Source organism: Pinus tabuliformis, chromosome 7, assembly GCF_031772625.1.
Source record: "Pinus tabuliformis cultivar Carrire ecotype Pingquan chromosome 7, CPIR1, whole genome shotgun sequence".
Classification (NCBI taxonomy): domain Eukaryota; kingdom Viridiplantae; phylum Streptophyta; class Pinopsida; order Pinales; family Pinaceae; genus Pinus; species Pinus tabuliformis.
Window position 1 is genome coordinate 1,423,253,767 of NC_142293.1, and position 72,089 is coordinate 1,423,325,855.

General features: G+C 35.1%; 2 protein-coding genes and 1 pseudogene across 2 annotated transcripts; 2 read left to right on the forward strand and 1 right to left on the reverse strand.

The window, feature by feature from the left end:
* Positions 1 to 24,209: 24,209 nt before the first annotated feature.
* Positions 24,210 to 34,332, reverse strand: LOC149253013 (ras-related protein RHN1 pseudogene; annotated as a pseudogene).
* Positions 34,333 to 39,250: 4,918 nt separating this feature from the next.
* LOC149253014 (F-box protein At5g49610-like) lies at positions 39,251 to 40,297 on the forward strand. Its single transcript, XM_089454337.1, has one exon. The coding sequence runs from the start codon at positions 39,251 to 39,253 to the stop codon at positions 40,295 to 40,297; it is 1,047 nt and encodes a 348-aa protein (XP_089310463.1).
* Positions 40,298 to 46,873: 6,576 nt separating this feature from the next.
* On the forward strand, positions 46,874 to 47,941 carry LOC149253015 (F-box protein At5g49610-like). The gene has a single exon (XM_089454338.1). It carries the CDS (start codon positions 46,874 to 46,876, stop codon positions 47,939 to 47,941), a length of 1,068 nt encoding a protein of 355 aa, XP_089310464.1.
* Positions 47,942 to 72,089: the final 24,148 nt, after the last annotated feature.

The following is a 72,089-nucleotide window of genomic DNA, read 5'->3' on the forward strand; positions in this document are numbered from 1 at the left end:
TTATGCCCGATGTTTTGGACATAGTGCCACCTTCTTCCTCCATATTAGCAGATGTACCACAAGTATTGAATATTTCACTTATGTTTTGTTATAAATGGAAGTGTAATTTTCATTATAATTTATCTTGTAGTTTAAAATTTTGGAATTTTAGGCTTGGGGAGATGATTTCCATTCTGTTACACTAAAATTTGTCACCATGACTATTTGCAGTTAGTATGGCTCCATCAACTGTCATACTATCCTCCTTGGCAAGTCTTATACCTCTGCTACTCATGTCAAACTCCAAGAAAGAGAGAAAGTCTTTAAAAATCTATATAACTCTGGGTACGCAGTTTCTCTTAGCCTTACCTACGTGTACGCACCTCAAGTTCACAATACCTGCGTACTTGTACGCTCTGACTGTAAATGGGTGGGTGCGTACTCCTGTAAAGGTCAAAAGGCGCAAGTTCTACTCCAAAAAAGTTACTTGTGGTTGATTCTAGAGCATTCTAGAAGATGGTTTGACGTGTATTGAGCGCCTCCAGATGGTTCATGCATCCCAAAGAAAGAGGAACTTATCCCATCAAGAGGGGAGCTATCCCATTGAAAGAGGGGCTTATCCCATTGATGGTGGACCTGATTAACTTCCTCCAAAGCATTATAAATACAGGCATTGGGCCAGAGGGAGAGGAGGTTGAAAGCTGAACATTCCTAAGGGTAGATGCTGCTGAAATTAGGACTCCCTTTTAGAGCTTGAGAGGAGAGATTCCAATCCTTTCTTAGCTTCATTTGGAAGTGGGTGAGCTGATCAAAGTAAAGGAGAACTCTTACTGGACCCTGGGAGGGACCTGCACAACACCAAGGCACTGGTTTTAATGGTTCCTTTTGTTTCCAATTAATGCAATTAAGTTCATTTTTCTCAACAAGTTGTTATATATAATTTGATTCATATACTCCTTGGTCTTTATGATGAATATGTTTTATTATATGAGTTATTCAGGTGCTATGTAATCGTTTGCTTGTTAGTGAATGCAGGTTTCGAAGAGAAGGAGGAGCTCATCTGGATTGGAGAGGCTTGGCTGCTGCAAACAAGCGTTGGACTAAAGGTATGCTTTAAACACCCGGTTGCTTGTATTTTAGATGCATATTTAGGAAAAGATAGTGCTTGATTGTTTTGTTTGTCACTAGAAAGCCTTAGCTTCTAGGGAGGTCGGTTTTGTCCGCAAAATTGACTCTTTCCGCATGACAAAATGGCGACAATAAGAATATGCATCGACTATATGGACATTAATCGAGCTTGTCCAAAGGAAAACTACCCAACACCCTATATCGATCAAATAATTGACGATTGTGCCGGCAGTGAAATATTTTCCTTTATGGACGGTTTTTCCGGTTACAATCAAATCAATATTCTACCTGCCGATCAACCAAAAACGGCTTTCATTTGTCCATGGGGGACATTTGCATATTGCAAATTACCTTTTGGGCTAAAGAATTCCGGAGAAACTTTTCAAAGGGCGATGTTTTATGCCTTTCATGACATCAAACACATTGTGCAACCGTATCTTGATGATTTGCCCGCTCATTCATTACATCGAGCTGACCACCTTGTCCATTTACGAGCAATTTTCATGAGGTGTAGGTATTATCGAATTCGGTTGAACCCACACAAATGTGTCTTCTGTATAGAAGTGGGACGATTGCTGGGATTTGTAGTTTCAAAATCCACCATTCGCGTCGATCCCTCGAAGGTCGAAGCTATCATCAAATTGCCTCCTCCTTCGAGTCTTCGCCAACTCCAAAGTTTGCAGGGGAAAGCAAACTTTTTACGCCGATTCATTCCTAACTACGCTGAGGTTACAAAGGGTTTTACACGGTTGTTGAAATAGAACGCTCAATTCACTTGGGATGAGATAGCTCAGAAATATTTTGATGCACTCAAGCACGTGTTGACCCATGCACCGTTGCTGCATCCTCCCAACTACAACCAGGATTACTTTTTGTACCTTGCCGCCGCCCATTCCACCATCGGGATGGTCTTAGTACAGGAAGATGAATTTAGAATGGAACATGTGATATATTACCTTAGTCGGACGTTAAACCCAACTGAGCTCAAATATTCACATGTGGAGAAATTGGCATTGGCAGCCGTTCAAGCTGTCCAACGTTTTCGTCACTACATTTTACTCCGTAAAACTAGAGTCATTTCGGATTGCAACCCTATGATATACATTTTGACAAAACAATTGCTAGGGGGCAAGTACTCTAAATGGATCGTTATCCTGCAGGAGTTCGACTTGGAGTTTGAGAAATCTAAGTCTAAGAAATCTTTAGTTTTTGCCAAGTTAATGTGCGACTTCACGCGTGCTGACATGGAAACTGTGGCAGAGGAGCCCATCGCAGACGAATCTTTGTTTCTAATAAGCACTTTTAGATCCATGGTATGGGGATATCATCGTCTATCTCCAGACCCAATCCTTTCGGCCCGAACCTTCAAAGTTGGAACGTCGGAAAATTCGATTCCAGTCCCAACAATACAAAATTATTGGAGATACTCTTTATCGCCGTGGGGCAGACTTAGTTTTCCGACGTTGCATAACTCACGAAGAAGCTGAAAGGGTTCTGAATGACTGTCACTCTAGAGCGTGTGGCGGTCATATGTCTGGGTATGCCACAACCCAAAATATATTGCACGCTGGCTACTTCTGGCCGTCCTTGTTTAAAGATTGTATTACTGCGGTCCGGCAATGCCACAACTGTCAAGTATTTGATCGCAAGATGCGCGCACCACCTGCTCCTCTCCACCCTATAATTGCCGTTGGTCCTTTTGCCAAATGGGGTATCGATTTTATTACATGTAACCCTCACTCGGCCGGGGGGCATGCGTATATCATCCTTGCGGTTGATTATTTTACTAGGTGGGCTGAGGCGATGCCTACATTCGAGGAAGACAGCAAGATAGCTTCAATTTTCGTGTTCAATCACATTATTGCTAGGTTTGGTGTGCCACAAGTGATAATCACTGACCATGGGCGCCATTTTCGAAACGTTATGATGACAGAACTTACAGGCCAGCTTGGTTTGCATCATGATAGCTCAACTCATTATTATCCACAAGCGAATGGTCTGGTTGAGTCCATCAACAAAGTTTTAGTTATCATGATCCGACGAATCATTGGTATTCATCAGTCGAATTGGCATAACATGTTATTTTCAACGCTATGAGCGTTCTGAACCTCAGTGAAAACATCAACAGGGTTCACTCCTTTCCAACTAGTTTATGGTTTGGAAGCTATGCTACCCATTGAATGCGAAATCCCGTCACTACAAATGGCCATCGAGTTACTTCCAGCTACTTCCGAAGAGGAGAAGCATTTATTATACTTAGCTCAATTAGATGAGACTCGACGTGATGCTGCATTGGCGATCGAGACTCATGCAAAACGGATGAAAGCTCAGTATGATCGAAATGTGACCCCTCGAAATTTTTCGGAAGGAGACCTAGTGTTGTTATATGATCAAGCTAATGATAAATTAGGTGCTGGAAAATTCGTTCCTATGTGGCATGGGCCCTATATTGTCAAGCGGAAGCTAGCAAAAGGGACCTATGAGCTGGTAGACTTTGACGGGGACTCTTTGGGTAAACCCAGAAATGGACTTTACCTAAAGAGGTATTATGCTTAAATGATGGGTATGGAGATTTTAGTTAGGTTAGGTTTTTCTTTCTAGCTGGTGTGTTTGTTAGTTTAGACAGTGTCCTTAGCTTAGAAAGTGCGTTTTCGTCGTTATTCTGGCTTATCTTGGTTTTACTCTTGATAATGTAGATGTCGATGCCTCTCCAAACATACATTGGTTTCGCTGATGGTGCTTGTCATAGTACACGGAATGTCTCTTCCGCAGCTTGGGTTATCTATTTGCCCTCTGACGAGTTAGTTTCTATGCATGGGGTGAGCCTCGGTCAAACAACAAACAACATTGCAGAATACAGTGCAGTGATTGAGTTATTGTCTGAATCTATTTCATTTGGGATTCGGAGTTTGATGGCGAGGTTAGATTCTGAACTCATTGTATTACAGCTTAATAGAGTGTATGCCATTAGAAATACAGTGTTATTAAGGTTATTTTTGAGAGTGTGTCTCTTGGAATGTGAATTTGATTACATTGAATATCAGCATATTCCAAGGTCTTTAAATACATTAGCAGATGCAATTGCTTCTCGAATGTTAAATAGACATTTGCAATAATCATACATGTAAATTTAAAAACATTTCATCACACATGTTTAACAAGATAAGTCAGTAATAATGATATATATAGATAGGAGTGTGTCAAAAAATACATCGTCTTCGATCATAGGTTGAAAAAAACCTTATGATCGGCAAAAATGATAAGTAAAAAAAACCAAAATGTCGCATGTGTCTACAAAAATGACCATCCAATCACTGGTGATGCTCTCTATACGACACCACTGCACGAGGTACCCTACACAAGAACCTTCTAAAAGGTCCTGGGACTGCGACTACATAGCGTTGAAGCCTGATAGGAATATCATCTATAGTAGTCTCTGGTATATCTGCTGTAAGATGCTCTAGGTCTTGTTCCAACTCAGCTAAAGTCTCTGTGGCCTCGTCCTGTGGGGCCGGCACCGCTGCAACTGGTAGTCTCCTCTCGAAAGGCCGGAGATTGGCTGGACGACGTGGGCCTACATCTGCATTTTGAAAATTGTTACCTGTCAGTTTTGAGACAATATAAAAACAACAAAAAAAATAGATAATTTAAAAACTTGTGAAAAATGAATTACTTGTGTCATCCCATTATTCTCTCGGTGGAAGAACCATGTCCGGATCTCCACGAAAATCAACTCCGGCATAAGGAAAATCCTGTATCGAAAAGACATGGTCCTCTAACCAGTGAAACTACTCTGAGTAAATCGAACAACCTCCGTGCCCTCATCAGGATGACGGGCCATAACCGCAACCCATCGCATCAATTTAGGCTCTTGGGGAAGCCCAACCTCAACAGTGAGCTGCTGTGGGATCAGCATCGGAACCATCTCTAAGCCAAAACTGACAACTAAAGGTCCATAACCAAAAGTCTTCAGCTGCCCGTTTTTGGCTCGAGTCAGTTGGCCTTTTAAGTTGGCCAACACAGCATCACACCAGTTGAAAATGGTGCCTCGATAGCAATCAATCGCCATCCGCATCTCGGACCCGGTGGCAATGTGCAAAGCAGCAGCCCCGCAAAGTCTGGTAATTGTAAAGGCAATCACCATAAGTTCAGGTCGGGATATAGTTTTGATCTCTATCCCCTTCTCCTGGTTCTGAGTGTTACACCACTCTAGTCGGAGATTAGCGATGGACTGGCCACCCGGCCTAGTCCCGAACAGACTCAGCGTTCGCCTCTTTTGGGCAAACCAGTGACAAAGTAAATATCTGAGGGCTCTATCTCGAGCTGGTACCCTCCAATGTAAAAACACTGATCCTGAACATTCCACCTTTCTACCAGCCACTCTATAAATCTCACCTGGGCCCTCATGCCAGGTATGGCCCAGTATTTTTAAAGGCCGCATGCCTTCAAAGCATCAATGGACGGTTGATGATTAATGGCGGCCAAATAAACATCTTCATGCTCTCTCTCGCACCAATCAAGCATGGTGGGCAATCTACACACCAAAAAACATCTGTTAGATTCAATGAAATAAAAAAAAATTGGTCCATTTTGGAGAATTTGGAGTTTGTAAACCCTTTGCGCAGAGTACGCACCCCGCCTTTAGGAACAGAGCATGGGTACGTGAGTTCCATTAAGGCAAGGTGCGTACGCCCGACATTTTCCCAACTGAGAAAATGTCGGGGTACGCGGGTCCCTAGTGGAACACTTGCGTACCCTAAAAGGCGGATCTTGAAACCCCAAAGCCTCCAAAAAATGAAACTAGAGCCTAAAAACAAATTCTAAATGGATGAAAATGCAGAGGAGGATGTTGTAGAATACCTGAAAGAGACGGCGTTTGGTTTCGACGGTCGGATTCTCCGCAATGTCCATGGGAAGTTTCTTGCCAAAAGCCCTTTTTCTCTCCTCAACAGTAAAATGGTAAAAATGAATTGGTAAAATCCCTTTTTATAGGTTTTTTTGGGTAAATAAATGGTAAATTTGTTTATTTTTCACCATGAAAAGGTATTTTTCAAAGTATTTTTATCTATCTTTAAACAGGTATGAGTAATGTGTTGGTTTTTGTGCAGGATAAAGGATTTTTAGGGTAAATTGTCATTTTTCACACACAAAAACACCAGAGTCATCTTTAAACCCTTTTCTGACTCCTAAAACATGAAAAGATTGCCGAGCGTTTATTTTACACTCGTTAAAATGGAATTAAAAGACGGTCCTCTTATAGCCCTTTTCTGACCGTAAAAACATGAAAAGATTGCTGGATTTTTGTAGTTTCAAATTCGATATTGGAAATAAAACGACGTGTCCTTGATCGATTTTTACTTTTCAGGTCAAAGACACTAATCATGAAAGTACTCCTTGGTCGTAAAGATCAAGAGGTTCTCTCAAGTATTATTTTATACTTTTTCGGGCTTGGGAGACACAAATTTATGAAAAAGTTCAACCCTAGAGTCTTCTTAAGTTTTTCAGACTCTCTAAAATTGAAAAACGCCGAGTTTCTCCTATACTGGACTCGTTAAAATTTCACAGTAAAGGACCTGTTCGATTACAAACAGGAACGGACCACTCCTTCTTAGGGTTCTAATCTAAACTAAGTTGGACTCATCCGAAGGATGAACTTATAATCAAGCAAATGTTATCCTCCTCAAGCTTGTAAAAAATAAAGAGGTACTTGCCAGAAATGGTGGGGGGAAGAGAGAAAAGTGAGCCTATTTGTTATCCTTTGTCTCAGAGAAACCTTATCACCACTCTTGAACACGACACTTTTCATTCACCTGGGTTGGGAAATCCTTTGCCTCACAGTTGATCAAACCACAATGAAAGTCTTTAGACGGGTATTAACTTTGGGTCAATTGTCACCAAGCCATCTGTCGTGTCGTTATGTGTTCAAGAGGTCACTGCAAATAAACCATTCATCTGCAAAATACCTGTCATCCATCTTGACCATCCCTGAGTCAGTCCTTACAGCTACATTTCTTCAACTTGATTTACGATTTCATGTTGTGGGCTTGCCTACGACGGATCGCTTTCTATCGACATCAGCACATTATCTAGAGAGATGATCTAGAAATCGTCAGTACCTTGAAGTCTGCATGCATCAATCGCAGGTTTCTCGCCTTTGACGACAGTTTACATCATTGACTTTCGATCGAAGGATTCCGTGACATGTTCGACATCAACACATTCATTCACATCTCATGGATTGTAATGGGTACTTTGAGAACCATTGACATCACTGGTGGTCTCTCTCACACTTGTTAATAGTTTACATCATTGACTGGTAATCAAGTGGTTTCTACCATGTTCGACATCAACTCATTTATTCGCATGGATAGAATTGTACTATTTCGGGAAGTAGAAATGAAGACCCTGGATCTAGTTTCCACCATCCAGGCTGCGAGGAGTTTTGTATTCATTATATAGTAGACTAATTATAAACAGATGGTTGCGTCCATACTGTGTCTACATGAGTCTATGATTATGATGTGCTGCAAAATCATTCCTATATCAGAGCAATAGTTAGTTTGTTAGTTAAAGTTTTGATCTGAGTATGGGAATGCCTACCTCAGCGATGATATGATCTCATATATGTATTTTGTGTTGAATATTTGTAGGTTCCGACTGGGCTCTCCACGAGATAATCCTTGAAATGATAAAGTACTTCACCCTTCCTAGATGATATGAAACCCTAATCTACTACAGGCTTCGCACTTTAGGGGGCAATCTGTTACACTAAAATTTGTCACCATGACTATTTGCAGTTAGTATGGCTCCATCAACTGTCATACTATCCTCCTTGGCAAGTCTTATACCTCTGCTACTCATGTCAAACTCCAAGAAAGAGAGAAATTCTTTAAAAATCTATATAACTCTGGGTACACAGTTTCTCTTAGCCTTACCTGCGTGTACGCACCTGAAGTTCACAATACCTGTGTACTTGTACGCTCTGTCTGTAAAGGGGTGGGTGCGTACTCCTGTAAAGGTCAAAAGGCGCAATTTTTACTCCAAAAAAGTTACTTGTGGTCGATTCTAGAGCATTCTAGAAGATGGTTTGACGTGTATTGAGCGCCTCCAGATGGTTCATGCATCCCAAAGAAAGAGGAACTTATCCCATCAAGAGGGGAGATATCCCATTGAAAGAGGGGCTTATCCCATTGATGGTGGACCTGATTAACTTCCTCCAAAGCATTATAAATACAGGCATTGGGCCAGAGGGAGAGGAGGTTGAAAGCTGAACATTCCTAAGGGTAGATGATGCTGAAATTAGGACTCCCTTTTAGAGCTTGAGAGGAGAGATTCCAATCCTTTCTTAGCTTCATTTGGAAGTGGGTGAGCTGATCAAAGTAAAGGAGAACTCTTGCTGGACCCTGGGAGGGACCTGCACAACACCAAGGCATTGGTTGTAATGGTTCCTTTTGTTTCCAATTAATGCAATTAAGTTCATGTTTCTCAACAAGTTGTTATATATAAGTTGTTTCATATACTCCTTGGTCTTTATGATGAATATGTTTTATTATATGAGTTATTCAGGTGTTATGTAATCGTTTGCTTGTTAGTGAATGCAGGTTTCGAAGAGAAGGAGGAGCTCATCTGGATCGGAGAGGCTTGGCTGCTGCAAACAAGCGTTGGACTAAAGGTATGCTTTAAACACCTGGTTGCTTGTATTTTAGACGCATATTTAGGGAAAGATAGTGCTTGATTGTTTTGTTTGTCACTAGAAAGCCTTAGCTTCTAGGGAGGTCGGTTTTGTCCGCAAAATTGACTCTTTCCGCATGACACATTCTCCAAGGACTTTAGCGATGGAGTCAACAATGGGGATAGGATCATCTAAACAATTTGAAAAAGTTGTGTAACAATTTTTTTAATATTACGAGTTTATGCATAATTTTCATGTGCAATTTAAAATTTTTAACTTATACATGTGCATGTATTGTACAGGGCATCTAGGAGGGTGCAATGCATAGTGAATACCAAAAGGGAATAATGGAGGGGGAACACCATGAAGTATTGCATGGAATTTGAAACTTTTTATAATTTTGTTTTTATGATCTTACATTCTCATTTAATTTTAAAACATTAAAATCTAATTTTAAAGTACATAATCTTATGTATATATGCAATTACACATGTTGTGCAGGGCACCAATGATATTGATGAGAGCATGAGGATGTTGATAAATCATATATTTCAGCGAGATTCTCTTTGATGCAACTTTTTATTTGACAGTCTTTTTATATTATATTTACTTTTATCATGATATAAATTTTGGACATATTTAAAGTAAAACTCTTTATTATGAATTGATGCATCTTATTATTTGACAAATTTTTATTATATATTTACTTTTATAATGATATAAATTCTTAACATATTTTAAATCTTGAACTCTTTATTATGATTTAATACATGATAATTTTGGAGTTTATGTACATTTTGCATGGTACAATTTGCGTGATGTATGGTGTCATGCTTAAAACTTGGTTTTACATATTTAAGTTCATGAATATGTAGCAATGAAACTAAATTTTCATTTAGTTGGTACATTTTGCATTCAATCATTTCTATAATCTTAGTAGATGATTCTTAGGTTTTGTTGAAAGTTGTTTTGTCTTGACTTATTTAAAATGAATCTATTAAAATTGCAAATTACAAAATGTGAGGTCTGCATTTTGCATTTGAATGAATCTTATAATTTGACGTAGATGTATAAAACAATGATTACTTTAAATTGTACTATAAAATATGGTATGTACATAAATTGCATTCATGTATAGAAAGGCTACTATGGATGTGAGTTGATATTTAACTTTTAATATAAAGTTGTTTGAATGCACATTTACATAAGTTAGATAAAATTGCATTATAAAACATGGCCCACAATTTGCATGAGGCATGCATGGTTTGATGCTTTTAAATGTTTTACATATTTGCATTTAGTTGGTACATTTTCCATTCAATCATTCCTATAATGTTAGTAGATGATTCTTAGGTTTTTTTAAAGTTGTTTTGTCTTGACTTATTTAAAATGAATCTATTAAAATTGCAAATTACAAAATTTGAGGTCTACATTTTTCATTTGAATGAATTTTATAATTCGATGTAGATATCTAAAACAATGATAACTTAAAATTGTATTATAAAATATGGTATGTAAATTTTGCATTCATGCATAGAAAGGCTACTATGGATGCCGGTTAATAGTTAACTTTTAACATAAAATTGTTTGAATGCACATTTACATAAGTTGTATAAAATTGCATTATAAAACATTAAATTTACATAATTTACATAAGTTTGAATGCCCATAATTTTCATTATGCATGCATGGTTTGATGCTTTTAAATGTTTTACATATAACTCAAGTTCATGAATATGTATAAGTGAAAGTAAATTTGCATTTAGTTGGTACATTTTGCATTCAATTGTTCTTATAATGTTACTAAATGATTTTTAGACCACAATCACAAATTAACAAAGCAATAACAACGCTCAGCGCAACCAACCACAATCACAAATTAACATAGCAGTAAAAACGAAATATACATCACAAATTAACAAAGCAGTAAATCCTCAATACAAGTCTACATAGCAAGCAGTATACATATAACTTTGTAACTTGATATAAGACACAATGAGTATCACTTTCACATCATCACATTCTTAAGAATGTACAACTAAAGAGTGCACAAAAAGAAATGCTGACAATGTACTTGAACTCTAAGTTCTCAAAGATGAATCCAAGTAGAAGAAATTGTTGGGCAATTCAATTAAAAAAATTCTAATGGAATTCCATATTCAATGATCTATTCATGGTCAACTTTTGACACTCTCCATTTTTTAACTTTCAATTTATTTTTTTATTGAACTTCTATTAACTTTATGCACTGCACACACCAAGTGACTATATTAACAACTTGTAACTATATGTTCAATGCACCGCATCAAATAATACTTGAAATTTTCTATGTTGTTAATGGGTGCAATTATAACAAAAACACCTCATGCACAATAAAACAAGTGTAAATTCATATCATAATTAACATGAAATTAACTAAATATCAATATCGACTTGATTTATTATCTATTTCTAGATATCCATATTTTAACTATTATCTCTAGATACTTATACACATTTATTTTAAAAACATAAACACACACACACACATATAACAATTGAAATTTTGCCTTCTCTAACAAGATCAGAAACTCGATCACCTTCAGGTGATACTATAGTCTCCTCTGGTTCCATCTTTTCGAAGCTTGCAACTGACATTTTCCCCTTTGTATTTAGTTTTGTGTGTTTCCAAGGTTTTGCATACATATTGTTTTCACAGACATCAATGGATTGTCTTCCCTCTATGCAAACATGAAAAAAACAAGAATATTTTCTTTTATCAAATGAAAACACATTTCAGTAAGCATTTGTTTTAATTGAATTTGTGATGAAACCAGCTCACAAAAAGATAGAAATGATAGAAAAACACCTTAGAAATAATCCTCTTCGAGGGGACAACCTCCTTTACATTACACAAATGAACAATTCTTGGATGATACAAATGACAAGACCTCCTTTCTATATATAGGAGTCTAAGGGGCCATAATATAATCAGAGCCGCCATAACAATAATAATGTAAGGGCACAATAATAACAATAGTGGGTTTCTATGGGGCACAATAATAACAATATGGGGACTACATGGGTACAAAAATATAATAAGGGGGTTGTACTAATAACAATAAGGGGTCACACTAGTAGTATAGGGGCCTAACATGCCCCTCTCCTTCAAAAAGTGTTGTCCTCAATGCTTGAGTAGTTCTTGATGCTTCTGCATAAAATTCTTATCCTCCCATGTGGAATCTTCAGTAGGTAAGTTCTTCTGCTTGATGAGATACTCTGAAATTGATCGATTTTGTAGCCGTCGGGTTCTTGTTTCTGTGACTACTCCAAGTTCCAATATGATTTTTCCATCCTCTTCAAGTTCTGGCAATATTTTTTGAATTGGGATATTCTGTAACTTTTGAATGAGTGGCCACACTTATTTGTCCTTCTTCCATTCATCCCTTACTTCATTTATCCAATCTGGTTGGATAATAGAAATAGCACAAAACAATGCTTCCCCATCCTCATTCTTTCTTGAGAGTGCATCTGCAACAAAAAAATTCTTCCCTTTTCTATAGATGATGTCAAAGTCATAATCCAACACATTTGTGACCCATTTTTTCTCTTCTTCTAAAGATAATATTTGTTCTAAAAAGTATTTAAGGCTATCATGATCCATTTTTACCTTGAAGTGTCTTCCCATTGGGTAAGGTCGCCATTTCTTAAGTGCATGTAGTATTCCCAACATTTCCTTCTCATAAATAGCTTTCTTGAGATGTAGCCGTAAAAATACCCAATCATCTACATCAAAAAAAATTCACTGCAATGTTGATCTACCTCTTGTTTCATTCGATTCTGTACCAAAGTGGCATTATCCTTTAAAAGTTGGAGAACTTGTTGTTGATGCTAGATGTGATCTTTCATTGCTTGAACTTTTTTCTTCTTGATATGTCCTTCTATCTTAAGAATTTGAGGAGTGGTAATTTCTTCCAATTGTTTATAAGATATGGTCAGATTCGTTTCTTGATGCTCGATGTGATCTCTCACTTCTTGAAATTGTTTCTTCTTGATATGTCCTTCTATCTTGATAGTTTGAGGAGTGGTAATTCCAGCCAATGCATTACAATATATGGTTGGATTCATTTCTTCTTTCTCGATGTGATCTTTCTCTTCTTGAACCTTTTTCTTCTTGATATGTCCTTCTATCTTAAGAGTTTGAGGAGTGGTAATTCCTACCAATGCTTTACAATTTATGGTAGTATTCATTTATTCTTTCTCTGGGGTTGGGTCCTGGCATATATCCTCTTCTTTTGATGTTTCTTGATTCTTTTCTTCCTCCTCTTCATACTCTATGTAAAATAATTTCTTCTCAGCACACTTATGACCTTTAGTGTATTTGTTATCACAACTGTAACAAAGCCCTTTTGCTCTTTTTTCTTCCAATTGTTGTGTTGTCAACCTTGTAGGTTTTGGATAGCTAGGGGCAACAACACTTCCATCTTTATGATTGTGAGTGGTAGGCTTCCTTGTTGCTTTCCATTTTTCTTGCCAACCTGAATGCCTTCTCCAATGAATCTAGTTCCCAAAGGCGAACCTCATGTTGGATGTTACCTTTTAAAGTCCCTATGAACACATCAATACTATGCTCCTCTGGAATATTTTTAGCCTTATATTCAATTTTGGAAGTCCTCAATGTGCTCCATCATTGAACCCTTTTGTTTGATATTTATCAATTGGGTAAAAAAAGTGTTGCTTTTTGTTTCCTCATAATGTGCTATCATTCATCTGTAAAAATAGCCCAAGTGACAATTTGTTTACGAGAGAAAAGCCATCGATACCATACAAAATGATTTTGTTCTAAATATAAAGTTGTAATGCATACCTTTTGTGTGTTTTGCACATTATGGAGATTGAAATTTTTTTCCAACTCTAGTATCCATGTTTCATGATCCTTGCCATCAAACATCCTCATATAGATCTTTGGAACACGGTGGTTCTTTGATCCAATGTTAGAGTCTATGAAATCATGATTAACATTTATTTTGTTCTCATCATGAGTTTCCTTTACTACCATTTTGCCATTACTAAGCATTTCTTGTAGAAAATTTGTCAAATTTGTCTTCAAATCTTCCATGGCTATCTTCAAATCTATCTTGAAATCATCCATCTTAGCTTCCATGCCGTCCATCTTAGCTTCCACACCATCCATCTTAGCTTCCACGTCAATCATATTAGCTTCTATACATTTCTTTAAACCATCCATCTTAGCTTCCACACCATACATCTTAGCTTCTACGTCTTTCTTTAAACCATCCATCTTATATTCTGTTACTTTTTGTGTGAGTGACATTTGTTGCACTTGGGCTCATAATTTTGATATATCATGTTGTATTTCTTCCTCTTCTTCATGATTCATGCTAGAGCTTTCAGGTTGCTTACTAGGTGTTTCCATTTTCTTTCTTCAGGGAATCAATTACCAATAATAATTCTTTAGTATGCCCTTTAAATTCCTTCAAACTAATTTTTCAAACCAAGCCTATGCAAAAATTTAAAAAAAACTACACACCTTTTTTTTAACTTTGTAGGAGCTTGATGTTGAATATGATGTATTTATGTAATTTTGGATCTCAAAGGTCTAAAATTTATTCCTGCAACAACCCTCTGAGTAATATTTCTAACTCCGCAAGTTTAATCAATATTGGATTCTCCAATGAGGAGTTATGCCAAATCTCCCTCGATGACCTAAGTATAGACTTGTTTAGTGGAGCGAATTTGTAAAACATGCCGAGGGTCACTGTTTCAACCTTAGATTCTTAAAATGGTACTCGAAAAGCTATAGTCTGTCCGCTTTCTTTAACTTCTTACGAAAATTCAATTTGATGCTCTGAGAGAAAGTTGTGACGATTTTCCCAAGGTGACCTGTTTCGCATGTAATTTAAGGGTCTGCAAAAGCCCTAAATTCCTAAGATTATATCTCCTCAAATATCGTGAGACAGGATCTGAAATTCGGATCCAAGGTTCAGACTGATTTCTTCTCAAATGAGTTCTTTCTTCAACTTCTGAAACTTTGTAGAGAAAGAGTTATAGCAACAATTCCACGATGACCTGTTTTAGATGAAATTCTGGAGCTTGCAAAAACCATAACTTCATCAGATCATATCTCCAAAAATATAGTGATCCAAGATATGAAATTCAGACCCGAGGTTTAGCAAGATTTCCTCTCAAAAGGGTTTTTTTGGGCTTCTGAAACATCACAAAAAAACAGTTATAGCAAAAATGCCACGATGACCTGTTTGGAGCAGTGAAACCCTTGAATCCAAAGCTTTGATACCAAATGTTATGAAACCAACTCACAGAAAGATAGACAATATAGAACAACACCTTAGAAATAAACCTCTTTGAGAGGGAAACCTCCTTTACATTACACAAATGAACAATTCTTTGATGATACAAATGACAAGACCTCCTTTCTATATATAGGAGTCTAAGGGGTCATAATATAATCAGAGCCGACATAACAATAATAATGTAATGGCATAATAATAACAATAGTGGGCTTCTATGGGGCACAATAATAACAATATGGGGACTACATGGGTACAACAATATAATAAGGGGGTTGTACTAATAATAATAAGGGGTTACACTAGTAGTATAGGGGCCTAACAGAATGCAATTTTTGAGTGCCTTTTACTATTTCAGCTTCACATGTAATTGATCTATCTATGTCTTCAACTCCAATATGCCAAAAAAACTTATAGTAAATTCAAACAAGAATTTAAAATATGTTATTTAAAATACAATTTATATATGTTGAAGATAATCATCCTCATATTGTTTAAACTATATAATTTATAAATGTTTAAAATTATAAATTTAATACAAATTATCATATATTAAAACTATATACAAGTTAATTTGTATATATGTGCATACCTTTGTACCTCCCTTGATGGGTTAGTCTAATGGCTTAGTGCAGCATCGCACCATTGAACAACTTGTTCAGTTGAGACATGTCTGTTTGCAAAGTGTTCTATTTGATATCTTCGAAGTGCTCGTTTTATACATGCCCCTGCACCATCATTTTCTCCTTTCCATGATGAGTCTTAAAGAAATTACAATGATGTTTAATGTGGGTTTTTTATGAAGATGACATAACCAAACAAATGATCATGAAGATTTGAATTGACCTGTGCATCCATCTTACCATATCTAATGTTCATTGAATTTTAATCCACGACCTTTCTATGAGTCATAAATCTTATCAAAACAATGTTGTACAAAATGTGTATCATGTGTACGATCATCGTTGATATAAAAGTGATATTCTTTAATAACATGTCGATTCTCACTAGTGCTTTCTATATCATCAACATTTTGTTTAACATGTCTATATAGAATATGGACAAGCATAGAGACTTGGTCAGAATGATAATATTCACTTTGTATTTCATTTTGTGCAACAAATGTGTAATTCTCTGCAAAATCAACTATTGACAAAATGGTCCCCGGTGGAAACATTTCACGGGATTTTTTGAATTGCAGGTCCTACCATCAAGCTCTATGTGAATTCTTGGTGTACTTATAAATTTTTGTCTCAAATTTCTTCAAAAAATCTATCACGGGAATTCATTCTTCTTGTAATTCAATCTTTTTAACACTCGTACTATTATTTGAACTAATCGATGTATGGATATATTCATATCTCTTCCATTTCACTTTTAGGTTAGACAATGATTGATCATTTATATCAATAGAATATTTGTTGTGAAATAAAGTCAAATTTCCACAATGATCATATTTTTTACCACCAACACATTTCTTTTGGTAAAATAATTCATGACTTTCTCTTTCACATAGAATTTCAGATATGAAATCATGGATAGTGGAAGGAGGAGGTGAATTTTTCCAAAATGTTTTACCAAAATTAAGGAAGGTGTCATAATATAATTGAAATTTCACATGATAACGACAACAACAAGTGTCACATATAGTCATAGGTTTAACATACCATGGTTTTTATTGCACAAAAGTATTGATTGAGACATTAATTCCACGATTCTCTTCTATGAAATTATTGAACAACTCTATTTGAGTGATGTCCAAGATATGTTTTGCATGTTCTTCACACTAATTTCTTGTTATTCTTTCCTGCATCACATTCCTTTCTTTTGGTGAAACATGTGAATTTTTCATCCAATATTCGTATATTATTTTTTTAACATCTTCTCCAAGTCAATATTTGTATGGTTACCTACAAATAATTGTCCAACAAGTGAGCTCATCACTTACATCTATTTGTAATCAAAATTTTCTATGTTTGTGCAATGTTTTTCGTGAGGTCCCTAATATTTTTGCCATAGATTTTACCATACAATTTTCTTTAGTACTTTATGAAACCACTACCATTTTTATTTCTCTACGTGCAGCGAAATTTTTTTTCTTTCTAGATCTTCCATTTTTTTATAGAGCACTATTTGTATTTTGAATCACATTTTCCTTCACCTTTTTATCTTTCGTTTATTTTTGAATTCCCAATAGAGTTGTGGTGTCTTTTATTTTCTTTGATGTTAAGAGACCCCTCAAAATTTGATCTTGAAATGTCACAATTTCATCTTTGACGAACTTCTCAATAATGACCTTAACACGATATCGTATAATATGGTCAACTTTTTTATCTCCATTTATGTCAATGTCAACATTTTCTAATATCTTATCATTGATATTGATTTCATCTATACATATGAAAATTAAATGTAAATGGGTATAAATATTCATTAAATAATAAAACTAAAAATTAGAGTGAATGAAATTGAAATTGAAAAATATGTATAATTTCAATAATACACAAGACATATATATATATATATATATATATATATATATATATATATATATATATATATATATATATATATATATATATATATATATATATATATATATATATATATTGACACACACACAAGATGGTGATTCAACTTTTTCATTTAAATCTCTTTCAACATCATCAATCATTGGTTCGTTCTCTTTTTCACTTTGTCTTTCAACATTTTCAATCGCATCATCAATGTCATGAGGAATATCTCTCTCTGTTTACATTGCAAAATATTTTTCAAATTAGTTCATCAAATAAAAAATAAATTTCACAATACACTAGTTAAATTTTAAATATCATTTATAATATTTACATTTACATACCTTCTTCAACTTCTAGTTGAGATTGATTTTCACTTTCAATATTTGCACGTTCTTTCTTATTTTTTTTGTCATAGTTTCTTCCGTATTCACTACGAGCCTCAATGTCTCTCGTTTGATCATGTTTTCTCTTGAAATATCTTTGATTTCCCATGATAATTCAATCTATGTAGATTTTTAAAATCCAACCCAAAAAAGTCAATTTCAAAATCCTACAAAAAAAACTCACTTTCAAAATTTAGACCAAAAAGCTCACTTTAAAAATTTAGCACAAAAGAGTTACTTTCAAAAAACCTCACTTTAAAAATTCAACCAAAAAAATTTACTTTCAAAAAAACTCACTTTAAAAATTCAGCGCAAAAAAGTCACTTTAAAAATTTAGCTTTAAAAATTTAGCCCAAAAGACTTACTTTAAAAATTAGGCACAAAAAACTTATTTTAAAAATTAAGCTAAAAAACCTCAATTTAAAAATTCAACCCAAAAGTCTTACTTTAAAAATTAAGCTAAAAAATCTCACTTAAAAAATTTAGCCCAAAAGACTTACATTAAAAATTAAGCCCAAAAATCTCACTTAAAAAATTTAGCCCAAAAAACTTACTTTAAAAATTAAGTCCAAAAAATTTCCTCCAAAAAATTCAACCCAAAAGACTTACTTTCAAAATTAAGTCCAAAAACTTTCCTCCAAAAAATTCAGCCCAAAGGATTTACCTTAAAATTTCACTCCAAATGAGGAAAAAGTGGAAAAATAATGTTTTGGCTTCATATATTTATATTGTTTCGAGTGAAACTTTTTTTCCAAAAGGTCGCATCGCTTCATTTTTGCGGCCAACAGAAAATATCGACACATTTTCAACCAAAGTTTTAAAAATAATTTGGTCAAATGTTTAAAGTAATTCGGTTGAATTATTTTTCCATTTATTTTAACCGGCATCGATGACAAACACAAGTTCAGTCGAATGTAATTTTTATTCAGCGAAATTTTTTTAACCTACGACTCTGCAACAATTCGGCACTAGTCACCTTTTTCCAACTTCAAAATGCTTAAAATCCATCAAATTTAGTGAATTTTTGGTCAGAACCAATAGGAGCATTTTTAGAATTAAATCTATTTTCAGTAGATATAAAGTTTATGGAATTTTATAGAAATTTGCTAATTTTAATTAATTTTCTAAAAAAATTTGTGCAAAAAATTTCTGAAGGTCATTCTAATTTAGTGAAATCAAAAATTTGTATCTTCCAAAATACACTATAAAAAAAAATGAAAAATTTATTGTTCATTACATTGGTTTGTCTTTTGTAATGTGTAGTGTTTAGATTTTTAGTTTATGACTAATATGTTGAGAAATTTGACGCGCAACTAAACATCTTCAAAATCTACAGTTTTTTCATATTGGTTCAATTCAAAAAATTCTAGTAATTATGATGTGCATCATTTGGTTTTGTAAATATAACGATATTGAATTAGAGTCTATTTAGATTGTTGCAACACATTTTACTTCAAAAACACCAAGTTACAAAGAATACACTAGTGCTCAAAAATATGACGTGTTATGAATCCCTCGATTTTTAAAGAAAACATAGTCAAACAATTGATAATTTGACATATCAAATATCAATAAAAAATTTCTAAAAAATAAGTAATAGAAAGATAATAAAATTTCTAGCAAGTTTCATTTTTAGTGTAAAATGAAATTCTAAAGAGAAAAATTGTTTTGGCTTGCCGAAAGTTGAAGAACTTCTAAAAATTATATTTTTTCTCAAAAAAGGGCAAAAAGTGTAACCCAATTTCACATTTTCACTCATCTTTCTGGTCTCATATCCAAGGATGCAACGCTTTAGCCACATGGTCACTCGATGATACAATAGAAAAATGGGCACAACTATTATCAATACTTCCACTAACATTTTGACTATCAACATTTACAGAGGGAAAATCAGCCCTGATTTTGGGATGCACCTTTTTTGACAGCACGCATCTGCATATATCAATTTTATGTATATCTTTACAGACATGTTATTATTGTATATTTATTATCAGTATATTAGTTACAGAAATGTAACAGATAGTTATCTTAGTATGTGGCTTGGCCACCATTTTTTTTATATATGCTTCATTGAAGCATCTACAACATGTAATTTTTAAATACATAGTGAAAGTTATGATTTTTCCTTGGAAAAAAACCAAAATTACAATATTCCCTATAAATATGTTGATAAGAAATGGAGAAAAACTGTGATTTTAATGATATTACATCATTCAATAGGTTTCGAAGTGTGTGCATGTGGAAAACATATTGTTGATTGAACCAGTTTATGGCAAGTTTTGATCTCCAAAAACTTGAAGGTGTCTGCATCCTTTTTCTAATGCAAAGGAGAGAAGATGTCTGAGACTGATAAGTTCCAAGAAATTGTTTTTGCCACATCCTAGTATCATCCTTAGTTTGTAGTAGTTATCTTCATTGAGGTATAAAATAGCACCACCACCAAAACTTGTTTGTTGTGCAGATCCATCAAAATATGCCCATGGGAAGAATTTGTCAATGGATTCAACCGTGATGTTCCTATGGGATTATTTGGGCTCATCATCAGGTATCAAGTTGTATAGTGTATAGATGTGAGCAGAGACAAGTGACCAGTTGGGAGGTTTCCTAGAAAAAAAAGCTTGTTCCTGCATAACCAAATGCACCAGCAAACAAGAAGTGGGAGATTCCTAAGTTTAGAATTATGTGCTTGATTCCACCACAATTCCCAAGCCGATAGAATTTTCCATCTATCATATTCGATGTTCAATGCCAATAATTGTTGTACTCGATTCCATAACAAAGATTTAGTGGGATAGTGGAGAAAAGGCGATCAATGCTCTCTTCAACATTCCTGCATAGTGCACACCACGAAGGTCCTCAAAAAGACTAACGTTGAAGGTTGTCCCCATTAGGAGATTTGTTACGCAAGATGCACCACATGAAAATATTTCCTCTAGGAGGTCCTTTTAGTTTCTTTAGGGGTACCACCACCATACAGTGCATGGGGGCTTATGATTAACATAGATAATGGGGTAACCATCCTTTGGAGTGTATGTGTCATGTTGTAGTACCCAAATGAGCTCATATTCCATGTCCATGATCTTGACATGCATTTCAGCAAAAGAACTTATATATTTTTCATTCATGTTGCCAGGCAGCAAGGATGTCGAGGTCCAATGCCAATTTCCAAGCCTGAGAGAATATAGCAGTGTTGTCCGAATCAGCGATATGGTCCAGTGTTGATATGTTGGAGTTCTCCATATATTGGATGAGCTCACGTGAAAGAGAGTGATCATTTTCCATAGCCTGACTAGGTATCCAAACCGATACGTACCTGATTTCCTAAGCCTATTCTCCATGCTAGGTTGGCTCGTATATGGTCAATAGAGTTCAACACGACACGCCAAATCAAGGATATATTAGCTTTGTTCCAATTCAGTCTCCTAATCCAATTGAAAATGTGGAGTGGAGTGATATATTTCCTAATAACTACCGTTGTCCACAGATTTTTCGTTGTAAGTACCTACCAACCCATTTTCACAGAAATGGCTTTATAGAAAGATGCAAGGTTTTTCATGCCCTAGCCTCCCCATTTCTTTGGTAGGGAAATGTGCTCCCATTTGAACCATGTAAAGGTATTTCGTTCCTTATTTCCTCTCGAGAGGAATCTGCAGCAAAGTTATTCTATTCTAGAGAGGATGTCTTTGGGGATCCATGCCAGTGACATCCAATAAGCAGGAATCGCCTCTAAAACTTATTTGCTTAGAACGAGGTGACCAACTCTTAAAATCCACCTATGATTCCATATATTCAATCGTATTTCAATTTTTTCCACAACCTAGGACTAGTCAAAAAATTTATATTTATTGGGCTTGATCCTGAAACCTGGGTAATTAAGACCATCTTCAAAATCAAGGGGAGGGAACGGGAATCTCTTATGTGCATAATGTACTTCATATTGAGAGCACACAAAGGTAGAAAATGTGGATTTCAAATGATTACACACCATACCTGTGGCCTTACAAAGTAACTTAAGAGTGGTGTTGAATACAAAGAAGCCGCTAATAGATCCATTCAGGAAAATGAGGACTTCGTCCACAAATAGGAGATGCGACAATACATAGTTGTCAGAAATTTTAATGCCCTTTCTTTTCCCATGCTTCTTTTCCTTGGCAATTAATGTACTCATACCTTTCATTACCAATAAGAAGAGAAAGGGTGATAAGGGGCAACCTTGCCTGAATCTGCGCTCAGCATGAAAAAAATGTGATGTTGATCCATTTATGAGAACATTGTTTGACACAAATAAGATGCAACACATAATCCAATTAATGACAAAAATAGGGAAGCCCAGGTGTGTCAGAAGCATTTGAAAATATAACCTATTGGTCTTGTAAAAATCCTTTGAAAGGTTGATTTTGAGAATCATGCCTTTTAGATTCTTAATTTTAATGGAGTGTATGCTTTCCTAAGAGATGCCTATAGCTTCATGAATCTAACGATTATCCAAGAAGGAAAATTTCTCCTGGGAGATATGTTGTGATAGTATAGGCTTAAGACAATTAGCAATGATTTTGACAATGATCTTATAAACTACATTGCAAAGAGAGATCCACAATATGCATTTTCAATGGACGCTTTGGTTCAAAATGCATATTGTGGATTCATCTCCGACTCTTAACTCTTTAAATAATAATGATTTAATTAGTAACCATGATATTTCAATACATATAACTAGAACAACCATATAAATTAAATGGTTGCTCAAAACTTATAGGCATCAATTCATGATAGACATAAAAAAATTACTTATGAATACATATCAATTTGTTAAAAACTAAAAAAATCATAAAAGTTAACTAAATTAATAACTTTATTTTAAATTATAATTATAAATAATTATAAAAAGAATATATATATATAGCAAGATTCTTAATCATGAAGTTTCACCTCTACTTTACCATAGGGATAAGCCAATGCCATGGTTTATCTATACCACATGCTCAAAAAACCATGAACTTTATAACATTTTTTTAATTGAATTAAAAAGAAAAATGACATAACGACCTTTGAGATAAATCTTAACTCTCTACTGTGACTACTAATAAAATTATTCCATGGATACTTTGTAAAGGTTAAATCCCTACCATCTACCTATTAATTATTCATAACTAACATAAATTTTTGAAAGCACTATTCCAAAATAAATACATCTATACAAGCAATTAATAAACATACAAAAACTCAATAAATTTAATTAATAAACACATAATTAGGAATAGAGTATTTATATATATAAAGATGTGATATATATATATATATATATATATATAACCATCAACTTCATATTTAAATTATTTCATAAACACATACATATATATAAAGAGGGAGTGTGAATGCATTGATGATTATATTAAAAATTTAAATTAAAAAATATAAAGAAAAAATACGATATGAAAATCACAATAAGATATATTGTAACTATATGTATTATCAAAATTTTAATAAAATTAAAAACAAAAATATTTTTATAGATAGATATGTGAAATTTAGGTGTAAATGACATTATTAAGAACTAGTATATATCCATCTTAACTTGAAATTTATGAAGTGTAGAAAGAAGCATATTTCTTAAAAGATATTTTTTCATCACATTAGAAAAAAAATTACCCATTGAAAAATTTAATCTCTCTCAACTTTTAATAAATCCTAAATTACTTTATACTAATTATTTATCATTTTTATAATATAATAATATAATTTATAATATATTATATATTTTTATAATTAATATAAATAATAGTTAAATATATAATATATAAATTTATAATTACATCGAAGGTGTTCCTATGATGAGTTTAGCAAAGGCAGATCCCACTAATCAAAGGGACTATTTTCGTCCTCCTTCGTCCAATCATTTTTGACCACCTAAAAAATTCAGATTCTAGTTTTTGAATCTATGCCCATTTTTCTTTGATATTCATTTGACTACTTTAAAGCAACAATGATCAAATTTTGATTTTTTAATCTATGCCCATTTATCTTGATGTTCATCCGACTATTTAAAGAATATTTATGAATATAGAATATAAGTGCTAAAATTACTTAAAACAAGTTCTAAACAAAGCTTGAATCCCCCACCATCTCCTCTCAAAATGACAGTCGTAGCAAGTAATGTGCATAGAATAATTGCTTACAGTTGAAAGGGGCATCTTCAAATTTTAAGTGACAAGAAATCTAGGGCTTATGAGCAACAAGAGTAAGTCCTATCTCTCTCTGTAGGTCTATCTATGATAACCATGCTTGCAGGTTCTTGCACCATTCAGGCCTTAGGTAATCCTTATGCAATTTCATAGAACAATTCATTGACATTTTGTGTTTTCTTTGCTAAGATTTCCATAAAAAAAAACCATTTCCCTATGCATACATTTTAGCTTCCTTTGGTTTTATCTGCCTCTTTGTTTCCATATTAGACTTATTTCCAGCGATTTCCAATGATGGTCATAACCAAATTTAGATTTCCTTATCTTTTAAGCTCCAACAACCAATTATTTTCTTGAACAAAAGAATATTAATTGGTTATGCCATAAGCAGTTATATTTGTAGCAATACCACAATAATACATGGTAGCCAAGTTATGATATTTATCCTGTCCGATAGTGTCCCATGTCTCAAATTTTACATCCAACTCATTCACAGAGAGTGTCTGTGAGAAAAATGTTGCTCCAATTGTAGACTTCTGATAATTCAAATTTTCTAGTACGCATAACACAATTAAGCACTAGCTTAGCTTGCATGTTATCAGTGCCCATGATCACGATTTAGACCAGGGATACGATGCTCACACTCAAATGCCTCGAAGTTTTCTCTACAGATTACCAAACTCCACAACTTTTGGATCAAGAGAGGAGTGAGAACAAAGAGTTGTAGCTAAGAATTTGGTGATCGCAACGAATCCAACTGCACAACAAACAATGATTTGTGAACAAATTCACCCAACCATAGACCAGACAATGGTTTCTAAACAAATTCACCCTTTGCATATATCTTCGAAGATCCAATTCAGGACCTTGAGCTTTGCCAAATGCCCGAGATCCACTAGAACGGCTCTTACGAACCAAATCTCTTCTAAGTTGTTAAGATATCCTATGCACACACGTATACCCCTATAATAGTTCCAACATAGTTCAATTTGATTATTACTTTTGAAGATGTTAATATTGTATTCGTATGGAATTCAAATTTGATAGATTATTTAACTTAAATGTATAAATTGTAATAGTTCACACATTGTTATTTATTTTTGGGAAGTTCATATTATATAGGGTCATAAATCTTAAAAGGATACAAAATCATTTGAATTTTTGTTGTTAATGTCAAAAGGTGTCATAGATTTAAAAAATCATTTGAATTTAGCAATCATGTTATTTTAAAAAATTTAAGGTCATATGAATTAAGAGCATTGATCCCTCTTAATTTATTTTTAATGATTTAAAATGTTGAAGTGAATAAATATGGATGTGTTTACACCATTACTAAAACATTGAACAACTCTAATTCATCTATTAAATGTTTATAGCTATATGACACTATTTCTCTTCATTTATATAGCAATTTATGATGATAAATAACATCAAAGTCCAAATATAAAGAAGCATGATAATTTGATGTTAGTTCAAAAATCCTATTACATAACCATTCTTGTGATTTAGAATGCTCAAGTGAACAAACATGGATCTTTCTATACCACTTCTAAAACATCAAACATCTCTAATTCATCTTTTAAATGTTTGTAGCTAGAAAACACTTCACATTGATTAATTTATCATTTTAGAATCATAAACAACATCAAAATCCAAATAAAAAGAGTTATAAAGTTTGATGGTAATTGAAACAATCTAGGGTATTCACGAGTAAAGGACACTAATTGCCACCTATAAAGGTAGAGTCACCTAAGTACAAATCACTCTTGGGTGCAATATTAGTATTGCAGTTGGTAAAATAATTTTAAAGAATGAATCTCATGGTTTATCAATCTACTATTGGTTTGATAAAGATGGAAACATTTTTTAATCTAGAAATATTAGTAGGTGGGCAAGGGGGATAGGTGCAAGTTCTTAACGTCCAAAAATAGAGTTAGTAGAAGAGTAGGTTAGATTTCAGAGTAGGTGTCTACAATTTTACTTGTGCTCAATGAAAGTGGTGGTCTTGCTCATGCCTGATAGCAGTCAGTATCCAAATAGACTTTGTAAACAAATTGTTCAAATATGTAGTCACATGGGTGTCGAATGTGATCCATGCTAAAGTTGAAATGCAGTGGGGGTAGGACAAAAACCAATGGATGATGACATGTTTGACAAATAGTCCTCGTAGAAGAAACATATTGAAAATAGATTGCAGAAAAATAATGGTATGAAGTTACTTCCTCTAGCATTTATCATTTTATAGAGAGTATGGAATATCATATAGTGATATGGAAATTCATTGGCATTTTTCCCGCTGAGAACGATTTATTAGGATGGGTTAAATATAAATGGAAATATAAATCTTAGGTTGATATAAAATTACAAGGATTATTTATAGCCGTATTCGCTTATATTGAGAATAGAGACAAAATATTTAAAGAAGGGTCATACTTCTTCAACTTAGTGGGTTTACATTTGTGTTGTTGGACATAACAATTTTCTCCTAAAAATGAAGATTTCACAAAAGAATCAAGAATGGTTCACATGTACTCATTTTAAGAGTCATGGGAGAAAATAACACTCAAGGAGTTATGGGAGAAAAAACCACTAGAAGGAATAGGCAATACCCTTGCATCATTTGTCAAAATCCTATACGTCACCACGTATTGTAGATATACCTCCTATGAAATAATATTTTTTGATATAAACGTCTCATTATCTTTACCATAAACTTGGATTATGAACACACAAACCTTTTCAAAGGAGGTATCTATAGGGATTAAAGATATGAGTATAGATAATGACACATAAAAATATTTAGAGGATGTTTTTAGTAGATAAACCCTTGGCAAGATGTAGAAGGTTGAAAAACAAAGTAATAAACTAAGCACATAAGACAAATAAATGTGATGGAGACACCATGAAAAATATATCTTGGAAATGTTAAAATGGATATAAGGTTATAGGGGTGAGTGTGAAAGGGTTTTTTGGGGAATTGGTGCTTCTATAGGACCTTAGCTAGATCACATTTGAAGTAATGATGGAAACCTCTAGAGTCATATCAACTAACTACATTATAATAGGAGTTCAAAATGAGGGGCATATCATCAATGCTAAAGACTTTCCTAATCCTACCCTCATAGATTTCCTTTTAGACTCTATCAAGATGCTGTGGTTACCTATGCAAAGGTAGGATTGGATAATAGGAGGATACATTTAAATGATCACATCCTTGTAGGAGAAGAGAGGATGCTTCTATAGGTTGGATATTAAAATATGGTGTACAAGGAAACTATAGAGAAATTATAGTTAGTTGACAAAATGAGAAATGGATGCCACGAGACAACATTTTTTGACTCTTATCTGCAAAAGATTTCCCTCTCTTCTACAGTCTGGCAACTAAATATTAAGCCTATGATGGGCTAATCATCATCATTATACCTATAGAACTTCGTACAACCCTGAAATATTACGCAAAATAATGTGTGAACTATTTCCTTTTACGGTATCATCTACTTAATGAAATTTAAAATTGTCAATGATAGGCTAATATACATAATAATGTGTTATCAATGGTGGGAAGTAGAAGGTTTCTCTTGGTCTTATAGTTTTCTCAAAAAAAAATTAAATAACCTTTATCTCATATTTATTCTCTCAAAAATAAGAGTTTTTATATTTAGTGATTTAGTTTTCCAAGATGATCTTCCCAAATCTTGTATTCCTCTAGTGTACTTTTGAATCTTTAGAGGCAATTGCTAGTATATTATATATTTTTATAAATAATATAAATAATAATTAGATATATAATATAATATAGCTATATATATAATTATAAAATGTAGTTAGATACTCTATATATTATTCCATTATAATAGAAATTAAATTTGGTTATATATATAATAACATTTTGGTGATTTGTAGTAAAGTATAGGAAAGCCATTGACATTGAGAGGAGATCGAGTAATCTCAACATAGATGAAAGATGGAAAATTAGTAGATGTTGGATCCCTGCCCTTTCCTCTTAGTTTTCTCCTTCTTAGTCTAGTGGTTTTGTCGGTTTCTAAGTTTTTTTCCTTTTTCTTTGATTTTGGTTTCCTCTGTTTTCTCTCCCCCCTCGGTTTATTCATTCCTCTTTATCCCATTTTCCTTTTATTTTTTATTTTTATATATCATCTTTGGATCTTAATTTACTTTATATTATCCCTTTTACTTAGGTATTTATAATTTAGTGGATTTTCTTAATCTTTGTTATAAGGATTAGTTTCCCTCTTTTTTATTTTTATCCCTAGCCTCTTTTTATGAAAAATGTTTTCCTTCTTCACCCTTTATATATATATATATATATATACATATATATATATATATACATATACATATACATTTACATTTACATATACATATACATATACATATACATTTACATTTACATATACATATACATATACATATACATATACATATACTTTGCCCTTTTTTCTTTACCTAACGAGATTTATTTCTCCTTATTCTTAGTCTAAGTCCATAGTTAGTTTGGGATTCTAGGATTGTAATTTTATTCGTTCTTATATAGGTTTTTAATTATTTAACTTTTAATTAATTAATAAACTATGGTTTTGATTTTATACATATTTATATATTTTTTTTCCAAGGAAAAAATGTGATTATCATTATAAATGTGGAGATTACATGTTGTAGATGCTTCATAAAAAAGCATATCTCACTATTTGTAACCAAGACTTGCCTCATTAAAAGAGTTGCATATTACAATTGTATGAGAATAATGATACCAGAAAAATATGCATCAGTATCAAATACAGAACCACACACTATCCTGATAGTAATCCGATATATCATATATCCTGTTGTTGAATTTCACTAAATGGCCTATAATAGTATTAGAAAAATTGATGTGACCTATGATCATGTATCAACCAAGTACAATAATGTTGTACCGCAACTTCTTTGGACAAAACATTGGCGATCCGATTCCTTTCCATGAAGATATGATTGCATGTTACAAAAACAAAATGGGTTTTTAATATCATAATTTCATCCAGGAAGTTTCTGAGAGTATGCACATGAAAAATAGCTACTTGATTGAACCACTTTACAACTATTTTTGAATCACTAAAAATCTATAGATGACGACATCCTTTTTCAATAGAAAAAATAAGCAGAAGTCTAAGGCTATTCAGTTCAAAGTAATTGTTTGTTCCTCAACCTAATCCCATCTTTAGTTTAAAATGATGATCATCGGCTAGAAACAATATCGCACCTCCTCTGCATCCATCAGCTTGTGCTGATCTATCAAAGTAAGCTCATGGGCTTGATTTATCAATGTTTTCTTCAATGATATTCGTGATCTTAGGAATTTTTACATTTTCAGGGATAAGATTGACTGTAGCAACTATATGGGAAGCTGAAAATGACCAATTGTGTTCTTTATCTTGAAATAATTTGTTGTTCCTACCCAACCAAATTTCCCAACATACCAGCATGGGCAGATTCCTGAGTTTTTCTGATTGAAAACTAGTCCACCACATTTCCCATGCTGCCAGCACAGATTTCCCCTGCCACCGATTAGTAATATTTAAACTTTGACAAATCAACTTCCATAGTTGTAAAGTGATGGGACACTCCAGAAACAAATGAACAATAGATTTTGTGTTTTGTTTACATAATACACACCAGATTGGGCCCTAGAAGGATTGTCGCTGGAGAATATCACCTATGGGTACCTTATTCCACAGCAAGCACCACATAAATAGCTTGGTTCTTGGAGGGCCATTTAGCCTCCAAATCGATCTCCACCACCAATCTAAGTTAATTGGTTCACTCCCAACACAAATGAAAATATATCCCTCTTTCAGAGAATAAATTCCATGGTTTGAACAAGACCATATGAGCTCATCCTCTCAATTTTGGATTCTAATTTGTGCTTCATCAAGTGCATCAATAAAGGAATTCCATATATGTTTTCAATGGACTTATAAATGCATGTCGCATGCTGAAATCCAACCTTGATGAAGCAGAGTGGATTTGTTATCTACAACAATATGATGTGACGTATTATAACCATAAGCTCACGGGAATTTCAACATATCTAGCAGCAGTTTATGCCCATTTCCACTCCCAGCCCACCAATCAACACCAATGCACACTCTTGTTCCTGTGTCAATTCTCCAAGCAAGACCTTCCCTTGTGAAATTTAAAGAATTTAATACAACCCTCCATATCGTAGATATTTCCACTCTATTCCAATGAGGTAACCTAACTCAATCCTCTAACTAAAATGACAAAATACATTTTTGCACTACCACTTGCTTCCATAATTTGTTTGTTGTGATGAGATGGCATCCCATTTTTGTTGCCAAGGCTTTTGAAAAGTTGATCAAATTTTTCATACCCCAGATGCCCCATTTTTTTGGCTTTGCAATATGCTCCCACCTGACCCAAGCAAATATTTTTCCTTCTTTATTTCCACACCATAGAAATCTACAACATATCTATTGATTTTTTTGTAGAATGCCAATATGAATCCATGCTATTGACATCCAGTAAACTAAGGTAGCTTCCAACATAGATTTAATCAATACCAATCCCCTAGCCCTTGAAAGCCATCTATGATGTCAAGCATTTATCCTACTCTCAATTTTTTCAACCAACCAGGACCAATTTGCAATTTTATATTTAGTTGGTTTCAACCTAAATCCTAGATATTTCCAACCTTCTTCAATATTCAATTTCCTGAAAGGAGATCTCTTTTTAGAAAATGATAATTCATTTGGAGAGCATTTTGCTACTACTAATGTGGATTTCTCATGATTAGTAATCATGCCATTGGCTTTGAAAAATACATTGAGGATTCCATTCATAATAGTGGAATCGCTAATTTCCCCACTCCTAAAAATGAGTACATCATCAATGAATAGGAGATGGGTCAATGATATATTTGCAGAAATCTTAGCCACTTTTAATAGCCCTCTATTCTTATCCTCAATGATCCACCGACTCAATCCTTCCATCACCAATAAATAGAATAGTGGAGATAATGGGCACCCTTGCCTGAGACCTTGTTCTAGATGAAATAAACTGGTTGTTGAACCATTGATCAATAAAACTATATGACACAAATGAAACACAACACATTATCTAGTTTATAAGATTATTAGGAAATCCTACATGAGTTAAAATCATTCGTAGGTACAACAAGCTCGTCCTATCATATGCCTTGGGTAAATAAATTTTCACAATCATTCCTTTTATCTTCTTAAATTTCATGGAATGGAGTCCCTCCTGAGCTATTCCTATGGCTTCATGGATCTGTCTATTTTCCAAGAAAGAAAAAATTTCCATAGAAATATGATGAGATAAAATAGGCTTGATCATGTTTTCTATGATTTTAGAAATGATCTTGTAGGTGCAATTGCATAATGATATAGGCCTAAAGTCATTGCAATCAATGGCCAAATCAGTCTTAGGGATTAATGTTATAAAAGTAGCATTTAAGGCCTCAAACATTTTCCCTTTCATCCTACAGTCTTCGATTATTCTAAGGAGGTCAGAACCAATGAGTTCCAAAGGGTGAGATAACATTCAATTGACCAACTTTCTAGACCAAGACTCTTGTCCCTCTTAAACCATTTAAGAACAACTTCCAGTTATGTCATCATTACAGGTGAGAACAGGTCATCATTTTCCTCTTCATTTACAAAACAAGGGAAAGAGTTTGACACCTTGATCACCTTGATTTGCGAGCCTACTAAAATATTGAACTGCATTTCCTTCCTCGCCCTGAAGACACCAAATAGTGTTAATGGATTTTTACCCCTTGGCATATTGTTGGAAAAATATACTATTGTCATCTCCTGACTTTAACCATAAAGCTTTGCCTCTAAGCCTCCAAGTCTCTTCTTTCTCCTTTAGCAAATTACGTTTTCAACCTCCAATTGAATGACATGTTGCTTTGCTTACAGAGATGAAAATCCTCCATTTACTGGATCTTCAAGCCTAATTAATTCTTCTTCAATATATTATATTGCAGAGTGCTTCACCATCCCTTTTCCTTTTGATCTTAGCCCAGTTAAAAGATCTCCTTTTGATACGATGTAGATTCTGCAAAAATTTCTCAACAGCTAATACATGTTCTGATCAGGACCATATTCTCCATTCTTGTTTAACCATATTGTGATATCCCTCATCACCTAACCAAGTCGAGTTGAATTTGAAAGGTGCATGAGGTTTTGACAACAACCCAGAGATCTCTAAAGATATGGGAGAATGATTAGAGATTCCCCCCGATCCCACCCACTACCTTATCAATTTAATCTTATCAAACATGGATTCCTTGATAAGAAATTGATCTAGTCTTTTGGCCAACATGGTAGAACCAGTCCTGTGATTCCTCCATGTAGGTTGAATGCATGCGGATTCAATATCAATTAGATTTTTGGATTCCATGATCTGTTCAAACAAATACGTAAGAGAATCTATTTGAGCATTATTTCCCCATGACTCAACTAGACCCAAAGAATAATTCAAGTTTCCCCCCATAATAATATTATCCTCCTCCATGAATGAAGCATTCATAATTGTCTACCAAAATGTTCTTATGTTTTGGCATGGACCATATACATTTAATATCCTAATTTTGATGCCTAACTCCTTAGAAAATACTTCCTCTCCAATCACACCTTCCTGACACCATACATTAAGTAATTTCATTGTTTTCCCATTAATACCCAGTGCCAAACCACCAGATATTCCTTTAATGTCCAATTCCTAAAAGAACCAACCTGGAACCATAGCTTCAAGTCTAGGAATGACATGCTCACAAATCCCCCAAAGTCTCCTGTAGAAAAATTATGTCCAACTTCTCATATCCAAATATTCTTCTCAGGGCTAATTTTTTGGTAGGGCTAGCCAACCCTCGACAGTTATAGGATATCCACTTCATCGAGTAACCATACTTAGGTTGCAATTTGCGCTAAGAACCTTATCAATAGACATCTAATGACCTTCTGCTACATCCACACTAGCCTTATGAATGGCTTTATACAAGTTAGATTTCCTACCCGAACTCAATTTAACCGACATAGGATGTGATGAAATACAAATCCCCCCTACCAGGCCAGAGGCATGAATTGCAAGTGATCAAAGATTATGCCTGTGATTGGCGCAGACACTGAGGAGGGTTCCATAATCATGGATTCAAAATAGTAGGTAAATCCGATATAAATGGTACAGGATCTGGGCTACATTCGAGAACCGATGCCATAGGGCATGTAACAACAGGTAAAGGATAAGCCATGAAAGTCTCCAAATTCATCGAGTCGTTAACAACACTAACTTAATTAATGTTAGATGGCGTTGATGGTCTCGAACTAGTAGTCACATTCTTTAGGTTTTGATCCACTTTTCTATTTTTACTATCCTTCTCTTGAGTAGGCACCTGCATATTCAGATTTGTGGTTCCTTCTTTACCAACCTCCCTAAACTCCTCCTTCTTTCCGTGATCTAATAGTGGACGTTCCTTCTATAAATTCCCGACTACATGGTGTCTTCTGCATTGAAAAGGAACCCCCTCGTAGTCCATCTTCTACATTTAGAGTACCCTCACCACTAGAGTAACAAACTTTCAACTAAACCTTCCCTTGTATCTAGTTGGACCAGTATCCAAGCAAAGGCTATCTTGTCTGTCTTAGTAAACAATTTTTCATAATCTAAAAATGTCCCAAGATCATCCCCAATGCTTTTAAAAACATCCTCAAACCAAAATTGCAATGGTAAACCTGGAACCTTGACCCAAATCGGGTATGTTCCCAGCTGTTCGCGATTAGGGTAAAATAATGGTGAGCATCTTTTCAACAAGATGGGAGCCATTTCAATGTGCTAGATATTCGAAAGCACCCATTTTGTCTGCTTCGACAAAGAGAAGATAAGGGCAAACCATCCTCGAGTCATTGTCATAACCGAAAGAAAGTTGACCAACACTTCACCCCATACCTCCTCCACCCACTTCTTGAGTCTGGCCGAAGAGTATTTTCAACCTTGAACCCTCCCCACCAGGACTCGATCAGCTGTACCCATAACATCACTCATTTTGATGCCTTCTCCCAGAACCAATTTCCTACCTTTTTCCTTCACTTTGGTAGCTTTGGATTCTGCGCCTGCTCCCCCCATTCTCCTTCAACCTATCTTCACCTACCTCTCCATCTTTTGATTGTTGATCATCTTCTCCTTTTCCTTATCCTCTGTTTGTCCTGGATTAGGGACACAAGTATAATGACCAGCAAAGCATTCATATGATTGAGCTGGTGAAGAAACCCCTATCCTAGCTAGATTATTTGCACCGACCACTTTCGAAGTTTTCTCATGCCCTCCACAAGATTTCAATGCCCTCTTATTACCTTGAATGTTCACCAATACATCATCCTTTCTTGTATTGTGTTAAGGTTTATGCACATAGTGTCCATTTTATCTATAGACTGTGTATTGCCACAAAAATACCTCTATCATTGCCTCACTCTGTTTCGATCAGGATCGAGCTGCAACGCACTGAATATACATAATCATAACCTGTCTATACTTTCCCGAGATCCATTGAACAGGACCTTTCCACTTTTTGTTCAATCCGAGGAATCCATATTTGACTCCTCGTAGAGTTTCTCTCTGTCAGTTTCAAAATATTCTTCCCACCTTCCAAAACCGATGCTATACATATTTATATTATTTAACTTATTATTAAATATTAATTTTCTTATTCTAATCTAAACTATTTTCAGATTTATAATAAAAAAAGGGGGAAGTAATATTAATATATTTCGATATACAATTGACTTTATTATTTAAATCATGTTGAAAGTAATTCCTCACCTTGTTCTTGACCAATTTAGAAGTAGTCATTTTTATAGCGGTTGCCTTATAGCCGTTGGAAGGATCTGTCTATCTATTGAACCCACTGTCATGATCTGAGTCTTCATCTTGTAATGACCATGAACCACATTGGTTCCAAACTAGTTGACAATTATTTTCTTTGAGGAATGGATGCTTATGTGAAACTGAGGTGTAGGAACAATTTAAGGTCTTCTGCTGCTGTTCATTGATATATCATTCACTGTATATTTCCGTGCCTCCTGCCATCAATCAATAGATGGAAGCCTTTACCAACAATTTGTTGTGTTCGATTTTAGCAAAGCTTCCTGTCCAGGATGTTGCCAGAATGAGGATTGTTTGCAAGCGATGGAAAGATTTGTTACCTCCTCGCGATGCATTGCAAAGAATTGATCCAAACTTTTCAGTGAATTCAATCACTGCGTTTCTCATTCAACTCTATTGGGGTCCCCAATATAAGGAGGCATGGGTCATAGAATAAGCATACGGTGGTGGTTCGGATAATGTTATTCCTAATAATTAGCAACCCAATGCTAATTACAAATCAAAAACTCAAATGGGTGGAGTTGATCTAATGTCAGAATTATCTAAATCGTTAAAATTATGAGCAACTATAACAAACTTGTTTATCAAAACAAAGTTCTTCGTTTATTATATGATTTCATAAAATATTTTATTTTAAAGGCCATAATTTTCATACTTGTATTAGTATTCCAAGACTTTATTTACAAACCCTATATTGTATGAGTTCTAAATCACACATATTCTATCTATACAACTTATTAATGCAATAAATCCAGTAATATTCTATGATATAATTCATTACTTTAAAACTAAGATTTATTTATTATTAGTTCAATTATAAAAATAACCATAACAAATTAGCCCCTCACTGTTATATTAAAAAAAACAAATTCTTTATAATTATTCATAAAAAAAATTCCATGATTCAAAATACATTTTTGATTAAAAATTCAATACACCCAAAAACCATTAATATAATTGCACCATACAACTTAACAACTGCTATCTGTAATCTCAATAATTCTCTAACTTTCAAAATAGGTTCCGGTAAAAATTGATCTAAAAATATTGTTAAACCAATAAAAGTGTTTAAACTATTTTTTTAAATTTATATCAAATTAAATGTTTGACTTGAAAGGGCAGTAAAAACGTGCACTGCTGCTGCAAATGTTGTATATAACCATCTTTATATAGACCATTTATTTGGAAATGTTGCGAAATTACATAGAAAAGAAATAGACAGAATTAAGCTCGTTTTCAAAATATTCTTAAAATAAAGAAACATTAAAATTGAATTTGTATCATTCGAATCTCAATATTCAAAGAATTGGCAAGTTAACGTCTCCCTTCAAGCAAGAATTGGCGATTTGAAGAAGGGCAATACTTCTTCAACTCGGTGGGTTTACATTTGTGTGGTTGGAAATAACAATTTTCTCCCAAAAAGGAGATTCCACAAAATCATGAATAAGGATTCACATGTACTCCTTATTTTAAGAGTTAGGGGAGAAAAAAGCACTAGAAGGAATAGGTAGTAACCTTAGATCATTTATCAAAATCTTATAAGTCACCAAGTATGGTAGATATACCTCCTATGCAATAATATTTTTCGATATAAATGTCTCATTATCTTTACCATAAACTTGGATTATGAACACATTCCCTTGACATGTCAAAAATGCCATGAACATGCCAACTTGTTCAAAGGAGGAATCTATAGGGATCAAAGATATGAATATAGATAATGACACATAACAAGATTTAGAGGATGTTTTTAGTAGATAAACCCTTGGCAAGACATATAAGGTTGAAAAAGAAAGTCATAGACTAAGCACATAAGACAAATAAATGTGATGGAGACAACATGACAAATATATCTTGGAAATGTTGGAAAGGATATAAGGTCATAGTGGTGAGTATGAAGGGGGTTTTTGGCGAATTAGTGCTTCTATAGGACCTCAACTAGATCACATTTGAAGTAATGATGGAAACCACTAGAGTTATATCAACTAAATACATTATAATAGGAGTTCAAAATCAAGGGCATATCACCAATGCTTAAGGTTGTCCTAATCCTACCCTCATAAATTCCCTTTTAGACTCTATCAAGATGCTATGATTACCTATACAAAGGTAGGATGGATCATAGAAGGAGACGTTTAAATGATCACATCGTTGTAGGAGAAGATAGGATATCTATGTATGTTGGATGATGAAATATGGTGTACAAGGAAATTATAGAGAAATTATAGTTAGTTGACAAAATGAGTAATGGATGCCATTAGATAACATTTTCTGACTCTTATTTGTAAAAGATTTTGCTCCCTTTCCTCTACCGTCTGGCAGCTAAATATAAATCCTATGATGTGCTAATTGCAATCATTCAACCTATAGAACTTAGTACAACCTTGAAATATTACACAAAATAATGTGGGAGCTATTGTCTTCCACACTATAATTTTCTTAATGAAATTTAAAAGTGTGAGTGACAAGCTAATATACATAATAATGTGTTATCAATGGTGGGAAATAGAAGCTTGCTCTTAGTCTATCCCAAATCTTGTATTCCTTCAGTTTACTTTTGAACCTTTAGAGGCAATGGCTAGTGTATTATATATTTTTATAATTAATATAAATAATAATTAAATATATAGTATAGTATAGTTGTATATAGAATTATAAATTGTAGTTATATAGTGTATATATTATGCCATTGTAATAGCAATAAAGTTTGGTTATATATATATATATATATATATATATATAATTGTGGTAAGTCATAGTAAAGTATAGGGAAGCCATTGAAATTGAGAGGAGATCAAGTAATATAAAGAGGGATGACGGCTGGAAAATTAGTAGGTATTGGATAGGGACCCTTTCCTCTTAGTTTTTCTACTTCTTGGTCTAGTGGTTTTGTTAGTTTCTAAGTTTTTTTCCCTTTTTCCTTGGCCTAGTAGCTATTGGATCCTGACCCTTTCCTCTTAGTTTTTCTCCTTCTTGGTCTAGCCTTTTCCGGGTTTCTAAGTTTTTTTTTCCTTTTTCCTTAAATTTGGTTTCCTTAGTCTTCTCTCCCCTTAGTTTATTCATTCCTCTTTGTCCCGTTTTCCTTTTTATTTTATATTTTTATATATCCTCTTTGGATTTTAATTTACTTTATATTCTCCCTTTTACTTAGATATTTATATTTTAGTCGATTTTCTTAATCTTTATTATAAAAATTAATTCCCCTCTTTTATTATTATTATCCCTAGCCTTTTTTTATGAAAAATGTTTTCCTTTCGCCCTATATATATAATTTATTTCTCTTTATTCTTAGTCAAGTGAATAGTTAGTTTCGCATTCTAGGATTACCCTTTATATATATAATTTATTTCTCTTTATTCTTAGTCAAGTGCATAGTTAGTTTGGCATTCTAGGATTGTAATTTTATTGTTTTTATATAGGTTTTAAATTATTTAACTTTTAATTAACTATTAAACTAAGATTTTGATTTTATACATATTTATATTATTTAATTTATTATTAAATATTAATTTTCTTAGTTTACTTTAAAATATTTTCATATTTATAATAAAGAACAAAAAGGAAAAAAAGACTTAAATAATAATATTTTTCCATATACATTTGATTTTATTATTTAAATCATGCTGAAATTACTTTTTTCTCTTGTTTTTGAACCAAGTCAAAAGTAGCGGTTAGAAGGATTGGTCCATTTATTTAACTACCTTTCATGATTTGATATTTTATCTTGTCTCTAGTTGGTTCGAAACGGGTGGACAATTATTTTCTCGAAAAATAGAAACTTATGTGAAGTGAAGAGATATAAGAACAATTTTCAGATTTATATAATAAAAAAGAAAAATAATATTAATATCTTTACACCTTATTATTTAAATTGTACTGAAATTAATTCTTCAATTATTCTTGAACAGTCGGAAGTAATAGTTTTTATAGCCTTGGGCCTTATAAAATTAGTAGTTTTTATAGCCGTTGGAAGTATCTGTCCATCTATTTAACAGGCTGCCATAATCTGAGTCTTTCATCTCGTGGATAAACCACACTGACTGGTTAAAAACCAGTGGACAATTATTTTATCTGCTTATGTGAAGGTGTAGGAACAATTTAAGGTCTTCTGCTGCTGTTCATTGCTGTAAATTCTTTCGTGCCTCTTGCCGTCAATCAACAGATGGAATCCTTTACCGACGATTTGTTGCGTTCGATTTTAGCAAGGCTTCCTGTTCGGGATGTTGCCAGAATGAGGATTGTCTGCAAGCGATGGAAAGATCTGTTACCTCTTGGCGATGCCCTGCAAATAATTGATCCAAACTTTTCAGTGAATTCAATCACTGCGTTTCTCATTCAACTCTATTGGGGTCCCCAATATCAGGAGGCGTGGGTCATAGAATTAGCACACGGTAGAGGTTTGGATATAAACATTTACAAATCCCCTTGTCCAGAGGGCCGAATCATTGTAGATACATGCCGAAGCATCTGCTTCTGTATGAGAAACGAAGACAGATTGGATCTTTCCATATGCAATCCTGCTACCAGAACCTGGAGACAACTCCCTCGCCCTGCCCATAATGACCCAAATTGGCATTTCAGGGCAATGACTTTCGACCCTACCCTGAGGCGTTGCACTGTCTTGCTCGGTTATAATAATGTTCATGAACGAGGTGGGAATTTAATGGTGTTGGAAATTTATGATTCAGAGTCCAATGCATGGACTAGGGTTTCCATGCAAGCACCGCGCTTCATTCAACCTCGTGGCAAGGGTCTCTATTCCAATGGAAAGTTTTACTGGATAATCAAATGGAATGCAATGTATTTCATGGTAGCATTAGGTATTGCAGAGAGGAGTTGGACAGAAATTAGATTGCCAGAGGTTTGCAGAAGTATCTGCGATTACCCAGCATCTCTTTATTTAAGTGGCTGCGATGGGGGAGTGGTGTTAATACGCTATGGAGAGGAACGTGGCGATATCCGCATGTGGAGGTCAAATGGAGGTGGAGAATGGCGTGAAGATGAGATATGGAGGCCAGAAGGCCATGAGAATTTGTGTGTGGTAGCAAACAACGGGTGGGTAATGATCGACACCATTGTTGGCAGCCAAATTGTCATATACTTGTGCAATTTAGAGCAAAAAACAACCTACAAAATTCCATTCAGGTACACAGGATACTCTCGATTTTTTCATTCAGCGTTCGAATCCAACAACGTTTGGTGGCCTTAGGCAGTCAAAGGTTTCAAGTGTAATTGCTCTCTTATGAGCCTTCAATTTTACTTTTGGTGTATGGGACTTTGAGGATGCAGATTTTATTTTGAATAAGTTCAAATAATCAGAATGCGGGTTTTTATTTTGAATAAGTTCAAATAATCAGAATGCGGATTTTTATTTTGAATAAGTTCAAATAATCAGAATGCGGATTTTTGCAGCAGAGCATATTCGTTGTAAGAATTTTTAGGGTAGACTTTTGAGCCCAATGCTTTTATATATGGTTTTGTTTTCTAGTGGAAGAATTTTATATGAGTTTGACTTTTAATGGAAGAGATTTGTGACGCCATGTTTTTAGAACACACGTCCATTGTTTTTTTATATGTTTAGATTAATTTACTCTGGATTAGAGTATTGTTTGAGAAACCTGCTGCATAATCTATAAAATATAAATTATTTAAAAAATTACTCTAAATCTATATATGCTAAGTAAGGTTGTAATAAAATCAATAATTTCTACTTTAGTTGTTATTTGTTCTCGTTAAAAACTGTTTGGAAAGAGAATTTGTTTTATGGGTCAAAAGTCTACTAAAAAATATTGAGCTACAAAATTTTTACACAGTGAAATAAAAACATTAGACAATAATATCAGTTTATTCATGTACCTTTGTAACTTGAAAAAAGATGTTCCATAACAGAAAATTATAAAATATAAATTATTTTTAAAATTTTTTAATAAACTTTAATTAATTTCTCGAACTCTTTGTTGCAGTTAACAGTTTTCATCCAGTTTCCCATAATGGATTCCATTATCTTGAAGACTTGAGGAATGGTATATTGGCTTTGTTTCTTGAACATTGATTTTAGCATTATTCAAACACTTTTCACTAAATCACAGTGCCAAGTAGGTGTGTGTTTTTTGGAGGCTTTAGCCCCAATTTCAACAAGGGGTTTTTTGGTTATCGGCTAAAGGACTAAAAGATATTAGGCTAAGAATTCCAGCACAACTCTAATGTTTTTATAGCCACTGTACAATTAGCAAAACTAACCTTATTTTTTGAACAAGGTCATCCATTTGTGTGGGTTATTTGATGGGATATCACAATTACATTTTACAATAAAATCATAAATATCCTCAAATTATTAATATGCATTTAAACATTTTTATATTCAAAATATTGGTAGAGGATATGGTAAATACAACACTTGTTTTAAATGAAATGTTAATTTTGTATTCAATACATTCACATATAATCAAAATCTAACCACAATCTAAATTTAACCTCTTCCTACTGAGTGTTCCCTTCCCCTAATTCCCTTTTCACTTTTAGGGTATGCTAGGTATATTCTATAAGTTATATGTTTGGTCACCATTATAGAATATTGATACCATTCATTTGTTAAGTATGAAAAAATATTTTGTATCTTGAGTAGTAACAAATTATATTTCTCATCTCAACCAAATACAAAGTATAAAATAATACAACATAAAGTTTATACTTACAACACATATTCCCCTCAGTCATATTTATGGCTTACAATTAAGGCTATTATTACAACATGTACAATTCACAAGCTACTCTCTAAGCTTATTATCCAATGGTCACTTAACAAATTTATCTCATACATTCATTTGCACACAATGCAAAGCTCATATAATTTAATAACTTGTTTCCTAAGGTTTAATCATCAACATCATTCTTAATCTCTATTGTAGATTCCATATCCAATTTGTGGGCCATGATGAATCTTTTTATGGTTATTTGGCAATCACTGCTACTTTATAATCAAATTTGACCTAGTTTTCGCATAGTATATCAAGGTATAGGTCATGAGAACAAGTGTCTGTGGATCACATTAATGCTTCATCAAAAAAATGGGCTTTCTTTTGTTCTATGATCTAAACTCTAGCACCAAGAGAGGTGCAACTTGGGACTGGATGGCCTATTTACTCTTGGCTACTAGGTGGATACTTGGGGGAAATTTCAACTTGGTTGAACAGACTCGTCACAAGATGGGAGTGTTAGAAGAAATATCTTGGGACTTGATTAACATGCATGGACTAGATGTAAGGCTTCATTATAGTTTTTAAACACAAAATGAAAAGAGAAGTGCATCAATTATGGTGGATGGTATACTTGGAACAACATTAGACAAGGAAATAAGTTGATTTAGGTGAGACTAGAGCACTTTTATGGATCTTGGGATGGTATCTTCACCTAGTAAACTTTGACTTGTGCATACAATTTTGATGATGATTATAAACTTGTATCATCCCCCAATGTCTCAAGGGGATAGAGTTTGGATAATGTGGTGGGTTGTTGCTATATGTTGAATGGTGAAATTTATGAGATGGTGGGGTAGGCTAGTGGCTTTAAGAATGAGGAAGGGGGTGAAGGATGTGAGGAGCTAACTTAAGGAGGTTTGAACATTTTTATAAAAATAATCTTCACAACACAATTATTTAGAAAGAAGTAACACACCTAGAATTGAAGGTCTGAGGAGAGGATATATGCATTGTTCGGGGAGCTCAAGTTTGAGCCAAACTTCAACATATTGATGAAAGGGATGTAGATTCCAAGTTCTACTTTGATTTTTTGAAGAAGAAAACTTTGTTGGAGTGTGTTCATGGTTCACATAGTGATGATTGAACATTGGAGGAAAATTCCTCCAAGATCGAGGACATGTTTTGGCTTCACTTTTGAAAATTCTTCAGTCATTTTTCCCTATTTGAAAAAGTAGTAGAAGCTAGACATGTATATAAGGTTTAAGTGGATGATAAGGATAGGATGGAAATTCAATTTTCAAAAGAACTCACTACTATTGTTACATCAATGAATATTAATAAGTCCCCTTATGTAACATATTTTATGTTTCTTATTGCATTTAGAATCATAAACAACATCAAACTTCAAATAAAAAGAGTTAGAAAGTTTGATGGTAATTGAAACAACCTATGGTATTCATGAATAAAGAACCCTAATTACCATTGACAATGGTATAGGCACCTAAGTACAAATCACTCTTGGGTACAATATTAGTATTGTAGTTGGTAAAAGAATTTTAAAGAATGAATCTCATGGTTTATCAATGTATTGTTGGTTTGATATAGATGGAAACATTTTTTAATATAGAAAGATTGGGAAGTGGGAAAGGAGGAAAGGTGCAAGTTCTTAGGGCCCAAAAATAGAGTTGGTAGTAGAGTAGGTTAGATTTCAGAGTAGGTGGCTACAATATTACTTTTGCTCAATGGAAGTGGTGGTCTTACTCATGCTTGATGATTGTGGTGGTCTTACTCATGCCTGATGGTAGTGAGTATCCAAATAGACTTTGTAAACAATTGTTCAAATATGTAGTTACATAGGTGTCGAATGTGAGCCATTATGAAGCTGAAATGCAATGGGGGTAGTAAAAAAACAAATGGAGGATGACATATTTGACAAATAGTACTCGTAGAAGAAACATACTGAAAATAGATTGCAGAAAAATAATGCTATGAAGTTACTTCCTATAACATTGGTCATTATATATAGAGTATGAAATATCATATAGTGATATGGAAATTCATGGGCATTTTTCCCTCTGAGAACGATTTATTAGGATGGGTTAAACCTAAATGGAAATCTGAAGCTTGGGTTGATATAAAATTAGAAGGATTATTTATAGCCATATTTGCTTATATTGAGCATAGAGACAAAAGATTTGAAGAAGGGTCATACTTCTTCAACTTGGTGGGTTTACATTTGTGTTGTTGGACATAATAATTTTCTCCTAAAAAGGAATATTTCACAAAATCATGAATAAGGATTCACATGTACTACTTATTTTAAGAGTTATGGGAGAAAAAAACACTAGAAGGAATAGGTCACCAAGTAGGGTAGATATACCTCCTATGTAATAATATTTTTCGATATAAATGTCTCATTATCTTTACCATAAACTTGGATTATGAGCACATTCCCTTGACATGTCAAAAATGCCATGAACATGCCAACTTGTTCAAAGGAGGAATCTATAGGGATCAAATATATGAGTATAGATAATGACACATAACAAGATTTAGAGGATGTTTTCAGTAGATAAACCCTTGACAAGACGTATAAGGTTGAAAAAGAAAGTCATAGACTAAGCACATAAGACAAATAAATGTGATGGAGACACCATGACAAATATATCTTGGAAATGTTGGAAAGGATATAAGGTCATAGTGGTGAGTATGAAGGGGGTTTTTGACGAATTGCTCCTTCTATAGGACCTCAACTAGATCACATTTGAAGTAATCATGGAAACCATTAGAGTTATATCAACTAACTACATTATAATAGATATCACCAATGTTTAAGGATTTCCTAATCCAACCCTCATAAATTCCCTTTTAGACTCTGTCAAGATGTTATGATTACCTATACAAAGGTAGGATTGGATCATAGAAGGAGACATTTAAATGATCACATCCTTGTAGGAGAAGATAGGATGCCTACGTAGGTTGGATGATGAAATATGGTGTTTAAGAAAACTATAGAGAAATTATAGTTAGTTGACAAAATGAGTAATGGATACCATTAGATAGCATTTTGACTCTTATCTGCAAAAGCTTTTTCTCCCTCTCCTCTACAGTCTAGTAGTTAAATATAAAGCCTATGATGTGCTAATTGCGATCATTCAACCTATAGAACTTAGTACAACCTTGAAATATTACAAAAAATAATGTGTGAACTATTGTCTTCCACACTATAATTTTCTTAATGAAATTTAAAAGTGTGAATGACAAGCTAATATACATAATTGTGTTATCAATGGTGGGAAGTAGAAGGTTGCTCTTAGTCTATCCCAAATCATATTCCTTCGGTGTACTTTTTAACCTTTAGAGGCAATTGCTAGTGTATAATATATTTTGATAATTAATATAAATAACAATTAAATATATAATATAGTATAGTTGTATATAGAATTATAAAATGTAGTTATATAGTGTATATATTATGTCATTATAATAGCAACAAAATTTAGTTATATATATATATAATAAAATTTTGGTGAGTCATAGTAAAATATAGGGAAACCATTGAAATTGATAGGAGATCGAGTAATCTAAACAAGGATCTCGGATGGAAAATTAGTAGCTATTGGATCTTGACCCTTTCCTCTTAGTTTTTCTCCTTCTTGTTCTAGTGATTTTATTGGTTTCTAATTTTCTTTTTCCTTTTTCCTTGATTACAAGGATGATTGGTGGAAAATTAGTGATTGGTGGAAAATTAGTAGCCATTGGATCTTGACCATTTCCTCTTAGTTTTTCTCCTCCTTAGTTTTTCTCCTTCTTGATCTAGTGGTTTTGTCGGTTTCTAAGTTTTTTTCCTTTTTCCTTGATTACAGGTTTTTTTCCTTTTTCCTTGATTACAGGGATGATGGGTGGAAAATTAGTAGTTATTGGATCCCACCTTTTCCTCTTAGTTTTTCTGCTTCTTAGTCTAGTGGTTTTGTCGGTTTCTAAGTTTTTTTTCCTTTTTTCTTGATTTTGGTTTCTTCTATTTTTCTCTTCCCCTTGGTTTATTCATTCCTCTTTGTCCCCTTTTCTTTTTTATTTTATACTTTTATATATCATCTTCAGATCTAAATTTACTTTATATTCTCTCTTTTATTTAAGTATTTTTGTTATAAATATTAGTTCCCCTCTTTTATTATTATTATTATTCCTAGCCTCTTTTTATGAAAAATGTTTTCTTTTTTCACCCTTTCTATATATATATATATATATATATATCTTTACGAAAAGAAATTTATTTCTCTTTATTCTTAGTCAAGTCCATAATTTGTTTGGAATTCTAGGATTGCAATTTTATTGCTTTTATATAAGTTTTTAATTATTTAACTTTGATTTTGATTTTATACATATTTAATTTATTATTAAATATTAATTTTTTTAGTTTACTTTAAAATATTTTGATATTTATAATAAAAAACAAAAAAGGAAAAAAAGGTAAATAATAATAATATCTTTGGATATTCATTTGACTTTATTATTTAAATCATGTTGAAATTAATTCTTCCTCTTGTTTTTGAACTAGTCAAAAGTACTCGTTTGTATCTTAGTTTTCATCTTGTCGATGAACCGCACTGTTTGGTTCGAAAAGCATAGACAATTATTTTCTTGGAAACTTATGTAATATTAATATCTTTAGATATACATTTGACTTTATTATTTAAATCATGTTGAAATTAATTCTTCCATTATTCTCTAGCAGTCAAAAGTAAATATTTTTATAGCATTGGGCCTTATAAAAATAGTTATTTGTATAACAGTTGGAATCATCTATCCATCTATTCAACAGGTCCATCTATTCAAGGTGCCATGATCTGAGTCCTCATCTTGTGGATAAACCACACTAATTAGTTAAAACCTAGTGGACAATTATTTTATCTGTGCATTATTTTATTTTCACATAAACCACACTGATTAGTTAAAAACTAGTGGATAAACCACACTGATTAGTTAAAAACTAGTGGACAATTATTTTATCTGTGCATTATTTTATCTTCTTATGTGAAGGTGTAGGAACAATTTATCATTCACTGTAAATTTTCGTCAATCAACCGATGGAAGCCTTTACCGACGATTTGTTGCGTTCGATTTTAGCAAGGCTTCCTGTTCGGGATGTTGCCAGAATGAGGATTGTCTGCGAACGATGGAAAAATCTGTTACCTCCTGGCGATGCCCTGCAAAGAATTGATCCAAACTTTTCAGTGAATTCAATCCCTGCATTTCTCATTCAACTCTATTGGGATCCCCAATATCAGGAGCCGTGGGTCATAGAATTAGCACACGGTGGTGGTTCGGATATAAATATTTACAAATCCCCTTGTCCAGAGGGCCGAATCATTGTAGATGCATGCCCGAGCATCTGCTTTTGTCTGAGAAGCGAAGACAGATTGGATCTTTCCCTATGCAATCCTGCTACCAGAACCTGGAGACAACTCCCTTGCCCTGCCCATAATGACCCAAATTGGGATTTCAATGCAATGACTTTCGACCCTACCCTGAGGCGTTGCACTGTCTTGCTCGGTTATAGTGTTCATGAACAAAGTGAGAATTTAGTGGTGTTGGAAATTTATGATTCAGAGTCCAATGCATGGACTAGGGTTTCCATGAAAGCACCTCACTTCATTGTGCCTAGTGGCAAGGGTCTCTATTCCAATGGAAAGTTTCACTGGATAATCAAATGGAATGCAATGTATTTCTTGGTAGCATTAGGTATTGCAGAGAGAAATTGGACAGAAATTACATTGCCGGAGGTTTGCAGAAGTATCTGCCATTACCCAGCATCTCTTTATTTAAGTGGCTGCGATGGGGGAGTGGTGTTAATACGCTATGGAGAGGAACGTGGCGATATCCGCATGTGGAGGTCAAATGGAGGTGGAGAATGGCGTGAAGATGAGATATGGAGGCCAGAAGGCCATGAGAATTTGTCTGTGGTAGCAAACAACGGGTGGGTAATGATCGACACCATTGTTGGCAGCCAAATGGTCGTATATTTGTGCAATTTAGAGCAAAAAACAACCTATAAAATTCCATTCAGGTACATAGGATACTCTCGATTTTATCATTCATCGTTCGAATCCACAACGTTTGGTGGCCTTGTGCAGTCAAAGGCTTCAATCTTGTAATTGCTCTCTTGTGATTAATAATTAAAATGCGTGCTTTTGGAGCAAAGCATACTCTTTGTATGAATTTTTAGTAACTTTTGTGCCCCAAATGTTTTTTAATATAATTTTGTGTTTATTTGATTTTGATTTGTTATATGGTTAGATTAATATATTATTGTTTGAGAAACTTGCTTGATAATCTATAAAATATAAAATATTACTTTAAATCTATATATGTTAGGTAAGGTTGTAAAAAAGTCAATAATTTCTCTGTTGTTGTTATTTGTTTTCATTAAAAATTGCCTGGAAAGAGAATTTTTGATGGGTAAAATGTTTACTAAAAACAAAATTTTTGCACATTGAAATACAGATATTAGACAATAATCTTAGTTTATTCATGTACCGTGCAGCTTGAAAAAATTATGTTCCGTAACCGAAAACCATAAAATATAAATTATTTTTAAAAATGTTTAACAAAATTAAATTACTTTCTTGAACTCTGTGTTGAAGATAACAATTTTCATCCTGTTGCCCATGATGGCTTCTATTATCTTGAAGACTTGATGAATGGTATGATAGATTTCATTATTTTGAAGACTTTATGAATGGTATACTCGTGGTTGTTCTTTTTGAACGTTGATTTTAGTATTATTCAAACACTTTTCACTAAATCATAGTGCCAAGTAGGTGCATGTGTGTGTTTGGATGCTTTAGCCTTAATTTCAATAAAGGGTTTTTTTGGTTACAGGGTAAATGACTAAAAGATATTAGGCTAGAATTTTATTAGGCTAAGAATTTTAACTCAACTCTAATGTTTTTATGGCCACCATACAATTAACAATTCTAATCTTAATTTTTCAACAAAGTCATCCATCTATGTGGGTAATTGGGTGGGATATCAAGCAATTGCATTTTACAATAAATTCATAAATATCTTCAAATTATTAATATGCATTTAAACATTTTTATATTCAAAACATTAGTAGAGACTATGGTAAATACAATACTTGTTTTAAACTAACCTAGATCCATCTTAACTCCAAGGACCGAGAGGGATCAAATATCTTGAGGAAAACTTGAGTAAAGGTTTACACCTCAAGAAATTTGATCCCTCTCGGTGCTTCATAGATCCGAACTTAAGATGAATTTAGGTTGGTTTCAGTCATGTGCAGCCAAAGAAAATCTGACTAACATATGATTGATTTTATCAATAATATGTAAAATCATCTAATATTGATATAATAATTTTAAATATGTGAAATATGTCTATCTAGTCATTTTAATTTTAAATTTTCTTTTTGTTGAGATGATAAATATTGTGAATAACTTCAATGACAAAAAATGATGAAATAAAAAATTTGAATGTAAAGTGACAATGAAATAGTGTTGAATCCTCTCTCTCTCTCTCTTCACCCTCCAACTCTGTTACTATATCCTTCACTCTCTCCTCTCTCCCTCTCTCCCCCATGCTCTCCATCTTTCCTTCTTTGTCTCTTTATATCACCCCCGAACATACACACGCGCTCTCTCTCTCTCCACTTTTCACTCTATGTATTTCTTCTTCCCTCCCTCTATCCTCCTCTCTCTCAAGTGTGCTCTCTTATACTTCCTCTCTCTCTCCCTCTCTCCTACCTCCCTCTCTCTTCCCCCATCACTCTTCTCCTCTCTCTCAAGTATTGTCTCTCATTCTTCCTCTCTCCCCACCTCTCTCTCTCTCTCCAACTATGTTACTATATCCCTCCCTCTCTCCTTCTCTCCCCACCCTCTCTCTATCTCTCTTTCTTTATCTCTTATCTCACCCACACATACTCTCTCTCTCTCTCTCCCTCTCTCTCCACTTCTCACTATCTATGTCTTTCTTCTCCCCTACCTCTCCCCTCCTCTTTTGCAATTCCTCTCTCTCATCCTTCCTCTTTCTCCCTTTCTCTCATACCTTCCTCTCTCTTTCCCCATCTCTCTCTCTCTCTCTGCCCTCCAATCCTCTCACTATCTCCCTCCCTATCTACTTCTCTCTCTCCCCCTCCATCTTTGTGTCTCCCTCTCCCTCTCTTTCCCTTCTCTACATCTCTCACTCATCTACCTCTCTCTCTCTTCATTCCTCCTCTCCCCTATCCTTAAGTTTATCCCCATCTCTCTATTGTCACTCCCTCTATCTCTCCACCTCTATCACTCTATGTCTTTGTTCTTCCCTCCCATATATATCTAGAGTTAATATATATCATGATATATTAATATATATTAAAATATAACAAATTTAATATTGTATTAAATTAAAAGTTATTAAATTTAATAATATTTTTTTTTCTGAATACGGCTACTTCTATATTAATACAAAAATATTTTACATCGAGGCCTTGACCTCGTAGAGCTAGCCCAAAAATGCGGCATGATTACAAGCATAGCATATATGTATGCAAAAATCCAGTAGAGTATTGCCCTCAAGAACTGTAGAGAGCCTGTTCCTAAGTAAGGCAAAAATACAGAAAACCCCATAGTTGTACTTGGAATTGAGAATTAAACCGGAGCTATACGACAACCAAAACAGTAAAAATAGACTTGGTAGTTGTGACTAGCTACACGACAACCCATAACTGAAAACAGAGATGACTGTGACCGAAATTGAAAACTGAAGGCTAGCAGAATGCCCCTTTCGTATGAAAAACTGGCAATATGAGCTAATGCATGTGTCGTAATATCTAGGACAGTGATGAGTGAACCTTATTGAGCTAGCTGAAGGCAAAGAAATCCAGAAAGAACCAACCTGTTTAAGCATCAGGAGAGGCATCAGGCGGCTCCTCGGTGATGCGGCATCCATACTTGTGATCATCGTCGTCATCAGAGGAGCCCGCCTGATTCTTCATGCTTTGAGAAGCTTTGCCTTTGCCAGAGCCTGAAGCTTTGCTTTGATCAAGGTTTGTTTGGATGGGGCCTGGTTTGTCTTCCGACGGCCTGTCCAAAGTCGCTCTGAGGGAACCTGCCCCTTGACCTGAATTGAGCTCGCTAAGCTTAATGGTGACCGTGGCCATAAACTGCAGGGGAATCGTAACCGAGCGGCATTAGTCATGGATTGGAAGGAGCTCGGTGCTATTATCTGTAATACTTTGCCCCTACCCCGTCCACTCCGAGTAGCAGGGTACCTGTCTGAGCGGAAGTTCAGGCCGGAGGTTGAAGAGTCTATCGTGGAGGAGGCAGCCTAGCACCCAATTTGCCCTCGAGAGCTGCCTCTTCTGTAGCTCATCCGCTGTCACAGTTTCGGCATAGCTGGAGGGGCGGGATGATCCAGGCTTCTTGGAAGACGATGGAAGCAATAAAGGAGAGAAACGAATTTGGCTTCAGTGTTCAGGGCAGCAAGCGGGTGGCAAGCAAAAGAACAGGGGAAGCAGAGGATGGCTTGAGGGCAAAGCTAGAAGCTCCTCCAGCGAACCAAAGCCCGGTTTACTCCTGAGAGAGGACGAGATCAAACTGTTGCAACTGCAATGGAGGAGGAGTCAAAGTGGAGGGGAGAAACACGATTATGGGAAGTTGGTAGCACCATGATCAAGAAATTAACTGGTGTAAATGGATTTATTGGCGTCATTAAAGTCTCATTAAGCTGGAGCAGAGGAGGAGTTATGACCGGAGCCATGAGAGGATGTGTGGCGGTGAGGATCAACCACGTGCCAGTCCAACCCGCTAGCCATGTACCTATGTTGCCGTCAGACACCCGGATCCAGGATATTAAATTTAATAATATTAATATTATAATATATTAATATAAATATTAGATTTAATAATAATAATAATAATAATAGGGTTAATAATGTTTTTTTTTATGGTATTAATAATAATTTTGCCCATGGTATTCGGCCCATAGGGGTCACCAAATTAAAACCTATTTTTTGAGTGCTAGTAAGTATAAAGAGGTTTATGGAGTAGATATAAAAAGAGTTTTTATTTAATTACCATACCTCTCCTTTATTTATATTTTTATTTATTTATCATATCTCTTTTATTTACCATGGTTTTTGGCCCATAGGGTTGATATATAATTAGATGTTGATTTCTAATCCTATTTGATATATTTTTATTTACTGATACCTCTTTTGTATTTATTTATTTACCATACCTCTTTTATAAATATGGTATTTGGCCCATGGTATTAACAATTATTTGTCCCATGGAATTTGGCCCATAGGTTTCACCTAAATAAAACATATTTTTGAATTTTCATAAATATAAAGAGGTTTATGGAATAAATATAAGAGGAGATTTTATTTATTTACCATACTTCTAGTTTATTTATATTTATATTTATTCACTACACCTCTCGAGTAAATATAAGAAAATGTTTAATTATTTACCATACCTCTAGTTTAGGAATTTAGACTTCTGTGATCCATAACATCGTTAAGATAGTCTTCGGCAAAATCACATAACCAATCTTTTGTCGACGCGTTTCGAACCAACCAGTGTGGTTCATCGCCAGGACAAGTTGAAGAACCAAACTGGCTAAGCTAGATTAAATAGAGCGTGCAGAGACTCCAACAGCTATAATGCTAACGGCTAATTTGACCTAATGAACCTCGTCAAACTACTAAAATAGTTAATTAATATTTCTAGAAATAGTTAAAATAGGTAAATAAAGGAATTCATTTGTTAACTTAAAAATAGATAGATATATTATTAATATTATTCCAAATATTAATATTTTAATTATAATGGTCATTATATAATATATATTGAATGATTTATTATTATTCAAATATTATTTAAAAATTTGAATAATAACAAATTAGTATAATATTAATAATTTTAATTATAATGGTCATTATATAATATATATTAAATGATTTATTATTATTCAATTATCTTAATAAATAATATATCTATTTAATAATAAATAGATATATTATTAAATAATTGAATCCATTTGTTAGTTTAAAAATAAAAAGATATATTATTAATATTATTTCAATAGTATAATATTAATATTTTAATTATAATGGTCAATATATAATATATATTAAATGATTTATTATTATTCAATTATTATTTAAATACAAGTGAATGGTAATAAATCACTACTATTTTTATAATTTAGTTATAATAGGTAATTATGTAATAATTACTTAATGGTCCATTGGTAAGTTAGATTTTCATTATTTAGTTCTTTAAAATATATCATTTTCCTTATTTAAATATACTAGTCATTAAAGTAATAAGTTATATAAAATAATATAAGTTTATTGAATACTCTATAACTACTAAATAAATTCTAATCCCAAACAAATTGTTAAAACATGATTCTTCCTAGAGATTTGTTATCCTAGGTAAATGCCAAAATTAAGGGTAAAGTCCAAGTCAATTCATAATAGAATAACCAATAATATTGGTAAATCAAAATTTATCCTTTAAAATTAATGGTCAAATAATCAATATTAGTTCAATATTTTTTATTCAAAAATATCAGAGGTAACTAAGCCCTAAGGTAAATAAATTATTACTTATAGGGTTGAATGCTTATTACTAAAATTATTGGTCTTATCATAATTTATCCTTTAAACCTAAGGTCAAGTTACTATTAATAATCGATATTTATTCAATATTTATTTATTCAAAAATTATTAAAGTCAAGTATGTCATAAGGTAAATAAATTCATTATTATTTATAAGGATTAAAAAAGGGGGCACTCAATTTATCATAGACATAATTATCAATGTATAATTAATAAATAATAATAAATGCCCAATAGTATCATAAACATGTTAAGGTTAATACACTAATAAGCCCAACACAGATTCCTAACTTATTAAAGACTCAAAACTCCAAAATAAACGGACAAATCTGCCAAAAGAAAATTAAAGGAAGGGGAAGATAGAAACCCTAAGACCAAACAAAAACAGGGGAATGAGGAGGCTAGGAAGATAAGGCTGGGACCCAGCAACTGCTAATCTTCCAGCCATCATCCCTATTAAGATTGTTTGGCCTTTTCTCAATCTCCAGGGCTTCTCTAAATTTTCGATGGTGAAACTGCGCAACTTTGGCAATGACTTGAGCCTCCTCTATACATACATGATGCATAGTCTTCCCAGCATGCTCAGCCAGGGCCGATGACTTGGTCCTACCATGTCTTAAATCCGCCGAATGCTCGCTAATCCGCTGATTGATAGAGCGACCCGTCTCACCAATATAAGGGGTCCCACAGGAACATGGAATGACATAGACGCCCTTCATGTCCTTAGGGTCAATCGGGTCTTTCACTGACCTGAGGGAGCCACGGATAGTATTGAGAGGTCTGAAAGTTGCGGGAACATTATACTTCTTCAGAATCCTCGCAATCCTGTCCGTGGTTCCTTGGATGTAAGGAAGATTCCCACCCATGACATGATCACTAGGAACCCTACGGGTTGAAGGCTCCTTCTTGGCCCTGAGGAAGGCTTTTTGACCGAGGTGCCTCTTGTAACCATTCTTCTCAAAGACTTCTAGGAGGTGAGCCTTCTCTGATTCCAGGCTCTCCTTATCCGAAATTCTAACCGCACGGGTGGCAAGCGTGCTAAGAACCCCTATCTTCTGAGCGGGGAAATGATGCGAAGAAGCATGCAAGTATTTCTCAGTGTGCCTCTTCTTTCTATATACCTGATGAGAAAAGGAACCATCCACCTTCTTAGAGATGAGAACATCCAAGAACGGGAGACAACCATTATCCTCTTTTTCGATCGTGAATTTAATGGCGGCGGATTGGCTATTGAGGTGACTGAAGAAACGATCCAGCTCTTCAGGTCCATGAGACCAGACAACACCAGTGTCATCAACGAATCTTTTCCAAAGCTTTGGTAAGAGTCGAGAGGAGGCCAAAGCCTTAGACTCAAACTCCTCCATGAAGAGATTAGCCACGACAGGGGACAAAGGGGAGCCCATGGCAACTCCGCAAGTCTACTCATAGAATTCTCCCTCGAAGCTGAAAAAGGAAGAGGTAAGGCAAAGTTCAACTAACTTAGCCGTATCAGGGTCAGTTAGCTTATTAATTACCTTCATGGCCTCATTGATAGGAATGCAAGTATAAAGAGAGACCACGTCGAAACTTACCAAAATGTCCTCGGGAAGATTAGCAGTTGCTGGGTCCCAGCCTTATCTTCCTAGCCCCCTCATTCCCCTGTTTTTGTTTGGTCTTAGGGTTCTATCTTCCCCTTCCTTTAATTTTCTTTTGGCAGATTTGTCCGTTTATTTTGGAGTTTTGAGTCTTTAATAAGTTAGGAATCTGTCTTGGGCTTATTAGTGTATTAACCTTAACATGTTTATGATACTATTGGGCATTTATTATTATTTATTAATTATACATTGATAATTATTTCTATGATAAATTGAGTCCCCCCTTTTTTAATCCTTATAAATAATAATGAATTTATTTACCTTATGACATAGTTGACTTTAAATTTTTTTGAATAAATAAATATTGAATAAATATCGATTATTAATAGTAACTTGACCTTAGGTTTAAAGGATAAATTATGATAAGACCAATAATTTTAGTAATAAGCATTCAACCCTATAAGTAATAATTTATTTACCTTAGGGCTTAGTTACCTCTGATATTTTTGAATAAAAAATATTGAACTAATATTGATTATTTGACCATTAAGTTTAAAGGATAAATTTTGATTTACCAATATTATTGGTTATTCTATTATGAATTGACTTGGACTTTACCCTTAATTTTGGCATTTACCTAGGATAACAAATCTCTAGGAAGAATAATGTTTTAACAATTTGTTTGGGATTAGAATTTATTTAGTAGTTATAGAGTATTCAATAAACTTATATTATTTTATATAACTTATTACTTTAATGACTAGTATATTTAAATAAGGAATATGATATATTTTAAAGAACTAAATAATGAAAATCTAACTTACCAATGAACCATTAAGTAATTATTACATAATTACCTATTGTAACTAAATTATAAAAATAGTAGTGATTTATTACCATTCACTTGTATTTAAATAATAATTGAATAATAATAAATCATTTAATATATATTATATAATGACCATTATAATTAAAATTATTAATATTATACTAATTTGTTATTATTCAATTTTTTAAATAATATTTGAATAATAATAAATCATTCAATATATATTATATAATGACCATTATAATTAAAATATCAATATTTGGAATAATATTAATAATATATCTATCTATTTTTAAATTAACAAATGAATTCCTTTATTAACTATTTTAGTAGTTTGACCTGGTTCATTAGGTCAAATTAGCCGTTAGCATTATAGCTGTTGGAGTCTCTGCACGCTCTATTTAATCTAGCTTAGCCAGTTTGGTTCTTCAACTTGTCCTGACGATGAACCACACTGGTTGGTTCGAAACGCGTCGACAAAAGATTGGTTATGTGATTTTGCCGAAGACTATCTTAACATACCTCTAGTTTATTTATATTTTTATTTATTTACCATCTTTCTTGAGTGTTCGGTAAACCTCTTTTATATTTTAAATTTATATTGTGTTTATACATACTAATAATGAGATTGATTTTTAAATAGGGCTAACATTAGATTAAAAATGTTATGTTTATATTTACATTTACATGTTTACATTTTTATGTGAGATCTACCCCATAATGGGTTGTTTATGTTTACATTTACATTTACATGTTTACGTTGTGAGATCTACCCCATAATGGGTTGTTTACATTTACATTTACATTCAAGTTTACATTTAAGTTTACGTTTACATTTTTATGTGAGATCTAACCCATAATGAGTTGTTTACATTTACGTTTACGTTTTTATGTGAGATCTACCCCATAATGGGTTGTTTACATTTTTATGTCAAATCTACCCCCATATTGGGGTGCAGAGTGCCTCTCAGCAGAAATATACATGATTATAGTAACATTTATTGATAGGACAAGGCTATCACAACCTATAATCCAAATAGGAATAGCTTTATACTTATCTGGACATATTGAAATGGATGGCAAGTGAAGGAGGAACTTCAACTCTCCACCGAAGCATAGGCCAACTACGATGTAAGATCTCTTGCAACTAACCACCCCATGGCAAGTGAAGGACAAACTTCAACTCTCCACCGAAGCATAGGACAACTACGCTGCAATATCTCTTACAACTAACCACCCCCTAACGGGATACTTTCTCAAGTGAAAGTTCACAACAAGTCTTGGTCAAACAATGAGGAGATGGAGTTCACTCTATAGGTGGACTATCAAGTACTCCTTGAAAAAAGAATGACTCTCTTACTCTTTGAGATTGATTTTGCCTTTCTTTAGATTTAAAATTAATTTGAGTACTTTTGGATTTCAACTAGATTTTATTACATTGACCTATATATATTTTCATCTTTCTTATTTTAGTAGTCTTTATCTAAAAAAAATTGTTTCACTTTATTTAAAATTAGTTTTGAACCATTTTTTTTTCTTTCTTAGATTATTAGATTAACTTAGATTTAAATAATCATAATAATAATAATAAAATCAAAATAAGAAAATGGGTTTCAACTCTCGTAGCATCCATAGCAGCGGTGTTCCAATCCTAGAGACAATGTTGATGCCTCTGCCATCGAACTTGTCTACTCTAAGATAGGTACACGACCATAACAAAAATAAGTGAAGGCCATATTTTGCAATGCAACCACAATGAATGCAATAGCCAAGCCCCTAGTATCCTCACTTCAACAGGTTTTCCCAAGTGAGAATGCGATTGTGAAAGGTCAACCAAACAAAACAATTGAGCTTGACAGGTGCCTCCCATTTCCACATGCACGTTGTCCAATCATCAAAAGAATCGGTTCTATTATAACCTAAGATATAAGTATCGTTGTCTAATCATCACCCATTTCCTCAACTGGGATTTTACCTAGTTCTTCTTTAACGGGAACTCAAGAATTTGATCCTGCATATCAATATCAAACTGGGAAATCTAGTCAACAAAGACCTATGTATCGATTACATACTATATTTCCACCATATGGAGAGAAAGATGCTTATTCACCTTATCCTCTGTATCCCGTAGGACCATCATATGGTAGTATCTCGCAGTATTCAAGTCAACCTGGAATTCGAGTTTGACAGTGGCAACCAACATTGCCAGTTCAACCAAGGTTTGTGTATCCAACACAACCAATGTAAACTGTGTCAGCTATTCCTACTACACTTGTTGTTGTTACTGTACCACGGTCACAAGTTCAAACTGTTGTATGTCAACTAGTACAAACTGGTTCTTCTACCTCGCAACCATAATTTTCAGGTCAATAAGTTCAAGTTTCTCAGGCTGTTGTACAACAAATACTTACATCCGGGGTTCAACAACCTCAGGTTAGTATACCCTTACCTAGATTGACTCAAGCTTACACTAGTATAGTTTATTCACAACCTGACCGACCTTTCATTGTTGGGAAACAACAACTGTTAAATCAACAACAGTTGTACCAACAACAACAACATTTGATTCAACAACTGTGGAAGCCTTAATTTCAACAACCTCAATTCCACCAATTCCAACCCCAATTTGGACCTACCTAACAGGCTCAACCTGGGTTTGGACAGTATCAAGCTTAGCAAGGTCCTGGTCAACAAGGCTTTGCAGGTTATGGACAACCGCAAATTCAACCTAGTTATCAACAGCCACCTTATGCCGGATTTGTTCAACAACAACCTTATCAAGCTTACCAATTGCAGATGCCCTATGTTAATATGCAAAGACCTATTGCTCAGGAAATTCCATTATATCCTAGGTATCCTCAACCTGATCTGAATCGATAGTTACCATTTGTAGCAACTTTAGAATTACCATATTTAAATTGACTCACTAATGATCCAAACTTATATGCACCTTGGTGGTCGGTGGTTCTGCATAAGTTACCTTCTGACATTTTGAATCTCAATAGAAATCCTTGAGAAGACCCATCAAATCATGTTATGACCTTTCATTTGTGGTGTTCATCAAACTCCTTAAATGATGATTCGGTTAGACTCCGCCTTTTCCAAAGAATGCTTACTGGTCCAGCTACTAAGTGGTACATTGAGTTTCCACAAGCTTCTTTCGACAACTTTACGTCTTTAGCCACCACATTTCTGACCCACTTCTAGTTACCTATCAAATACAAGACTATAACGAAACTCTTAACCAACTTTAAACAGACTACTGCTACCCATATATCAGATCATTTTCATGAGTTGCCATGTCGTCATCGAATGGTTAAGACATATGTTCCTGATCAGCTTTTGGTTGAGTGGTTCATAAAATCCTTGCTGCCATCAATCACTGAGGATGTGGCAAAATGTGGAATTATCATAGAAGAGCAAGTAATTTCTTGTGCCCAATACTTGGATTTGATTTACACACAATCCATAATGCTCTATGACAAGATTCCCAATGCACCCCGACCACATTTCACTATTCCTCCTCCTCCACAATAGAGTGAGGACTCATGCCAGCGACAGTGTGATCAGTTCTTCGAGCACGCAAATGGCAGGAAGACCATATGGTCAAACTCTTTCCATTACCAATCAAACTACCAATGCATCAAAAAACACTCTTGCTTCCAGATTTAATGTCGTGTCATCTAACAAAGGCAAAAATCAAAAGCAGCCAAGAGGCAAGAAGAAGGGGAAAAACAAGAAGAAACAAGATAATTCCCTCCAAGAGAAATCATCTGATTCCTCTACCTTGGTAAGGCAACCTTGTTAACCATGTCTAATCTGTAATGACAAGCATTTTATAAGAGATTTTCCACACCGCTCAAAGGTCTCTAAACTTCTAAAGACTTCTAACATGTCTGCAGTGTTGACTGATCCGTTTCCAAACCCAGAGACACATTTGGTTGGACAAACCATGCTTCCACATCCAAAGTACTCATGTTATCCATCAAAAAGCCACAAAATGAAGTTTTGGTATCAACAAGAAATAAAGATTACGGAAATACACTATCATCATCGAATAATTAGACCACTGATCAACCTAATCCTTCAACTTCGACTTCATCTGAAAATATTCCACCACCTATTGCACCATAATTGACAATAAAACCACCAAAGGAAGTTGTACATAAATCGACATTTAACCCTGGAGCTCGAGCAGCTTAAAACTATAACATAGTGGAAGATCTTGCTCAATCACCTTCTGCTATGTCGACACTCGAGGTGTTACAAAACTATCCCTCCGAAAAGCAGGATTTACTGTTAGCAATTGGTGGAATAGACCCTACGGATTCCAATCTTGTGGTTTTTAACCATACGGGATATACACCACAGTTACCGGCGCAGTTAGCTTTCCTAATTCAAGTAGAAGATATCAATAAGAATGTTCACCGAACTATTATTGATGAGGAGGCATCCACTTACATTATGTCAATGAGCTACTGGAAAACACTTGGTTCACCACCGTTGTCATGATCACCAACCACATTAAAAGCTTTCGATGGACGAACATATACTCCTTGTGGGATTTTGAGTAACCTGCAAATCGAACTAGGGGGAAAAACAGTCATTGTTGAAGTTGGGGTAGTTGATGGACCCCTTGATTACAACATTTTACTAGGAAGGGCATGGTTATATGCTATGGATTTTTTTGTTTCCATGTACTTTCGTACTATTGCATTCCCTCATAAGGTGGAATCACAATTATCGATCAGCTTGCCTTCTTTGAAAATAGTTCTCAGGCTACGGGAAGCATTCCATTGGTACACAGACCTCGTTGCCACTTCAAAGTGTTGGAGTAGGTCTCTTTAAAGATCCTTCCCTAATGGGTACTTTTACACTATTGTCACCATCTGATGTGGTGAAAGTCGCAAGAGTAGAGACTTGCAACATGATTTCCTCCACCTCATCTGATTTAAGGAGGATTACCAACAATTATGAAGTTGATAGTTACTGAGGTTATTCCACTAAGCCCCATTGAGCTAGCATGGCAAACAATTTTTCTAGCTTGTGCAACAAACCCAAATCCACTTTCACCAATTGTATGGGTAGACCATTCATTATAATATGGTACTTCTTTGGATCCTTTCTTATATATACATTCTATAGATGAAGGAATCATCCAATCAATGATGATTGGAGAATAGCCTTGGGAATATTATGATATCATCGTTCTCATCTTCCACATGACACCGAATATTATTAAAATGAACTAAACCACACTTAAATTGTTGATTTCCTTTCGAATTCAGTTTTCATGGACACAGTAGAATCTGAGCGAAACCTGTTAAATATTGAAGAAACGATTTCGATTAATATTTCGACCAAGCCTAATGTTGTAGAGAATATTCATGTTGGAAAATCTTATTCTCCATTAGAACTTGATAGTTACCATACTCTCTTTCGTGAATTTCGAGATATATTTGTATGGTCTTACGAGGAGATGCCAGGAATTGACTCTAGTATTGTTGAACACGAAATCAAAATGTACCCTAATGTCAAGCGAGTATGATAGTGGCTTTGACCTATTCATCCAAAGAAAGCCGTTGCAATTAACGCAGAAGTTGAAAAAATTTTGCGTGCTGGTTTCATTTACCCCGTACCTCTTACTGACTGGGTTTCCAACATTGTTCCTGTCATGAAGAAACAAGGGAAAATTCGAGTGTGTGTCGATTATAGGGATGTAAATTAGGCATGTCCAAAGGACAATTATCCTGCTCCTTTTATTGACCAGATTATTGATGAATGTGACGAACGCGAAATATTCTCATTTATGATTGGTTTTTCTGACTACAATCAAATCAATATCTGCCCACAAGACCAATCTAAAACAATTTTTATTTGTCCATGGGGCACATTCGCGTATAGGAAACTCCCATTCGGTTTGAAGAATGAAGGGGCAACATTTCAGAGGGCAATGAACTATGCCTTCCATGACATCAAGCACATTGTTCAACCTTACCTTGATGATTTACCTACTCATTCACGAAAGCAAACTGATCACTTTCAACATTTGAGAGCAATATTTTTACAGTGCCGACACTACAAGATACGACTCAATCCATGCAAATGTGCGTTTTATGTCGGTTCTGGTCAATTACTTGGATTTGTAGTGTCTAGAGGGGGCATTCAACGCGATCCATTAGAGGTTCAGGAAATTCTTGATTTGCCTCCACCTTCAAATATTTTACAGTTACAGAGACTCCAAGGGAAGGCTAACTTTCTAAGGAGGTTCATTCCTAATGACGTTGAGATGGCTAAAGGTTTTACATGTGTCTTTTGAAAAATGGGATAACCTTCCATTGGGATCAAGTTGCGCAAGCTTCCTTTGATGCTCTTAAAGATACCTTGATTAGAGCATCATTAATGTATTCTCCAAATTATCAAAATGAATATTACCTATATCCCGCCGCTGCAGATACAACCATTGGAATGGTTTTAGTCCAAGATGAAAATGGGTTTGAACATCCGATTTATTATTTGAGCCAGAATCTCAATGATATAGAAAGTAAGTACTCTTACGTCGAGAAACTACCTTTGGCAGCTGTGTAAGTTGTTCAAATATTTCACCATTACATCCTGCTCTGGAAGACCACTTTCATTTCGGATTGCAACCCTATGACAAATACTCAAAATGGATAGCCATTTTGCAGGACTTTGATCTGGAATTCATCAAGTCCAAATTAAAGAAATCTATAGTTTTTGCGGAGTTACTTTGCAACCTTCCCTCGACTTCCATTGATTCAAAAACTGAACCATCGATCTTGGATGAGTCTTTGTTTCTGATATCGTCATCTGACCCATGGTATGGATATATATTGATCTATCTCCAGACCCAAACTTTCCAACCTGATACCTCTCACTCACAACAGCAATGTATTCAATACCAAGCCAAATATTATCTGATCATTGGCGGCACTCTTTACCGTCATGGTGTCAATACAATTTTATAGAGGTACCTTGTTAGCTCTGTTACATACTTCAGCATTTCAAGGACCAAATACCAACTTGGTCCTGTGTTTATGCTTAGAAAGGAAAATCACAGCAGTCTTTTCCTCCGTTCTCCTTCGTTTTCTTATACTCCATAGCCCCAAAATCTTTGTTTTTTCTCCTAAAACCTCTCCATTCCCCGTTTAAAGCCCTCTGAAATCCGTCAAAGCCCCTTTTTGGCCCCAGTCCTTAAGCGTAAGTCAAATCTTCCATAAGACCCAACCATATAACTTTGTGCTTTCTTTCATCATCGCAATTGGCAAATCACATATCTGTGTGTGCGTAAAGGCCCAAACCCCTTGACTCCTACCGATGCGATATTGCGATGCCCCTTCTTCACTCTTAAATATGGTTAATTCCTCTATCAAGCCCGTGGCCTAGTCGCAATTGAAGATTTCAGCAGGTCTCGCTTAAGCCATATCCATAGCATCACCAATTTCCGATTACTGACTGCCCATATTCAACGCGATGTGATTATAAACTGACGATAATGACTCTATCAGGTCCGTAGCACCATCAGAATCGGTGCTTTCAATGTGGCAAGCCCTTTTCCATTATAGTGATGTGATATTTGGTGCCGGACCCGATGCGACGCATTGCTCCATTGTATAAAGTTTCAAGTCCACAAGTCTGCCTCCTATAGTGTTTGCCATATTGTATAGCTTTCCCCGCAAACCAATCTCTACCGTCCGGTCATTTGATCCAATCGCATGTGCGCCTTTTCCCCGTCGAGTCATACCCGCACTTTAATTTGTGGGAAAAGCGGTTTCCCGCCGGTACCATCTTCCATGTGTCACCCTACCATTATGATCGCTCCTCTATATACAAATATCGTCGTAGCTCCAAAGGTGGTGCGATAATACCATTTATCGCCTTCCCGCCCTTCTCCGCTCATTAAACCCTGCATACTTTCAACTCCCATTAACAGTTGGATCGGCTTGCATGAGATCCTACGGCTTGCGTCTATCCCGCTCTCCTATCTCCCAGTATCTTCTGCGAACCGATCCCAGCCGTTCATCTACCGGATCCAACGGCTGATATTTGTTTTGGTCTTGCCCATGCATCCGCCATACTGTCCGTGCCACCCTCGACTGTTCTTTAATCCTCAACAACTGTATTTAAGGAAGAGGATGGCCGAGAAGGGAAGGACGGCCTCAAGCAGATCAAAGCATTAATCAGTTATGGAGCTTCTTTCAGTCAACATTCCATATGCTCAGAAAAGGACTGCAGAGCACCAGAAGAGGCCGATTTTGTTCATTAAAACACTCAGATTTCAGCAGAGCACCATATCTGATTGTAAATGCAGTTGGTGGTCAGTTATGACCCCTCCATGCATATGTTAGCAGAGATTTTTTGTAATCAACCTCCATATATACTCAGAGACAGAATGTAAGGGGGTGGATGAATGTTATTTTGATGTAAGGTTCAACTTCTGGAGACTGTAACTAATGTGATACCTACAGCGTCTGGTCTTCATTTTCAGCTAATACAGGCTTCTTTTGTTGTTAATTGCTCACTTTCCACTTCTTCTTCTTTGTCTAGGTTGTTCCTGTTATGAATTCTTAATTTGCTTTGATGTTTAGCATTAGAGGGCCTGTCATCCCACCTCTATGTTAGAATCTAGTTAGTATTGTTGAATGTGTATGTAGGTTTCTATTGTTTTAGTGCCAGAGAGCTTTCATCCCATCTGTGCATTAGGAAATAGATTTGCAGACCTCTTTACTGGTTGCAGCTGGCCATCACATGGTCTTGTGCATCTACTGGTGTGGTCAGTATTCTCCATGTCCACTTAATCCTCAAACTGTGAGTAATTGTTGGTCTAAAGCCTTGTAGTCTAGGGGTGTTCACCCATGTCTAGGGTTAAGCATAGTAGAAGTGGTTATCTGGCTTGAATATGCAGCATTTCTTTCATTCATCCACCATTTTTCCAACATTTTTTTGAGTTTGTAATGTTCCCAAGCATCTCTGAGATACAACTTAGGAGAGTTTCTTGGGGTGATAACATTAATTGGCGCTGTTGCTGGGGAGAGGAGATCGAAGCTCAGCTTCCCTGGGAGATGACACAGCTTCAAGCTTTGATGATAGACAAGGTTTGAACACATATTTTTGTTGTATTCATCTATCTAGCGACTCCATTGGAGGAAGACCATTCTTTGGCAACTCCACTTTGCAGTTCTGCTGCAACTAGTGAGGTATGCTCGGAGAAATCCTTAGAAACCTTCAGCTGAATTAGTGCCTAATCCTAAGAAGATCGTTCAGCGGAAGAAAATATCGCAGTAAGGAGCATCAGGAGTAGTTAAGCCTTGGAATTTTTATGTATCTCTGCTAGTGTAGAAATACCTTCAGAGATTCATACAGCTCCTTGTTAGTCATTTCCCTTTCAAACCTCAGTAGAAAAAAGCATCCATGTTGTCCATCATATTCCTCTGTTTCTATCATTCTTTTCGTTGATCCATTCCACTCATTCTACCAGTATCCTTTCACATACCTTAGTCATGGTAGGCCAGCAAGCCCTCACAAAGATAGAAAGAATAGTTGCTGTGAGGTATGGACCTCTGGCCTTGCCTGTCCCTTTGAATGCTATGCCTGCAGGAGATTATCAAGAATTTATGCCAAAGTTTACTGGTGCAGAAGTAGTAACATATGAAGAGCATTTAGAGGCATTTTATAGTTACGCTGATAACCTAGATATCAATGAAGAGGATGTCTGGATGAGGGTTTTTTCCAAAGCCTAGATGGGGAGGCTTGAAAATGGTTTAGAGAATTACCCCCTAGGTCTATTGCAGACATTGAGGCCTTAGATGTTGTGTTTTTAAAAGCACTGGGGAAATAATAAATATCTACTCTTTTATCATGATGAATTTGGGAACTTGTAGAGAGAAGATGGTGAGCTGATGTCTGATTTCAACATAAGATTCAACCTTATGTACAGCTGAATGCCAGCTGAAGTAAGACCCACCCCTGCTTCTACCATGCTCACTTATGCCAATGCCTTTGATTCCCAATTATGCCTGTTGTTAAGAGAAAGAAGATCTACTTCTTTGGCTGATATGTAAGCTTCAACCTTTGAAGTAGAAGCAAATATCATTGCTGCAGAAATACTTGAAGGTGATGCTGAAGGGAGAAGACACGGAGGTGAATTCTCATCACCCTCAGAGCCTGAGATCGAGGAATTAGCTAGGATCATTGAGTTTTTGGCCTCTGAAGTTTCCAAACTCAAGGCTGAGCAGTATTCTGAGGAAGCAGGAGCTCCTTGTTCCTTTACTCTTTCAAAGCCAAATCCATATAGAGGAACACAGGAGCAGTTGCATATTTTGTAGATAAATAATGTTACAAATAAAGATAAAGGGGTGAATACCCTTTTACAGAATATAGTCATGGAAGAAGTGTAGCATGAGGAGGAGGTCCATGTTTTGGAAGGTGCTCCTTTCCTAACCAGAGCTGCCTATCAAGAAGCATTATCCAGAGGTACTGCTTATGAGTTTGTTGTAGCTGCAGAACAACAAGCTAATCAGAAGAAGCAGTTAGCAGAAGGCACCTTCATCCTCCAAGAATCTGTGCTCGAAGCCTTCCCATCTTCACATGGCTATGCAGATCTGCAAATTTTCCAGCCTGCTTTGGTCCCTAGTCCAGTGATCAAAGGGGGAGAAGAAAGCTCCCCATCATATTTTGTCCCTCTGTCTGCTCAAATGACAATCCCTCAAAGTTTCCCCTAAAACACTGAGGCAGAACAAAATTTAGTGCTCAAGGCTGGGACTGATCACCTCAGTTTTGATTTTTTGAAACCTGCTCAGATGGCCTCCACACAGACTGAAAAGGCAGCTTTTCAGATGATAGAGGAAGAGAATGTACAGTTGTGGGACTCCTCCTTGGATGAGGATTGTTCAAAGAAAGATGAAGGAGCATAAAATGTCTCTATGTCCCCTGCACAACAATACAATGGTGCATCTTTCATATTAGTTGTGCAGACTAGAAAAGACACAGACAAGTACACAACAACAGTGGTTATTCAGCAGGTGTACAAAGGCTCCCATGAAGAACATCCAAGGAGGAGAATATACAAAAGGGAGATGAAAGTTGATCCAAATCTACCTATTAAGCTCAAATTTCCTAAACTGTTTGAGGTAGATGATCAAATTAATCCTGTTTTACAGCTCTATGATGAAGGGGCCGAGAGCAGGAGAAACAATTTTGGTGGCTCAGCAGATGGGCAGTTTTTGAAGTTTTAAGTTTTCAGGCCTTAATGATTGTAAGCATTTTTCTTTTACAAGTTTTAGTGTGGACCTAGTTTGACTCCATGCCTAATGGACACTAGGCATTGTTTTAAGCTTGTTTTGTATGAAGGCATTGGTTTGCAAGTTCTTGAGACCTCACAGGGAGGATCTCATCCCTAGAAGGATCCAGTGTTAGCTCTGCTACATACTTCAGCATTTCAAGGACCAAATACCAGCATGGCCGTGTGTTTACGCTCAGAAAGGAAGATCGCAATAGTCTTTTCCTCCATTCTCCTTCATTTCCTTATACTCCATAGCCCCGACATCTTTGTTTTTGCTTGTAAAACCTCTCCATTCCCCGTTTAAAGCCCTCTGAAATCCGTCTAAGCCCTTTTTTGGTCCCAGTCCTTAAGTGCAAGTCAAATCTTCCATAAGATCCAACCATATAACTTTGCGCTTTCTTTCATCATCGCAATCGGAAAATCACATATTTGTGTTGTGTGTAAAGGCCCAAACCCCTTGACTCCCACCGATGCGATATTGTGATGCCCCTTCTTCACTCTTAAATATGGTTAATTCCTCTATCGAGTCTGTGGCCTAGTCACAAGTCGCAATCGGAGCTTTCAGCAGGTCTCGCTTAAGTCATATCCATAGCATCGCCGATCGCCGATTACCGACTACCCATATTGGACGTGATGTGATTATAAACTGACGATAATGACTCTGTTGGGTCTGTAGCACCATCGTAATCGGTGCTTTTAATTTCGCAAGCCCTTTTCCATTATAGCGATGCGATATTTGGTGCCGGACCCGATGCAACTCACTGCTCCATTGTATAAAGTTTCAAGTCCGCAAGTCTGCCTCCTATAGTGTGTTTGCCATATTGCATAGCTTTCCCCGCAAACCAATCTTTGTCGTCTAGTCATTTGATCCAACGGCATGCGCGCCTTTTCCCCGCCGAATCATGCCCGCACTTTAACTTGCGGGGAAAGCGGTTTCCCGCCGGTACCATCTGCCACGTGTCGCCCTCCCATTATGATCACTCCGCTATATACGAATACCGCCGTAGCTCCAAAGGCGGTGCGATAATACCATTTACCGCCATCCCGCCCGTCTCCGCTCATTAAACCCTGCATACTTTCAACTCTCATTAACCGTTGGATCGGCTTGCACGAGATCCTATGGCCTGCGTCTATCCCGCTCTCCTATCTCCCAGTCTCTTCTGTGAACCGATCCCAGCTGTTCATCTGCTGGATCCAACGGCTGATATTTGTTCCCGTCTTGCCCATGCATCTGCCATACTGTCTGTGCCACCCTCTACTATTCTTTAATCCTCAACAACTATATTTAAGGAAGAGGATAGCCGAGAAGGGAAGGATGTCCTCGATCAGATCAAAGCATTAATCAGTTATGGAGCTTCTTTCATTCAACATTCCATATGCTCATAAAAGGACTGCAGAGCACTAGAAGAGGCCGATTTTGTTCATTAAAACCTCAGATTTCAGTAGAGAACCATATCTGGTTGTAAATGCAGTTGGTGGTCAGTTATGACCCCTCCACGCATAGGTTAGCAGAGAATTTTTGTAATCAACCTCCATATATACTCAGAGACAGAATGTAAGGGGGTGGATTAATGTTATTTTGATGTAAGGTTCAACTTCTGGAGACTGTAACTACTGTGATACCTGCAACGTCTGGTCTTCATTTTCAGTTAATACAAGCTTCTTTTGTTGTTAATTGCTCACTTTCCACTTCTTCTTCTTTGTCCAGGCTATGCCTTTTATGCATTTTTAATCTGCTTTGATGTTTAGCATTATAGGGGCTTTCATCCCACCTTTGTGTTAGAATCTAGTTAGTATTGTTGAATGTGTATGCAGGTTTCTATTGTTTTAGTGCCAGAGAGTTGTCATCGTATCTGTGCATTAGGAAATAGATTTGCAGGCCTCTTTACTGGTTGTAGCCGGCCATCACATGGTCTTGTGCATCTACTGGTGTGGTCAGTATTCTCCATGTCCACTTAATCCTCAAACTGTGAGTAATTGGTGGTCTAAAACCTTGTAGTCTGGGGGTGTTCACCCATGTCTAGGGTTAACCATAGTATAAGTGGTTATTTGGCTTGAATATGTAGCATTTCTTTCATTCATCCACCATTTTTCCAACATTTTGTTGAGTTTGTAATGTTCCCGAGCATCTCTGAGATACAACCTAGGAGATTTTCTTGGGGTGATAACATGCCTCACACATTAGGAAGCCGAGAAAGCATTGAATTATTTCCATTCAGGTGTCTATGGTGGACACTTATCTGGATATGCAACCGCATAGAGAATTCTCTATGCCAGTTACTTCTGACCAACTATATTCAAATATTGTATTATTATTGTCAGAAGTTTTCACACATGCTAGATATATGACCGAAAAATCATATTACCATCTGCACCATTGCATCCAGTCATTTTTGTTGGACCATTCACCAAATGGGGCATTGACTTCATGGCATGTAACACCACCTCGGTTGGGGGGCATGGGTATATTATAGTCGTCGTTGACTATTTTAGCAAATGGGCCGAGGCGATGCCAACATTAAACAACAGTGGAAAAAAGGCTGCTCTTTTATTTTTTAACCATGTGGTTTCCTGGTTTGGTGTACCACAAGCCATAGTTACAAATCATGGGTCGCATTTTCGCAATCACATGATGGTTGAGTTGACTGCTATGTTAGGACTATTACATGATAGTTCTACCCCGCATTACCCGCAAGCAAATACACAAAATCCCAAAGCAAATGTTGCAGAGAATGATAGGGGTTCATAAGCGAAATTGGCACTTAATCCTGTACTCTACCTTGTGGGCATATTGAATCTCGGTGAGAAATGCAACAAGATTCACGCCCTTTAAGTTGGTGTATGGTTTGGAAGTAGTCTTACAAATACAATGCGAAATTTCATCTCTCAAACTCACGATTGACCTATTACCCGACACTTCTGACGAAGAACCACGTTTCTTGGAACTAATCCATCTAGATGAAACCTGTCGTGATGCCGTGTTGGCTAATGAAACACATAAGAAATGAATCAAGGTGCAATATGATAGAAATGTCAAGCATCGTATCTTCTCAGAAGGAGACCTGGTCTTTCTTTACGATTAGGAAGCTAATAAACTTGGAGCAGGGAAATTCGAACCAATGTGGATGGTTCCTTATATTTTCAAGTGTGTTCTGGAAAAAGGTGCCTACGAGTTAGTAGATTATGATGGGATTCCATTGTCGCATCCCCGAAACAAGCTGTACCTCAAACGTTACTATGCTTGATTGAGTGTAGTAAAACTCACTGTATATATGTGTTCATTTCATGTGTGTGTGTGTGTGTGTGTGTGTGTCTTTTAGAGTGTTTATGTGGTTAGTAATCCGCTTTTCATTTGTTGCAGATGTCGGAGTCTTTGGAACATTTTTTTGGTTACGTTGATGGTGCTAGTCATAGTACGCAGAACCTATCTTCTGCAGCATGGGCTATTTTCACTCCAAGTGGCGAGTTAGTGAGTTTTCAAGGGATTTGTATTGGTCGATTGACGAACAACATCGTTGAGTATAGCGTGTTGATTGAACTTCTCATTGGTTCCATTTCACTTGGCATTCACCGAATTATCGTTAGGTTAGACTCGCAACTCATTGTACTACAACTAACAAACATTTATATTGTCTGAAATCCAACAATTTTTTGTATATTCCTTAGAGTTTGTATTTTGGAAAAGCATTTTGAACACATTCAATATCAACGTATTTCCATAAATCTTAACACATTAATTGATTCTCTAGCGAATTATGTGTTAAATAGACATTTGTGACACATGTAAAAGTAATATTTTCAATTCACATCATCAGTTGAATAGGATTGCATATACCCATAGAAACCTTTAAAAGTAAAATAGATAGGTGTTTTAAAAAAAAATTACAAAATTTGTGTCCAAGACACGTTTGGTCATCTAACCCAAAAAACTTAAAATGCATGAAAAACATCCTAAGTAGATCTAGCGGTGCTCATGATCACAGGTCACAACCTGTGCTATCATGCGCAAAAGCCTCACTCAATAGCTAGGAATACCAATAGTTTGGCGCTACAGCCTCATAGGTAACTCCTTGATCTAGACATCCAGAATACCAAGGGTTAATCCATCTATGTGATCCTGCAACTCCACTAAGGTCTCAGCCAAATCCAAGTCTTATAAAACTGCTCTCCGAAAGTTTCTCCGTGCTGGGCCACCTGCACCCTATTGGTGCCCCACAGGTCAAATAGTACCCACATCTACATGCATAAGAATGATTTTAGTTTAGTCTTGGAAATATTTAAAACATTAAAACATGTAGAAACTTGAAAAATCAAAAAATACTTTGATCAAACAATTTACCCATAGCACCCCATTGTGCTCTAACTAGTAGAATCAAATCTGGATCTCCACAGAAATCCATCCCTAAGTATGGATGCTCCTCAATCACAATATGTTATCGCTCGAGTCAATTGAAAAATGCAGTGGAAAAACTGATTGTTGACTGACCTGCATGCCTAATCCATCAATTCGACCCACCTCTGCATACGTGGATCTCTAGGACCAGCTACACCCAGCGATACATGTTGTTGTTACATCAATGGGATTCTCTCTAAGGTGAAAGCAATTAATATCGAACCATAGTAGAAATTCTTTGCCTTACCACTTTTTACCTTGGTCAGTTTTTCTTTCAGTGAAGAAGCATAGCCTCGCACCAGTTGAAAACTTTTGGCTCCAGACACTCCAGTTCATACTGCATATATGATCTGTTCGCCATATGTAGTGTCACATTGCCAGCCAATTTTGCGATTGTGAAAAGGATCATTATCAAAGGAAAAACACCTACATCCATGATGTTTATTTTCCCATCCTTGCTAGGCTGTGTACCTGGCCGACAAAACTTTCTAATATAATCTCTCACCGATTCACCTCCACAGGCTAATCCAAAAAGTGAGATGGGGGTACCTCACCTCAACAGTCCGGTAAGAAAAT

Coding starts and splice junctions, on each gene's coding strand:
- LOC149253014 (XM_089454337.1), top strand. CDS start 39,251: ATGGAATCCTTTACCGACGATTTGTTGCGTTCGATTTTAGCAAGGCTT.
- LOC149253015 (XM_089454338.1), top strand. CDS start 46,874: ATGGAAGCCTTTACCGACGATTTGTTGCGTTCGATTTTAGCAAGGCTT.